The sequence below is a fragment of the Perca flavescens genome, chromosome 4 (assembly GCF_004354835.1).
Source record: "Perca flavescens isolate YP-PL-M2 chromosome 4, PFLA_1.0, whole genome shotgun sequence".
Lineage (NCBI taxonomy): Eukaryota > Metazoa > Chordata > Actinopteri > Perciformes > Percidae > Perca > Perca flavescens.
Genome location: NC_041334.1, coordinates 12157099 through 12229187, shown reverse-complemented (window position 1 = coordinate 12229187; position 72089 = coordinate 12157099). Strand labels below are relative to the sequence as shown.

General features: G+C 42.0%; 1 protein-coding gene across 1 annotated transcript; it reads left to right on the top strand.

The window, feature by feature from the left end:
* The first annotated feature begins 30263 nt into the window (after nucleotides 1-30263).
* mych (myelocytomatosis oncogene homolog) lies at nucleotides 30264-34458 on the top strand. The gene is made up of 3 exons (XM_028576442.1): nucleotides 30264-30460; nucleotides 32117-32675; nucleotides 33834-34458. The coding sequence occupies exons 2-3, from the start codon at nucleotides 32132-32134 to the stop codon at nucleotides 34430-34432; spliced, it is 1143 nt and encodes a 380-aa protein (XP_028432243.1). The 5' UTR covers nucleotides 30264-30460; nucleotides 32117-32131; the 3' UTR covers nucleotides 34433-34458.
* The last annotated feature ends 37631 nt before the right edge of the window (nucleotides 34459-72089 follow it).

Genomic DNA, 72089 nt, shown 5'->3' with positions numbered 1-72089 from the left:
TGTTGGGCTAGTAAACGGTTAATATTCGGTAGTAGTCTGGGTTATTATCGTTATATCTAGTAACATGAAAGACTGAAGAATATAACACAATCAAAGTGCGGTTGTACATATCTGGAACTGGAGTTATAAGTAGTTCAAAGTAAAGCTGAGATATCCTAAATTTGAGTTACTGTATTGAAAATCTCTTTTTATCTAACCCTTCAAAGCAGTGAAGGTGTTCATGGATAGCAGAATCAGGTGTGACGAACCCTGACCAATCTTTTTTTTTTTTCCATTTTGGTCTCCAGAGAGTTGAGGCGGCGAGCTGCAGCCAACACATTCCTGCCTGAAATAGAGCGAGTGTAGGATTTCATCGACCTGACCCGCTCAGCTGCGTTACACAGATCGTATCCTCGGCGATGACATAGCAGCACATTTATTCTTGGAGCAGACTGCGCGCTTCCAACGAGGCATGCCACGGCAGCATGCGCGTGGGCGGGGCAATATGCTGTGGGGCGGCTAGCCAACCGGCGGCGTTGGCGCCATCTCTGCTGAAACACATGGTCAGGGGTAAAGCCTGGATCCTCCGCTTTTGGCTTTGTGAGTAAGAATAAACACCATTTATAAAAGTCATAGCTAAAGACATTTCATTTATTAAGAGAAGACTTTTACCATCATTCTTCATTCTTCAACGTCAATGTCTCTAAAGTGCAAACAATGTATAGCAGGTTGAAATTAAACCTGAAAATATAGAATAACTCTGCAGCTAAACACAGTTCAGGCTCAGTGTCACTCCACAAACACTTGTCACGTCGCCGAAAAAAAAAAAAAAAAAAAAAAAACTCCCGCCAACCAGCTGTCCAAAAAGAGTGTTGCTGCTTTTGATTTCCAGAAGGTCACCAACTCAACCTGAAAGGGGAGGAAGTGGGTGGACAAGGGTAATCAGGTTTATGGGTTCAATCCCGGTCATAGAGACAGAGGGAACAGCAGGGCAATGTGTGTGCGTGTGTGTGTGTGTGTGTGTGTGTGTGTGGCAGCAACAGGTTGCCAAATATGGCCAGGAGAGACGAGCGTCCAAACATGTGCGGCGGCTACACTATGTTCCCTTCATACTACGGGTGATGAGTGTTTGTGTGTGTGTGGGTGTGTGTGTGTGTGTGAGAGAGAGTGTGTGCGCGCTCATGTCCTTGTCCTTTATTGGTATCAGCTGATGTTGGACATGTTTTAAATGCCTTCATCCAAAGACAAAAACAAAGAAAAGAAGACTCTCTTCAGTGTCCCTCTGATGTGAGCTCAGGGCAGAGATGAAGCAGCAATGAATACATTCTGGGAAAGAGAGGCCACTTTCCATTAATTCTGGATGTTTTGTGCATCGCAATAATACAAGAATAGATTTTGAATGTTTGTCTTAAAGCAATAGTACGGTGCCCATGTGAACATTGAAACATTGAAAATAGGTTTTGCTTGCTGTAATCATTCCTCCGGTTCACTGGCCATTAAAGGATCCGTTCCCTATAGTGCTTCCAGTGTTCAAAATTAACTTTTTTTCATCCACCAGCCAATTTTACGAGCCACTCAATAGATTGCCATTGGGTTTTTTTTGGCTGATGAGTGAAGCAAATCTACCAGTCACGTGCATATTTTACCATGCATGTGGCTAGTAGATGGTGCTAATTTTGAACCCTGAGTGCTTCTATTGTAAGTGATGGACGAAAAAAGCCACAGTGTTTGTTTTGTGCAAAAATATATTCAAATGTTCAACTGTGTGATGCATGAAGCTACAGCGGGGCATCATGAGGACAATCTCTTGGACTTGGAACAGAGCGATCTGCTGAAATGCTCAGATGTATAAATATTTATAATAATAAAGATAAAGTGATTTCTTTCTGCATTTCCTTCTCACTCTTTCTTCTTGTGGTCCTAAAAATAGTCCTCTAGTAACACCACTCCACCACACTAACCCTGATCTCCCGCCCCTGACCTCCTCCTCCTCCTCCTCCTCCTCCTCCTCCTCCATGCTCCTCCTGGTTCGTCCCAGAAGTTTCCTAGAATCTTCCACAGTTCCAGTTTCAGGGAACGGCGGGAACATCGATAAGCTGCTGGCTCCAAAAAATGTGGCAAGCCTCGACGACGACTTGTTCTTTTCACATCTGTATGTCCACATGCCTGCCTTAGTGGCTGAGAATAGACCTGTCTGTTTCTACAGTATGTGCACTCAATAGCATAAACATTTATTTCCATTTCAAAATACTTTTATTTCAGGAAAGTTCATCTCTCAGTAGTTGAAAACTGTGATTATGTTTATGTGACAATGGCAGTTGGCCCGTAGAGGGCGCCGCCCCTCCTGCTGCTCTAATTAATTAATTAATTATTTTTTATTAAAGGTCCCATGACATGGTGCTCTTTGGATGCTTTTATATAGACCTTAGTGGTCCCCTAATACTGTATCTGAAGTCTCTTTCCCGAAATTCAGCCTTGGTGCAGAATTACAGCCACTAGAGCCAGTCCCACAATGAGCTTTACTTAGTATGTACCATTTCTGTGTCTGAAGCTATTGAGGAGGAGAGAGGGGGGGCAAGGGGGGGGTGGGGTGTGGCCTTGAGCAACTGCCACTTTGCTCGTTTGAAAGCCATGATGTCTCTCTCTCATGGGTGGGCCAAATTCTCTGGGCGGGCAAAGCAGAGAAAGGGGAGGTAACCTTGCTCCTTATGACCTCATAAGGAGCAAGATTCCAGATCGGCCCATCTGGGCTTTCATTTTCTCAAAGGCAGAGCAGGATACCCAGGGCTCGGTTTACACCTATCACCATTTCTAGCTACTGGGGGACCATAGGCAGGCTGGGGGAACTCATATTAATGTTAAAAAACCTCATAAAGTGAAATTTTCATGCCATGGGACCTTTAAATCATTTTATTTGTTCATTATTTTCATTCCATGTTTAAAATTGTGCGGTCAGTGAGTAGCTCGCAATGCATATTCTGTAATAAAAATTAACTGAAAGCTTTGACTGCAATGCAAATAGATTTTTTCCTTTGTGGAGGTTGCTGGCGACAAACAACAAGAAAAGCCTGGTCTTGCAACTTTACAGCGATATGATGGGATTAACACTTCCACACAATCATTAATAGGTTGCACGTGCAGCTTGCTCTGTCTGATAAACAGATAGGACTAGGGGAGCAGAACCTCTCCGTCCCTAGACTCGCTATGTCAGACCTATCCTTAAAGCACTTTGGAGTAAGGTCTGGCTTCACCACACATACATTCCGGGATAGTAGAAAAAAAATCAAAACAAAAAAAGTTTGCATTTCTTTAAACCAATCACAATCATCCAGACGCAGCGACGGCGGCTCTGCAAAATAGTCTCGGGAAGGAACTTGTTTTGGTGGAAAAGAAAACGCCACGTACAGTGTTAAATTAAGTTAAATGTTCACACAATACAGTAACGTGAGCTATTTAAATTAGCTGGATACACCAGTGTATCGCTGTGTGTACTTCGTCCACAGCAATCCCACCAATCGGACCCAAAACGTCCCAGTTAGAGAGTAAATGCCGTAAACATATTCTTTGTAAATCTTTACAATCATTCCCCGAAATAACCAAGCAGACCTTGCATGATCCAAATTTTCTTTAAAACTTGTTTCCTGTAGCAAAGGGATTTTAAAGGTCCCATGACATGGTGCTCTTTGGATGCTTTTATATAGGCCTTAGTGGTCCCCTAATACTGTATCTGAAGTCTCTTTTATATAGACCTTAGTGGTCCCCTAATACTGTATCTGAAGTCTCTTTTATATAGGCCTTAGTGGTCCCCTAATACTGTATCTGAAGTCTCTTTTATATAGGCCTTAGTGGTCCCCTAATACTGTATCTTAAGTCTCTTTTATATAGGCCTTAGTGGTCCCCTAATACTGTATCTGAAGTCTCTTTTATATATACCTTAGTGGTCCCCTAATACTGTATCTGAAGTCTCTTTTATATATACCTTAGTGGTCCCCTAATACTGTATCTTAAGTCTCTTTTATATAGGCCTTAGTGGTCCCCTAATACTGTATCTGAAGTCTCTTTTATATAGGCCTTAGTGGTCCCCTAATACTGTATCTGAAGTCTCTTTTATATAGACCTTAGTGGTCCCCTAATACTGTATCTGAAGTCTCTTTTATATAGACCTTAGTGGTCCCCTAATACTGTATCTGAAGTCTCTTTTATATAGGCCTTAGTGGTCCCCTAATACTGTATCTGAAGTCTCTTTTATATATACCTTAGTGGTCCCCTAATACTGTATCTTAAGTCTCTTTTATATAGGCCTTAGTGGTCCCCTAATACTGTATCTGAAGTCTCTTTTATATAGGCCTTAGTGGTCCCCTAATACTGTATCTGAAGTCTCTTTTATATGGGCCTTAGTGGTCCCCTGATACTGTATCTGAAGTCTCTTTTATATAGGCCTTAGTGGTCCCCTAATACTGTATCTGAAGTCTCTTTTATATAGGCCTTAGTGGTCCCCTAATACTGTATCTGAAGTCTCTTTTATATAGGCCTTAGTGGTCCCCTAATACTGTATCTGAAGTCTCTTTTATATAGACCTTAGTGGTCCCCTAATACTGTATCTGAAGTCTCTTTTATATAGACCTTAGTGGTCCCCTAATACTGTATCTGAAGTCTCTTTTATATAGGCCTTAGTGGTCCCCTAATACTGTATCTGAAGTCTCTTTTATATAGGCCTTAGTGGTCCCCTAATACTGTATCTGAAGTCTCTTTTATATAGACCTTAGTGGTCCCCTAATACTGTATCTGAAGTCTCTTTTATATAGGCCTTAGTGGTCCCCTAATACTGTATCTGAAGACTCTTTTATATAGGCCTTAGTGGTCCCCTAATACTGTATCTGAAGTCTCTTTTATATAGGCCTTAGTGGTCCCCTAATACTGTATCTGAAGTCTCTTTTATATAGACCTTAGTGGTCCCCTAATACTGTATCTGAAGTCTCTTTTATATAGGCCTTAGTGGTCCCCTAATACTGTATCTTAAGTCTCTTTTATATCAGCCAGGTCTCACGGCAGGTCGTTATATAGTTACGTTATTTTAATCTATTAAGTCGTGGACAGGTTACGTAAAAGCCTTTTTTTTCATGTGCCGATTACGAAATAGAAAGCAATGCATTTTAATGGGAAGCATATTTCGTGATCCCAGAACGCTGACGGTAGCGAGTAATATTGATAATGCGAAAGTCCGCATAGGGAGGTTGGTCGGGGTGGTGGATGGGTCAGAAAACACAGGACGAAAACACAGGACTTTCACCCCGGAGACCGGGGATCGCGTCCTGCGTGTTGCAGTACCTTTGTCCCACGTGTTGCAGTTCCTTTGTCGGTGTGTCCCGCGTGTGCCGGTTCCTTTCCCCATTCTTTTTTTTTCCTAACCACAACCGTCCAGTTTTTGTGGCGTTTCATTTCCCCTTTGTGGCGTTTGATTTCCCCGTTGTTGTGTGCCCCTGCGCCCGTGGATCGCGTCATGCGAGTGGCGGCCCGCGAGTGGCGGCCCGTCCCGTTGTTGTGGCCGCCGTGTGGCGCTTCATTTCCCTGTTGTCGCGTCCCCCAGAGCAGGTTCGAAAAGCGTCACCTGTACACGTTCAAAAGTCGTTGCATATACACGAAAAAAACGTCAAAATCGTAACCTGTACACAAATTTAAGAATCAAAATAACGTGACTATTACACGACCTGGCGTGAGACCGGGTTGTTTATATAGACCTTAGTGGTCCCCTAATACTGGATCTGAAGTCTCTTTTATGTGCCATTTCTGTGTCTGTAGCTATTGAGGAGGAGAGAGGGGGGGGCAAGGTGAGTGTGGGGGTGTGGCCTTGACCAACTGCCACTTTGCTCGTTTGAAAGCCATGATGTCTCTCTCTCATGGGTGGGCCAAATTCTCTGGGCGGGCAAAGCAGAGAAAGGGGAGGAAACCTTGCTCCTTATGACCTCATAAGGAGAAGATTCCAGATCGGCCCATCTGAGCTTTCATTTTCTCAAAGGCAGAGCAGGATACCCAGGGCTCGGTTTTCACCTATCACCATTTCTAGTCACTGGGGGACCAGAGGCAGGCTAGGGAGAATGCATATTAATGTTAAAAAACCTCATAAAGTGAAATTTTCATGCCTTTGGACCTTTAAGAACAGAATAGTGATCATCACGCACCGGATCCAGACCACTCTGCCCCAAGTCTCCCCCGTAGTGTTTTAAGATAAGATAAGATAGACTTTATTAATCCCACACTGGGGGGAATTCCTGTGCTACAGCAGCTCAAAAGAAAAAAGTTACACACATCAGAATAACACAAATACACATTAAGTAGACATAGGAGAAAAAATATACATAAAGTATAAGAAATAGAAAAATAGAATTAGTTATAATAATAATAGTAATGAAACAAACTGCTTTACACAATAACCACCCTTATACACAGATATACAGATGAACAGAAATGACATATTGCACATTTGGAGGTAACAAAGAGGACCAGGAAGGACCAGGAAGAGACTCTTTGAGATTCAAAATCTCTCTTTCAAGAGTGTCCTGGCCAAGACAGGCAGCAGTAAAACCACACATACAGTACATACAAACACAAAATACACAAACAACTGAAACAGCAAATCCCTCAAAGTCAACCACAATCCTAAACACATCAGGCAAAACATCTGCAGCCAGATGTGGCTGCCTCCAAGTCAATCAACATCCTCTTAAAAACGACCAATGAGACCAGCTCAGTAAGTTTCATGGATTTCTGTAACTTGTTCCATGTAGAGGGAGCAGCAAACCTAAAGGCATTTTCCCCCAGCTCAGTTCTAACCTTTGGAAGAGACAGAAGGAAAAGATCCTGGGAACGAAGATTGTAAGTCCCGGTACTATTTACACTGATATAGGTCAGAAGGTATGATGGAAGGAGACCTAAAATAGCCTTGTATATGAAGATATGCCAGTGTTGAAGTCTCGGTGTTGATAGAGAAGGCCATCCAAGACGTTCATACAGTTCACAATATGAATGTGAACTAATGGGTGATTGACAGCCTACGCGTGAACGTGAACTGAAACAGAGGCGTCAACACGATGGAGCCGGCACCAGTTGCTGACAGTCAAACTAAATCTGCTTAAGAGAAGATCGCTATTGGATAAACTTGTTGTCAAACACCTTGGAACGGATTAGCGAGACATCACAATTGACCAGAAAACCAGTGACAGAGGTAAAAAATACCATCCATCATTTGGTAAAAATGTCATGGCTAACTGCCTGTTATTATCCTAAAGGCTGGGACACACCAGCCAGACGGCCGACCGTCGACAGAAAAGCCAGTCGAGATGATCAGTCGGGTCCCTGAGGCCCAAAAAAACTGCCTCGGGACACACTGAGGTGACACCGACTTGAGAAACGTAATACGTCTCCATAGCAGCAGTCGGCGTTACTCTGTATTGTTGCCCAAGAAATGAAAACCGGCAGCTGATTGGACGAACGCGGTCACATGGGTTTGTTTTCTCCGGAAATTCAAAGCCAGGCTGTCATGGCGGCCGTTCAGAATACGATCTCATATTGTACTAAAATAGTTCACCGAAACGTGTTTCTGAAAACATTTTAAGCGAGAAATAGGCCATGCAGTTGCTGAATCTGTCTTCATTTCAGATCAACAAAGGTCAGTTTAAAAGATTTTCATCAGATTTTGAGAGACTCTAGTCACCTCATTCTGCTCGCCATTTCCGGGTGAGTCCCGATTGCCTTGCCGCCGACTGAACATGTCAGGTCGGCCAAAATGAATGCCGACAGCCCCCCAGACTGGCGACGGCACGGGACACACCAAACAGACTCGAGTCACTGACCTCGCCAGACTGTCCAACGGCCGATTATCGGCCCTGTGTGTCCCGGCTTTAAGACATTGTTCTGCTTTCCCTGTCTCCTATTACAAATCACAGGAGCACGCCAAGCCTGGATCAATACTAGTGTCAAAATAATAATGAACATTTCTGGGAATATATATATATATATATATATATATATATGTATATAAAATTCTTCTTATTATTTATTAATTGAAACATGCATTGTTCTTTAAAAAGTATCAATGTCTTTCCAAACCAGAGGATTCACTCTTCCCAGCTACAGTACGGTGTCCACTCAAGTATTAAATTGAGATAAACAATTAATGGATCCTGAGACAAAATATTCCCAAACTGAGATGTGCCAGGAACCGTGACATTAAAACGTCCTGGAGCTCCTTCCCTAAATAATATAATGACCAACCATGAAAACAGACATGTGATGAGACACCGAAAAAAAATGTCTCCACAGGGCTAAACGGGTGTTCGATCACACAAAGGAGCATCTGTGACTGTGTTCAGAGCCCTTCAGGGGATTCGTTTCAGCTCAGTAGGACAGTGTATTTTGTTTATGTCTGTGTACAATGTTGGCTGAGTGACAATAGGAGCAGTGTAATTGAATGACTGTACCATAAGTGGGGCAGGCCGGTTGCTCAGCAGGCAGGGGATCACTCACTCTGAAGCCGGCGGCGGTTCGATGATCACTGCTGGCTTCTGTTTTTACAAAATTAACCGTGAAATGTCATCACAATAATCTTCTAAAATACAAATGGTTTCATTAAACCATAAACATTACAAAGTTCTATCGGGAGCAAATGTCAGAGCAAAAGAAAGAAAAGCCCCTTAAAATAGATGCTCTAACATGTGCTGAGCCCCTAAGGGGGAAGGAGAAAAAAAATAGATGGGTTAAAAAAAAAATACTTTTTTAGGTTGGGAAAAAACTTCAAATCTGGCTACCAGCCCACTGTTTGAAGTCGTTGATTGAAATTCAATGCAGAAAAATGGAAAAGAAGAAGACATACTTCATTGACCCCTAAGGCGGAAATTACATTTTTACACTCTGGTGATATTACACATTACCCACAGGCCCGAAATGCACACACATGTACAAACAGGTCCTATCAGGGGTGTCAAACTCAACTTCCCAGAGGGCCGCACTGCAAAATAAGAATCACATCAAGGGCCGGAAATGTTTAGTTTATTGATAGATTTATTTAATCGAAAAAGTAAAATATCTTTGACTGTATTATTGCATGTGTCATATAGTCTTCTCACTTACAGTTAAAACATAAACAACATAAAGTCCTAAAGAAGTCAGGAAAAAGTTCCTCAGCCATCACAGAAAAGAAGCGCCCAAAGATTTTGGCAAAAGTGACAAAAATGTTGGAAAAAATTACAGCAACAGTGACAAAAACGTCAGAAAAAAAGTTAGAAAATGTCAGCAAAAGTGTCAAAAAGTAGTTGGGCCAAAATGTATTGTGAACCTAAATTGATATGTGGGCCGGATCGGAATCTAAAAGGGGCCGGATTTGGCCCGCGGGCCTTGAGTTTGACACGTGTGCTCTAGATGCTTAATTCATTTTTTGAGTCATTTTGTTTTTCAGTAATTTCGTGTTTTCAGATTTAAAACACATCAGAGATAATTTGTTAATTTTTCAACAGATCTCTATAGAGCTCAGCAGTGTGGTTATAGAAGTAAAAATCATATTCATTTGTGAGCGGCTGTAGTGAGCTGCCACCACTAAAGTCTATGACCATTATACAGAAAGTCTTTTTTTGCGTTTTGTTTTGCGCCAATTTCAATTGAATGGGGGAAAATCACTTCCGTAACCAGAGCCGTTCAAAAAGTGGGCGGTCACTGTTGAGCTCTATATAGTTAGCAGTTTGGGCTGCGAGTTTAATCCATCCAGCCATTTTCTATAGGGGGCTCGAGCCAGGTTACGCCCAGGTCTCCCGTCTATCACAGTGCTAACACAACCATCGTCATTTCTATGTAGCTACGGGCAATTTAGAGACACTGACCTGCATGCCTTTGGACTGTGGGAGGAAACAGAAGCACCGAGAGGAAACGCACAGACAGAGAGAGAAGATGTAAACTCCACTGAATCCAGCCGGCTGGTGGGTTTGAACCCAGGACCGTCATACTGTGAGCCACTTTAAGGCCTTGTTTAGACTGGCAAAAAAACCATAGTCCCCTCATTGGATTTCAATGAGACCACCTTGGCATGAAGTTGGACCTGGCTCAACTTTACCGACAACACGCTGCATTGGCCAGTCAAATGCGGACGAGCGCACATTGATACGGAGAATGATTGACGCTGAGATAACTGTCCTAGTTGTAAAATCCTGTATCATGCTATTATAAATGGTGTTGGCGTATGATAAACCTTTCAACTTATGGATCTATTACTCAAACCGTTCTTCAGATTGCGTCTTATCTCAACTGTACCTGAAGCAGCAGAATGCCCGCACCAGCATAGCCTCAGAGCTGTTTTCAGTCCGAAAGCCTGGTAACAAAACTGTCCGGCATGTGGCACACAAAAAAAAGAATGATGTGTTGGGTCCGAAATAAACATGACGATCTAGACAAGTGAAGAACGTATGAGAGCCATACTGCAGCTGTATGAGGAAGACATTGTTCCTGTGAACTGCTCTACACACCTCTCTGCTGACATGATTTTGCAGGGTTCTCAAAGACGGAGACTAACACTCTATGACCTGCGGTCTGCATGCAACACGTTCTCAACACTTGCAGGCTCCACAACGTCCTATACTTTCTTTTATTAAGCAGAAAGAGGAAGAGAGAGCCTAGGGGTGTTGGGGCCTCTTCCTCTTCCTGCCTTTCCTGTTGCATGAATGAGCAGATTTCGAGCTGACCAAATGGAGAAGTGGTTTGTGTCAGGGTGCAGGCAGATCTCTTGTCATTCATGCTTTTCATGTCTGAATATCAAAGCCAACGGACTTTGGTGATCCCCTGACTTTTTATCTAGTGATCAGGTGAAGGGTCACTAGATACTACTGGATGGATTGCCATTCAATTTGGTACAGACATTCGTGGTGCCCTGAGGATGAATCCTAATGACTCTAATTTTCTGACTTTAATTTATGACCAAAAAGCTGCAAAACTAATGCCATGTCCACCATCAGCTGTACTTTATTGCTAATCAGCAACTGTAAGCATGCTAACACGCTAAACTGAAATGGGGACCATTACCTGCTAAACATCAGCATAATGGTAATTGTGAGCATGTTAGCATGTTAACGATAGCATTCAGCACAAAGCACCACTTTGCCCTTAGTACAGGGTTACAGGGACACAAGCTAGCTGTAGACTCTTGTTTTATTAATACCAGCTCATGTGTGGAAAATGCTGGACCCTGGCGTCTGTTGCTGAATTCAACCCAGAACCAGCTCAAACTTTTGATTTAAGACTTACTGGTTCACTCGAAATTGCATTGCCCAGTTCACTTTGACATGACAGCAACAGTGGTATTCATAGATTCATTTTCAGCAGAAGTCATGCAAATAAAGATCACACTGATGTGTATAAAAAGCCGTATAGTGAAATTTACAGAGACTGACTGCGCAGCTTCCTCCCAGATCTTAAAGTAACAGCATGATCTCTAAAGGCCCTGAGGGCGTAATAGAGTTTTCCTAATCAGCTCTCTCATGTTCATGTGCTCCTAACTGTGGTGTGCAATAAACATGCACAACACAGCCTCACCTCAAGCACGGATTGTGTCGCTTTTGTATAAGAAATTGACAAAAAATGTATAATAATGAAACGTAAGTGTCTCCTTCTATCATCGATTTGTATGTTGTGTTTTTATGAACTTTTTAAGGTCAAATATTTCTATGTTGCAACATCATTGTGAGGCTGATATAATATATTGTATGCCTTTATTCAATAGTTGCTGTAAAGAAAAGATAGGCAATGAGTGATGAGGGTTAGCATGGGGAATAGCATGTCACAAAGGTTCCCGACTAGCTGGAGACGCTTGATGAAAAGTCAATGGATCACTAAAGTCAGACCATGGATATCTGTACCAAATTGAATTTCAATCCATCTAGTAGTTGAGATATTTTGGGCTGGACCAAGCTGTAGCCTCTACTGATTGTTATCAACCCATGAGGGACTGACAGTCGATTACACGTTGCCTAGTAACATCAAGACTGCCAAAAAAGCATCAATGTGACGGGAATTAGAGCTGCATGCATGCTTTGTGTTTGTGCCTTGACTTTTTTTTTAGGCTTCCAGACTGATTGTCCCATGATGCCGCCACCACAGCTGTCATCTTGGTTACTATGGTTACAGGTATAGCAGCCTGCGGTTACCTGCTCCCTCTCTCTCTCACACACAGTCCATCACAATCCATGATAAAAGAGCTGAATCTTGGATAACTAGTGACCCGAAAGTGACAAGTACTGCTGTGTGTGTGTGTGTGTGTGTGTTCATGTTGAGGGTGTGCGTTTCTGAGTAAAAAACACTTTCTCCAACGTTTCTCCACTTAAACAGAAGACAGGAGTATCAGTAACTGTGATACCAGGCGTGTGTTTTATGTGTGTGTGTGTGTGTGTGTGTGTGTGTGTGTGTGTGTGTGTGTGTGTGTGTGTGTGTGTGTGTGTGTGTGTGTGTGTGTGTGTGTGTGTGTGTGTGTGTGGTGGGTACAGGCAGGAGGAAGTGGGATGTGTGTGTGGAGTCAAGTGATAGTGTGTGCTTGTGTGTGATCAGATGCTCAATGTTGCATTATAGGACCAGCTTTCTTATTAATGAGCTTGCGTCTGCTGTGTGTGTGTGTGTGTGTGTGTGTGTGTGTGTGTGTGTGTGTGTGTGTGTGTGTGTGTGTGTGTGGTGGGTACAGGCAGGAGGAAGTGGGATGTGTGTGTGGAGTCAAGTGATAGTTTGTGCTTGTGTGTGATCAGATGCTCAATGTTGCATTATAGGACCAGCTTTCTTATCAATGAGCTTGCGTCTGGTGTGTGAGTGTGTATGTGTGTGTGTGTGTGTGTGTGTGTGTGTGTGTGTGTGGGGGGGGGGGGCAGTACAGCAGTATGTTGTTTCCAACAGCACTCCGTGGATGAACAGTGTGTTTCTGTTTTCCATTGATTGTCAGTCAGGATTCACTTATCTGTCCTGACACAGCAGGCAACTGATTATAAACACACACACACACACACACACACACACACACACACACACACAAGCAACTGATTTCCTCTTTGTTGAAACACAACGGCAGCACACACAGACATATTAAACTTTCCCGCAGCAGGATGTTAAGAATCAACCAATTAGCCGATGACGTCATTATTACAGTGAGACTTTGACAAAACTACAACCGATTTTACATTTTACATTTCAATCTTCCTGCTGCTGTCATATAGATTGTAAAAAATTTTATTTATAAATACTAAGTAAAGGTTTGGGGTGTTTTCTGTGCATGCAGGGCTCATTTGAACTACAGTGTCTAGGCCTAAGGAAAGAAGTGTCAAGTAGAATCAAGAAGTTATTAAAAGAAACTTTTAGAAAATGCATGTAGGTATAAGAAAATGTAGGGTGGCTCCAACAACTTGCATTAAAGACTTCTGATCTTTCTAAATGTTTATAGTTACCGTGAATAAAGAAAACAATATAATAAGATGAAATGAAAAGAGTTATTATAATATGATTAGAGTTACTTCTGTAGTGAACAAAGACATTTTGTGTTCAAGTAAATTATTTCCACCCAGCAATTACAACTCACTACGTTTATGGTGACTGCTCTTCTAGCGGCCGTTAACATTCTCTGGTTTAGATATGACGGAAAACGCTCCTGTGTGACGTACTTCCTCCCACCGCTAGGGGCTCTAATTTATGAAACGCTCCTGTGGGTCGTTTTAGAGGGCAGGAATATGCAACCTGTATCGTCGTATGGTTTAGAGCATCTTCATCAGGGGGTCATCAGGGGGTAATCAGGGGGTCCGGGACCTCTAAGGTGCCCTCAGAGTTACTGCAGGGGGGGCCTTCAAATTTTTGTAAAGTAAAAAATTTAAATTAAAATGTCTTAACATGAGTCCAACATATTACTAGCAAATATAAATCAGCCTATTTGTGAAAAAAACAAACATTGATGATATGCTTACTGGCCCATAGGTAACTGAAGCCATGCACAAATATCACTTATAGCTTAGAATTCTATGCACTTGAAAAGGTGTGCATAAAGGCTTTAGGCTGCCCTAGACGTTCTTGTAGGCCCTATTTTAATATGCTACTTAATTTGATACAATATACGTAGTAGGGGGTCCTTGCTCCATTTCATTTTCAGTTAAGGAGTCCTGGGCTTGAAGACCCCTGTTTAGAGGACTTGTTGCTTTGTCACAGCCCTCAGCGTCTGATACTGACGCACAAGGCAGATCAGGTGCACATGCACATTCACGGGCAGCCGGACCGCCTATCAAAATGGAGAACAGAGAAGCACGGATTACAACACACACACAGAGAGAGTGTGACTTCATTCTTTGTCAGGACGCCATTACTCCACTATTTCTTTACTAGGGTTGGGTACCGAAATGCGGAGCCAATAGGTGTTCCGACATAAACGGTAGTAACGAGACCGAATAACAACAAAAATTTTGGTTCCTCATTTCGGGGCCTGACTTTTTTTTTTTTTTTTTTTTTTTTTCAGAAGCATCGCTGCACGGGACGCAACGTTACCGTTAGCTAGTAGCTGGATTAAACACAATGGTTAAAATGCTGACAGCTTACGTTAAGTGGTGTAAAGTGTGACTGTATTTCCCGGTAGAGGATTCCAACACCAGGACGTAACGGTCCGCAGCTGCCGTTGTCGGAAAAACAACACACAGACGGTGCGTTCACTTGAAACTCGCCAGCCTTGTGGTGCATTTTAAGTTATTGTATAATACCCTTTTCCCATCTGGTGCTTGTTTTTGTTGTTTATCAGCAATTTACTGGTGAAATAAGTCATTGTTATAAGTTATTGTTATTACATTATTAATCAATCATTTAATTTTGACCACATGGCCTTAGCAATAAACAAGCTGTTCTTTAATGTCGCCAACTGTCGTTTTGTGCTCCTTTTTTCTATATTTTATATTATGTACGTTATAAATATATTATATATGTTACGGCTCATGCAGTGGTTCAGGCACCGTTTTAAAAGTATCGATTTAGCACCGGCATCGGAAAAAAAACCAAACGATACCCGACCCTATTCTTCACATAGTAAATATTTGTTAATGTTGTGAATATTAAGTACAGCCCCTTTAACTTAATCAACTTTCAAGTCTTTTCTGTCTTTGTACTCTGTTTCAGACACACACCCCCCAATGGGAATCTGTACTGTATAGTGTGTGTTTGTGTGTGTGTGTGCGTGTGTCTGTGTGTGTATATAAATATAAATATCTACAGATGATTTCCGTTCTCAGATCAGCTAATGGGGCTTCAGGATGTGAAACCACTCTTCAGGCGGAAGGAGGTTCTGAATGTGCTGTTCTGTGCTGACTCTAATACTCTGCATTTCATTCATAGTGCTGTAGAAAAAAAAAGCATTTAGAAAAGGATAAGGCTGGCGTTATTCTGTGTTCATTGCTGTCAAAGATCCAACAAAAACAAACCAAAATCAACAATACTTTTGGACTTCCCGACTCTGTCTGTGGCTCTCAGCTCCAAGCTCATGTATATACAAAACTTAAATAGTTTCATGTTGGATAAGGCTCGGTAATTTCCTAAAACAGCCAGGCACCGTTGCTTTTACCAAACGTTACTCAAACAGGAGAAATAGTTACTTTGATGGGGATTATTTTCAGCAGTGGATTAATCCACATTTGGTGCTCCAGTGAGTATTTGTGGCAGCCGGTATATATCGATATATATCAGGCTTTAGATACACACACAATACTTGTTCTCCGGATCAATTCATTGTTGGTTTTGGTCTTTTTATGGGAATAGTTGGTTCGCAAAATATATATCACCAAACTCTAACAGCTTCGGGTCCTATCTTGCACCCGGCGCAGCGCAAAGCCCGACCCAAGTGTCTTTGCTAGTTTAAGACCGACGCAGTTGTCAATTTTCCATCAAGCGCCAGCTTCGTTTAAATAGCAAATCAATCAGGAGAGACTTCGTTTGCAGATATGCAAAGATATTTATTGTACAACTGTATGATATTGAATGTACAAAGTCTTTTGGAGATTGAACTCCATCGAATGGATAATCATCTTAAAGGGGTAGGGAATAGGAACATAACCCCCCGATGGAGCCCTGACACCGGTGGCGGCGGCGAAGAGACCAGAGACCGGACCAAAGAGGTAAAGGAGCGTTCATCCGGGAGAAACACAACTACCGGAGGAGGCAGGGGAGGAGGAGGGTCGAGCGCTTTGCCTGAAACGACAGCTGACAGCACAAGGAGAGAACAGATTTAAAGCAGAGAAGTAAGGCTGTGATTGGCCCTTGAATCTCGTGGCCGAGTCTGATTGGTTTAACTGACAGCGTCACTTCTTGAAAAGCTGATTTGATTTAAGAATGAGTAGTGATTGGGGTAATGACGTCTTCCTGAAAGAATTTGCGCTGAGCTTCATATGCACCTGCGCCCATCTTTGTGCCCATGGGCGTGCTGGTCTTACAGGGAGGTGTGTTCAGGTGAATTCTTGGTGTATTGCTATCTTGAGGCAAAGGGAAGTGATCGCGCCATTGACCAACAAAAACCCTTTGTTTGTACCCTTCGTTTACACGCAAACAGAGAATTCGCCTCTGAAACCGAGTCTTTCTAAAAACTCCGGCCAGAGTGGAGATTTTTGAAATCTTCGTTTGCACGTTTGCATGTAAACCGAGACAAACGGAGGTTTAGACAGCCGAGAGAGAGAAAGAGGAAGTGATTCCTTGCTGTTGTTGCTATTTTCGGGATTCTGATTGGCTAACGTGGGCTTGAGCTTCTCGTTTACACTGCCACCTACAGGTCTGGCATGCTCTTGACTGCATTGACGGCATATATACACGGGTACATGTAAATGAACACTTTTCTGAAAACTGACAGCTGTGCACAATGTTATTTTTGAAAACGGAGAGGCTGAAATGTCCATTTATGAAAATAGCTGGCCACGTGTAAACGTAGCATTAGTTGTTTGACAGCTGTATATCTTACAATCTCCCACCTGAAGACCATAGTCTTAGTATAGTTTTCACTTTTGCTTGATTAGACTTTCTCTCAGGGTTGTGTGCGTGTTTCCAGACTGTCCCTTAATCCTCTGCAGTGTTAACTTTGATACCTGACTGATTTAGTTAGTCTTTCTGAAGAAAAGGTTTATTAAGTGTTAGTTAAGTGTAAGGAAAATTCAGTCTAACGTGTACGTCTCACAAGTACACAGGGATTTTTGAAAACGGGGGTTGCCCTCCATTTTCCTGATGATACATACTTTTGCTTAAGTAACATTTTTAACGCGGGACTTTAACTTGCAACAGAATAGTTTTACAGTTTGGTATTAGTACTTTTACTTAAGTAAAGGATCTGAATACTTCTTCTGCCACATAACGCATTTGGACACCTCTGTTTGTCAATATAGAGTATATATATATATATATATATATCTTAAATATACAGTTAGGCTAAAAACTTGATTTTCTGTCTACACAACAATGAAAACATTGTTGCTGGAAATCTGCACCCTAAAACGAGTTTTTCAAATGATCCGTTTTCGTGCGTGCACAAATAAATGTCACCTCCAGGACTCCATAAACCAGCCCACTCCTGAAAGAAGTTGAAATAAACTCTGGGTGGGGGTGAAACAGCTCCAAAAAAATCTTGAGAAACATCCAATCTTAGGAAAACACATTTTGATGTGTATTTGTGAGATTTAATTGGCAGTGACATTACAAAGTCGCAGTTTGATTGACAACAACGTCACACATGTCCTGTAAGTTTACCATTATAAAGTAGGTTGATACTTTTCTATAATTACTGCTTAAACGGTGTGCTATGACGGCTAGCATGTAGATGTAGTACATACTGTATAGAAACAGTATGCAGTAAGGATTTGGGATAAAACTCAGGCAACATAAGTGTAACCATAGTTCTTTTCTTTTTTTTTAAATGGCTTATCATGTGATCCAAATGAAAAAGGCACTGAAGTGAGTGTGCCCACATGCAAAAGCTCTACAAACATGACATTTAAACGTGGCTGCCGTGATAGGTTGCAAACCGATGTTTGTTTGTTTTTTACAACTTTTTTACAACTCATCCTTCTCTGGAAGTGTTACCACATCTCCACAGCCTGCTGACGTTTGATTATCAGCTGATAAAAGCAGGCGGGCTGCCTACACTCCATTTGACCGTAGCAGTAAACAAGGAAACCCTTTCACTTATGTTACCCAGCCAATCCCTACATCCCAGCATGCCGCCACAGCCAGCTTCAACCTGAGCAGAGGTTTTATCAGACAGTGTAAGTGGGAACACCTGTGTGAGTGTGCAGGGCCTGCAACCAATGTGTCTCCTGCTGAACTTACAGCTATTTTCTAACACATTCTCTGTTTAAGAAGACTTTGGGGACATTTGGTCCTTATAAGGACATAAGTACAGGAACACACACACACCCGCACGCACGGACACCCGCACGCACGCACATACACACACACACACACACACACACACACACACACACAGCCCTGGAGAAAGTGCAACAGGATGCCCTTTTACATGTTCCTGGCAAAACTGTGGTTACTTCCTTTGATGACTACCACCAAGCATGCCGAACCACACACATAGGCACACACACACACCACATGAAGGCTGTTCCCAGAAGGAATGCTCCGCCGCTGCCTGCTTCTCTTCCTCCCTTTTTCTTCCAGCAGTTGAGTGAGGTCAGATGGACACTCGCTTGCATTAAAAGGAAAACTCCACCCAAAACCACTTAACCCTTTAAAAACCAGCTGCCGGTGGTCTGTCTTCGAGATTTGGCTCTGCTTGGTGTTTTTTTTGCATTGTTCTTTTTTCCTGTGCTGTAATGCCATTCCCAGATATTTCCAGTATGGCTATGCGGGCAGAAAATGTCTCCCTGGCATGAAACAAGAGTAGCTGCTGGGATTTGGTGTCAGTTTTTATAAAAGTTTCCACGTTCACAAGTCGTGATTTATTGTCTGTCGCTGAGACGAAGAACAAACAGAATTTGTGAATTTATTTTGTGAATTAAAAAAAACAATCTAAAGAGTCTAAAGGGGCGATCAAATTCAACACCAAGGCACAATTTAGCTTCAATTTATTATTTATTAGCCCTTTTCCGTTCCAGGAACCTAAGAAATAATCATTTCATTGCCAACAACTGCTTCCTGAGGTTATTTTTGTTTTTTTGGAAGGGAGTTTTTCCTTATCCAAGGACAGTGGCAAGAACCGCCCGTCCGCTCGTAGGCCGTTAACATCTAGGTTCCCCCTCTCGCACATACGCGGTCTACTCAGCGAGCGAGAGGAAGGGATTGATTCTTTTATTTTTTGATTTTTTGCACCAACACCACCTTAAAACCCTGATTAGCCGAACGAACGCATTTCAAATACCAGCCAACAGGCCGGGTTTACACAATCATCATCATTGGCTCTCATACAAGGAGCTCACATTAGCAGAAGAGCCAAGCACACACATTCTCACACAATATTCATATTGTCACACATGGTCAAATTATGAAGTCATATCTGTAGTGACTTGCAACAATATCTAAATGAGTCACTTAGGGGCAAACGGGTGAAGTTGTTTCGGATGTGTTTTCTGGGCTACAAATTTAACCAATGTCAAAAAACAGTCAAATGTCAATGTAGAAAAAAAACTTACAGATGTGTTGCAATGTCTCACAGAAAACAGCACTCCCGGTAACAGCAAAAGAGATTATGTCACCAGCGATGAGATGATAGACCATAGCTTCCCTAATCCAGAACTCCCAACTGGATGGTGGGTCCAGATTTACAGGCTATGACTATGACGGTGCGCTCTGTCTCTTTTGGGGTGAAGGCAGAGAGACACAGACATCTCAAAACCATGAGCAAATAAGACCAAAACAAACTGTATGAATAGACACCTGTAGAGGTAAGTAGGAAAATGTTCATGAACGATCAAAATCAGAGAGGATGTAGTCTCACTTGCCAGACCTATCTCCACAGCGCTGCGGAGTAAAGGGTTTTTTACACTAGACGCATCCAAGGTGGCGCGCGACATCGTGACGTCAAAATGATGTAATATCCAGCCGGCGCGTCCGATTTATGGCGCGCGAGCCGCGGTCGTACACAAATTTTCTTCTTCCAACAAAGCGGAAACAGGAGGCCTGAACGAGTTCGCCGACAACGTGATGCCAGGACTCTCACAGTGACTGCAAGTCTCTCATGTAACCTTACCGGGTTAAGATGAGCTCTTTTATGGTGAATGAAAGGCTTGATCCGACAAAGTAGGTCATTGAATCAAATCGAAGCATTGACGGCAATGCTGCTGCCAGTTCTGCCGTTGTTTACCTTTTTCTTCTTCTTCTAGTCCGTAGAAAGAGCAACGTCGGTAGCCTTTGCTCATTAGCGCCACCGCTGTTCAGGAGAAGAATGCAGCTAGTGTCGCGAGCACCAGCATAAATAGTCACGGCGATGTCATGACGTCACATTTATACGCGCCAGCTGGGCTGCGTCTAGTATATAATCACCTTAAGGCCTGCCCCCCGCACCCACCCATACACTCCTGGACCTGGATAGGAGACAGCGAGGGACATCTGGCTGAATATCCGGCGGAAGTTCCGGCGACGACGGATGTTCCGGCAATTATCCGGTAATATTCATTGTCGTCGATCCAGACTAGAGAGGAGGTGATGTGTGCGACAAATTGATGAAGAATGAAAGAAAATTACAGTTTCTCTTCCAAAGTGTAGAGATTTTGGTTTGGTCGTATCTGGTGTGTTTTCTGCGCCGTACAACATTCCACACCGCACGTTCTCCTCTCACGCGTGCTTCACAAACACGGCTACAAGTTTCATACACATGTTTTCACTTTGGTTTGTGTTTGTTTTCCGCTTACCGGTCAAACTATTTTCAGTTACAGCCCACGTGTGTGGTCTTCCCTCTTTGTGCTCTCTGGAGCCGGGTTGGGACAGTTGCTCAGTAGTCTACTTAGTGTCAACATCGTGATACAGTTGGCACACTTTTCTTTGTTTTTCAGCCATGATGGCAACGGCCTGTGTCTTCTTCTATGGAAGCATAACTGCCTGTGCGCACGGGGAGGATTTTTCTTAGGACAAATTTATATTTACATCTCTATAACAGAACATAACTAACATAGAGAGAGAGACTGTGTGTGTGTGTGTGTGTGTGTGTAGGTCTGTCATTACACAGTTTGGTAGGATCCTGTGGTGATGCTGTGAGAGCTGTAATTTCAGAGGAATGAAGGGAGGATGAGGATGAGTCTCTCTTTCTCTCTGAGACCTTAGTGACCTGCGATAATGAGGGAAAAGGTTCCTCCCTTTCACATTTGGCTCTATTTCCCCTCCCTTACGCCTGGTTAAGAAGGTGTGAAAGTTGACCTTGTAGCATTCTGAGGAAGTATTGCTATAAATGATATTCAGTGAGTGATCTGATATTGAATGTCAGATATCTGCAGGTCTGTCATGTCCTTCTCATCGAAATCAGTGAAGCAATAATTCCATTCCATTCCATTCCATACCACCAGGCAGGGCCGGTTCTAGCCCTTTGGTTGCCCTAGGCGAGATTGAGTTTTGCGCCCCCCCCACCCCAGTCTCACATTGCCAGATCTCCACAGCGCTGTGTCAGTGATAGAGTAGCAATGTATGTTCATTTTATTTTCTATCTTCCACGTAAGTTAGATGGCACCAACATTTTGTCTAATCGTAACTGGTCTGGCAACCCAAAGGCCAGTGTTTTTCCAGATTTGTGTGCATGGTGACTTATGATGGAGGGGTCTGGGGGTCCACCCCCTGAAAATTTTGAGCATTAAATACTTCATTTCCTGCATTCTGGTGAATTTTTAGGCACTTATTTTTTTACCTTTTTCCGAATCAATTATGCTGGAAATGTATTTATGTAAAGGGAAACATAGATTACAATCCAAATATAAAATGGAATATTTTGCAGTAAGGTTCTCAGGCATTTTGTATTACTTTCATCTATTTATTTTCCTTTGTATCGATCTTTCTAATTATATTATAATTATATATATAATGTAGCCTAGGCAACATTTACTCTTCCCACTTTTGCTTCTTTTGTTGAGGAAGTAACCTCCTTAAATGTGCATATTAAAAGTATTCACCTGAATGATACATGAATTCATTTTAATTTATTAATAGACCCCTGGACTGTCCATTTCAGATGTGTTTGAGCAAGATTTCTCATGTTCAAAACTTTATGCACATTAAAAATACAGTATATCTCATCTGTGTTCTCTGAGGTTTGGAGGAGTTGTGATATTTTGAGAAAAATAAAGTGATAATACAATAGGCTAATACAAGAATAAAGTCACTATATTTCAGAAAATAATCCACCTGCACCATAGTCTGCTGTGCATTATGTGATATTTCTGCTGATACGGTAGATCTCAGACCTCCTGACAGACTCAGAGCCCCGTTTGGGTCTCTGGTCTCTGAATGAGACAGTTTAGGGAAGTGGCTGTACGCTGCTCTACATCGGAGGTGGAAACACAAAACTACGCAGAAATAGGGACACATGTGCCGCAGCATGCCCACAGCAGAGCGCGTCCATTATAAACCTGAAGCTGCACAGATCAGGGGAGGCGCGCTGCAGCAGCTCCGTGTCTGTGCCGCTGCTCGTCTCTATTTTAGAGAGTGGACGCGACGCACAGGTCTGCTTCAGAGCTCCGTGTGTTTGAGTCTGACCCAGAGACTGGAAACGTCGCGTAATGAAAGGTTGACAAGTAAACATGTGGCTGAGGGGGCGCCTTAGGATGATCATAAACACATTTTATTTCGCTTGTCGTTCTAATTCTATTATTAATGGGAAGTAGACCTAAGGGCGACACGGCGCCCCCAACACATGTGACGCCCTAGGCAATCGCCTAGGTCGCCTATGGCAATCGCCGGCCCTGCCACCAGGGCCTGAATTGTTCCAAAAAAAAAAGGTGCCCGTAACCTAATTCAGCAGTTGCATGACATGATCAGGGCATGTGTGTTGGATACATTAATATTCATACGTAGTATATCTTCTCCCTGAATAGTTGACTATTTGAAGACAAGTCAGTCTAAGGAGCCTGTATTGACGGCCAATCTCACATTCGATCTGCCATAGTGTCTGAAAATGTGGTTATGAAAGAAAGGATCATTCCATTCTGTCTTTCCGGAACCAATAGACTGAAAAACAGCTTTCTCCCCTCAGGCAGTCAAAAGCACAAACCCTCCTCTCCACCTCCTCCCTCTATAAAGACTTATGTGCAATAAACCCCCCCAAAAAGTGGAAGTGCAATATACTCAGTTAAATAGTGCCAACTCATCGTGTTTATTTATCTTGATTTTTATATTGTACTATTTAAATTTTTATGTGTTTGTTATTATATAGTTCACTATTTTAATTTTATATTTCTGTTTGTCTATAATTCAAACTGTCATACTGAGAGCTGCTAAACTGTGTTTTGTCGTTGGAAAATAATGACAATAAAGATCTATTCTATTCTATTCTATTCTACGTCTGATTTAATATAGAATTGCTTAGTTTTTCCCAATAAATCCTGTATTAATAATACTAGGCTACTGTAAGTAAATAAGAGTACTCCTGTGGACAAAAATCCGAAGTGCCGGTACTCAGTATTGGTGAGTACTGGCCCATTTCAGGCACTGCATACCACTGAATGGTGTACAAAAAACGGGTACAAAAAGTTGTCTCCCACGAGATAAACTATAAAGTATTAGTGTTGATGACTTGGCATTAGGTTAATTTTAAAACTTAAATCTAAATCCTACTTTTTTCTTGAAGGGAAATCAAAAAAAAAAGGCTTCACACAGCTCCCTCTTTTTAAAACATGCAGTAGTACTACCTTAAGGCCAGTAAACAGACTTTGATGTGTTAAAACGATACAGCTCCCGTTTAAGTGACAAAAACAAATGGTATTCATCAGATGGGCTGGTGATCAGTCCCGAGTCAGTTGCTCTTACATATTTGCATCACTCATGTGGCTTTGAGGAAGGCCTTCCCCCACTGCTCATTGTGGCTGATCAGTGTCCAACAGATAAGACTGTGGATAAGACTGTGGTCTTTTCTATTCAAAAGTACCCCCAGGGGTCCATTATTGTCATCAGGAGAAATCTTTGTCCTCTAAAATGTCAACGTTCGAGGAACTATGATAAACATGCTGGAATTACTTAGATAATGCATCTTTGGTATTCATTTAAGGGGATTACATGAGCCTCAAGTGTTGAAATATTGTCTTAATGAATGCCAGAGAACATATTGTTTGAAAGGATAAAATGCCCAAAACTAGAGAGATAGAGGTTTTGCATATTTGTCTTAGATTATACTTAAAGCCCCCATCAATGCAAATCATACAACAACAGCTTTTGTACCAAAGTCTCCTTAAGAAAAGACACTATTGTAAGACTGGTCATCAGCTCCCTGCTGTGCATGCATGCCATGGGGGCTTAAGTGCAAATGACAAGTGGATTGTCCTGCTGTGACCCACCCTGATTTTATATTGACTGGTGTAATGTGATTTGTGAGGCAAATTAGCTAGCAAGCGGTTCCTTTCAGATTTTTGACAATGTTCTCAGTTGATTTCTGTTTCTTTTCTTAAAGGAGAATTCCGGTCGATTTCAACCCGTAGCTCTGTTGTTTAGACATTTGGAGTGCTGTCAATAGCGAGAGAAACGAAAACAATCGCTGTTGCCTACACCGTGTTATCCTCCTGCTAGCGTTAGCACCCCGGCGGCTGAAACGGGGCAGGTTTTCAACGTGCTTTTAGCCTCTTAACATGTTCGAGGTGTCATTACAAGTTCCTTGCCATGTGATGTGATTCCTCCCGAGTGAACGCAGTGAATATGGCTGCAGTAGATGTGAAAGAAATGCATACAAGTTGTGCTAATTCAGCTCTGTTTAGTGTTGAGACGGCAAGACGAGTGCTTCGGGACCGTCTACAAACTACAACACCGAAAAGAGATACAAAAAGATTTCAAAAATAGGCATATGCTTATTTTTTTAAAGTAAGTGCTGTAGTACAACTAGCAGGAGCCAAGTTATAATTGAGGTAAGTTTGGAGACACTACCTTATTTAATCATTAAATTAATATAATAATATTTTTGTTGTATCTCTTTTTGGCTGTGCCCAAGCATGAGAGATATTTTACTCCCAATGTTGTCCATTTAAAGTGTAACTGATAGATGACTGCCCATAGAAATCAAATTATTACCCTCACTGTTCATTTATTTATTTGAACTGAGACCTTTCAAATAAAAGCCTCTGTGTCCAAAGGGAAGCCAAAGGAAAATAAAGCATTGAAGATTTAAATCACTCATCTCATTTCTATACAACGAGGGTGGCTGTGGTTCAGATGTAGAGTCGGCCTTCAACCACAAGATTGGTGGTTCGATCCCAGGCTCCTCCAGCCAGAGACGCCCACAAGTCTCTGAGCTAGAGCTCAAGTCAAGTCTCAAGTCTCTGAGCTAGCTCTGAGTTTCCTAAAAATAAAGACTGTTAACGAGTCCCGCATCCCGAGTCCGAGTTGAATCTGAAGTCTTTTGAGGACCAGTCTCAAATCTGAAGTGACTGTGTGTGCGACTTAGGTGCGACTCGAGTCCGAGTCTCAAACTCAAGTCGCCAACTCTGCCTTCGGCCACAAGTCAAAAGTGCCCCTGACCAAGACATTGAATGGGTTAAATGCAGAGATTCAATTTCACTACATTGTACTGTACGATTGTAAGTGACGAATAATGTTTCTTCCTTCTTCTTCTTCTTTATACAAGTTAATCTACCCTGAGTCCGTCCATCAGCACCCAGTGGACCAGAACCCAGAAGAAACCCTCAGACCAGAGTTTGTGTGTGTGTGGTTTGTGTAAGTGTGTGCGTGCATGTTTGTGTGTGTGCGTGTTGTGTGTGTGTGTGTTTATTCACTAGCTGAGTGCTATCTAATTAAAGCAGACAGACAGACAGGCAGCAGCAGCAGCCTGTCTGTCTGCCTGGAGACACACTGCAGGATGAAGAGTCCTAATAAGGAGGAGGAGATCACAGCTGTGGGCACACACACACACACACACACACACACACACACACACACACACACACACACACACACACACACACACACACACACAGACACACACACACACACACACACACACACACACACACACACACACACACACACACACACATAGAGAGAGTGGTAATCCCATTCCCAGGCTGTCTCTCACCCCTGGGGCTTCGGCTGTGTGTGTGTCCTATTAGCTTACTTATGCCATGTAGTTTTCTGGGTCAGTCAACCAGTCAGTCGGTCAACTGGCCAGTCAATTAACCTTTTACCCCGTCAGTCAGCAATTTGACCATTTAAACAAGGAAGAAACTGCATGACTAGGCGTTGGTATTAGACATCTAACGACCCACAAATTAAAGTGACCTTTGATTTCTGTAAATTACCAGCTGAAATGGCACCTTTCAGATAGCCTATGTCCAGAATGAACTCATTTTATAAGGCAAATGTGTAGATACAATGTGGCGGCTCCAACTGATCTATGGCTCAGTACATAGACAGATTATTTGACCCAGGATTTTTTTTTACTTTGTCTGTCAACTACAGGCCACTTCACTGGAACCCAGTCAGTTATTTAGTATTTTAACAAGCTCAGTGAGTACGCCACAGAGTCAAACGTTTTTAAATTAGTCACCCAAGTCTGAGTCAGGTATGATGTTAATCTTTTCACTCTATAGTCAAGTCAAGTCCACATTATGGTCAATTCTGCAATAAGTGCCAGACATACAGAGCAATTGAAATATGTTTCTCTCCGACCCACGGTGCAATAAGGACACGTACAACAAGTATAATATATATATAAATATATATATATATATATATATATATATATATATATATATATATATATATATATATATATATATATATATATATATATATATATATATATATATATATATATATATATATATATATATATATATATAAAAAGAAATATATACATATAAGATAAAGAAAGTTATATATACAATTAAAAAGATAAGTTATATGTACAATACAGTAATACATTCTAAATAGTGCAAATGTAATGCCAAACCAAAAAAAAAATGGAGATGGGATGGAGAGGGCTTCTTTGGAACAGGTATGATGGTGGTGGCTTTGAAGCATGACGGAACAACAGCCCTACTCAGAGAAGCGTTGAAGATGTCGGTGAAGACATCTTTGAGCTCCTCTGCCGAGTCCTTTAGCACACGACCAGGGATGATGTCTGGACCTGCAGCCTTGCGGGTGTTGATCTCGGAGAGGGTTCTCTTCACGCTGGCTGCAGTCAGGCACAGAACTTGTAATAGAGAGATGGCTGATTTCATTGGGCCTTTAAAACAATCAGTGAGTCAGGAGTTCGGATGTTCCCACAGATTTCACACCAAAAGCTGGGTCAGTCTGGGTGAACCACGGTGGCATACACTACTCTTGATTTTCTGCCAGGTTGTGCAGGAAAAGATCAAATAAATTAAACTCTGACCACGCTGATGTCAACGCACGTCCAATGGGATTCTGGCTTTGACGAGAGGAGGAAGTCACAGAGTTAGGACTGTATCATCGGACAATAATCTGAAACTGAAAACACGCCTGGCCTCAACATTTGTACCAATTATAGCATTAGCAATAAAGTTCCTGTGCCAAATCACATCTCACAGCAAAAAAACCCACACGGATGGGTTTTCATATATTAAAATGGTTGCTCATCATTATAATCATCAATATCGTCATGGTAAGCAGCATAAAGACTCATCTGAGACAGTGTGTCCTGACAATGAGTTAGAAGATGGGGGGGAGGGGGAGGGGGGTTCTGTTTGACCATGCTGTGTAATACTAAAAATGACTAAACAATATAATAATACTAACTAAAAAGGATCCTTATAAAAAGCACAACTTGTGGCGCCTTCATTTACCTAATGAACTAACGGACAAACTTGTATTTTCACTCAGATGATAACGATCTGTTGATCTCACTGTGAACTACGCAAAATAGAAATCATTTTAACTGAATTCACAGGTAGGCTACAGATGTTTTAGGGTGGGGTTTATGTGAAACAATTAGGAAAATCCCAGAATTAAACCAGATAACCAGTGAATCACTCAGCCAGCCAAGAGGTTTAGTATTTAGAGCTGAATGCAGGCCAGTCAGTCACTCTGCCAGTTGGCCTGTAGGTGGCACATTAACCCAGTTATTCACATCCAGATCGCCCCCTCTTTGTGTGTAAAATGTTCTTTACTGCTCTGCTGCTGTGATCCGCCCTACATCAGCCGCACTATACAGAAACCCCTTCCTCTAAATGTGGAACACTAGACTTTTTAACCATGCAGTGCAGTTTTTTTTTCATTTGTATTTCTTTGTAGGATTATGCTGCATTCCCCCCTTCTGTTTGTGGAAATGGAGAGCATTTACACTCAGCAGAAATAGTTTCCATGTGACAGACTCCCAACAAGTCTGTGATTATCTGTAAAAGTGCATAATGCCTGCAGAAAATGTAAGCACCATTAACAAGAAGGAGCTGTTCATGGTGACACATCTGTATTTGAGCTTCATTTAGGCTGCCAGCCTTTTGTTATGTGTGGACCAGACTTCATGCTTATTTAGCCTATTTTCTTTTTCATAATTTTAACATAAATTAACAGTGATCAATATTACTGATATATTTAATTATATAGTACCTTTAAACATATATTGATTGGAAGAATAGATATTAAAAATAATTAAGCTTTCTATTTTAGGCCTATGTCGTTTTTTATAGCCTATGATTAGGCTACCATATGACCACCAACTGGACCTTCTTATGTGAAAATACCATTAAGCGTGTGCGTTAAAGAGCTGGATATAAAGACTGAGTTCCTAGTGGTACAAGATCCTCTGTCTGAGGTTGCTGAGAACTCACGTGAACAGAGGCTGACTCGCACTCTGATTGGCCGACGTGTCCGCACGTGTAAACGGCGAATCCTTGTCCGTTATGTAACGTGCAGTGCACGAGAGAGCTATATGCATGGGGCGGATAAAGAAGGAGGGAGGTCTGCGGTATCTGAGTGGGGCTGTTTGGAGTTCATTCATCCCAATCCACAGTCCTTTTAACCACTGACCTACTGCAATATATATAGCCTATATTTTTACATATGTATTTTGCATAGTATGGTCTATAAAAGCGATTTATTTATTTTGCATTTTACATTTGAATCCACTTTTTGGTTAATTAACAGAAAATGTGCAAACATGCGAAAATATATAAATAAAAAAGGCACAAACCATCAGCAACATTTTTTGAAAGGTGAGAGCGCAGTGTAGAATGTGACTATGGCATAAAACTAGCCTAACAGTAAGTAAACTTTCATTAAGTGTTTTTAAAGCTTATAATGCAGTAGATTCTGTTTTGCTTTGAACTATGCGGGTGACAGTTTGAGATAGCCTAGTGTGTGGTTGTAGTAGCCTAGTAGTAGCCGAACAGTAGTAGGACGAGGAGGAGGCGCTAGGAATAGATGGATGGTGAAACACCCCTGCAAGAGTTGAAATTAGAGGACAACGTGGCTCTGGACGCATTCAGCCTGTCTATCTGCCTGCCTGTCTCTCGGTCATAATACGAATTAAAGGTAGACAGGCGGAGTAGCCTACTGTAAAATGCATGCCTCTAACATGCGTAACAATACCAAACCTGCTTACTCACTGCACTCACTCACCACATTCCCCACTAATGACTGTGGACGTTAGTTTATTCAGTGTGCGAATAATCCTACTATACGCATATAAACAGGGATGATTCACAACTATTCGCATATGATCGTTTTTATGAATATATCTTATACATAACAATTGCCATCGTTTTAAATTGTATTTGCTCTTTTTTGCGGCGCATTGAGAAAGACATGTAGGCAGGCAGGGAGAAATACAGTAAGACACCCGGCATCTGCTCACAATCCACGTGTGTTTCTGTCCTAACTTTTACCCGCCACCATTTTCCTGGAATCCCAGCCTGCGCGGTATCACTCCGCTGCCAAGAAAACATAGACCCCGATTTCTATGCGAAAATAACCAGTATTGCCGTTGCCCCCGGTTTTTCCGCCAGGACTTGATCGAAACGGGAACTGACGGCGGATATACAGGCTACAGGTTTTATTGCCGTTAACGACATGTCGTCGGTTTTGACGTTTTGGCGCGATTTTGGTCGCGGCGGAAGGACACGGGCGGGTAGCAGACATATAAAGTGGTCGACCCCGCCAGCCACACCTACTCTGTCTGTTCGTAGCGGTCGGAGGAGAAGAATTTTGACAGGTGACAAACACCATGCTGCCCTGCCCCAACTTTAATTTCACACGCAGAAAATATCAGTCGAGCATATCATATTAGTTTTCCTCTCTGTGGACTTTATTCGGATTTTTCGGACGTCTCCTCCAGTTTTCTTCATTTAGAATTCCTCTCCTGTAAGGACAGTTGAAGGTAAGAACTTGCGGCTGAATTGGGGTTAGGCTAACGTTAACTTGCACATTAGGTAACGTTGCACAATTTTAGTCACATCATGTCTGCGTGATAAACTATGCTTTCGTGCATTTCTGTGTTGTAATTTTGCGTTTCATGTGGTTTTAAGTGGCCACTGAAAGAAAGAATGCCGGTTTCACGTGGAGACACAGCGTTGCACAACCCATGCGGGGTTTAAATGACCCGTACAAGGGGTGGTTGGAGGTGTTAAAGACTTTGAGCTTTTCTGGCTGATTCCTTTCACACATAAACGCTAAGCTAAGGTGATGTCAGATGCATGACTCGTTGCAAGTTGACATTTTTAGAAAATGTTTCGCTTTTCGAAATCTGGTAAAAAACAAATATGTGCATATTGTTTCAGTTGTAATATTAACTTGAGTCTGGTGCAAAGGCGTGCATTTAGCGCGACCTAACGGGCAAGAATAATACTCCAGCGAAGCTGCATTCAAAACCTCGTTGATAAATGTGTAATTTTTAGATGCTTCAGTTTGTGTACACTTACGCACGGTCTGTACTTATCGCTGTCAGTACTAGTGAATGGCATGCATTCATATTCGATTATCAGTCGTTTAGTCTCATGTTGAGTGGGGGGAATGTCATCATAAAGGCGTAATTACGTATTTTTTACTGTTGTGAAATAGCACAGACTGGTCTGCAGTTAAGTATTGGCTCTGGTTTCCCAGGCGGCGATGGTAAAGAAAGGCAGTCTTAAACTCCCAGAGCCCGTCTGCACCACACACTGCTGCTTTGTTCTCCAACACAGCCTGCCATACATTCGCATACCGTAAGACCCCATGGGAATACCACCGGGTTTTCTTACTCCGTTTGTTCCACTTCCAGTTATTTATGTTAAGTCAGAGGTTTGATTTTATAGCATTTTGACTTTTATTTATTTATTTTTTTTAAATGCTGAATGAAGAGTTTACTGTTGGTAATAGAAAATCAGCATACTGTCCTGACTAGTAATTGTTATACGAAACCCCTGAGGCTTTTTAAAAAAAAAACTTAACCAGGCTTTGTGCTGGGCAAAGAAGGTGTTTGTATTTTTAAGAAGTTGTGAGTGGCTTCACCTGCATGGAGGCTGTGGGTCATGTAACGTTATGTGAAACAGCAGCAGTGAGTAACAAAAACAAGGAAAACAAAAGCCACCCATCCTTTCTCTCGGGGTTTTGTTTTACATGTCAGCAGGCAGCCAGGCTCCATTTACCGGTGTGTGTGTTTTTTTTTTTTTTTTTTTATCTTTCTGAAAAGGGAAAAAATGCAAATTGTGGAAAGAGGTGTTAACATTTCTGCCCTGGTCTCTCCCAGCTTTTCCTATGACGTCATGGGGAGGGAGGGTGTTAAAGTTTTTTGGGTGATTTACGGCCTCCCCTGGGGAGCTGCGGGGCGGGGCTACAGTGATGTAAACACAGATAAGAATGTGCCTCACTGGAGAAATTAGTTTAAACTTTCACTACAACGCGCGTTGCTGTTGCTGCTGCTGCTGCCGCTGTTGGGAACTACCACTAAACTGCCACGGAGCTGCTCTAAACACACTACTGGCTCAGCTTCTCTGGATTTAAACTGCACTACCTCTCCTCTGATATTTCGATTTTGTTGTTGATGTTCTTCTCCCAGATTCTGCAAGCAAAGATGTTGCAAAGCTTCTCTCAATCGCAAGACTGGCTTTACTCTGAACCGCTGCTGTTTGACGATGAGTTCTGCCAGAGTTTGATGAAAGACCTCCAGTCGCTGCCTACACCCCCCCAGTCCCCCCCAACTAATACCGGGCTGGGCGGCAGTAAGCCCCTATCCAAGGAGGACCAGCTGAGCTATGTATCGGACATCCTGCTGGAGGACCACGACATGCAGCTCACCTGGAACTGCGACTTCTTCCACTCCGATGCTGCGGAGAAGGATGGCGAGCCCAGCCTGCCCTGCTCCCCTCTGGAGGAGAGTGGCGAGGACTGCCTGTGGCGGTGCCTGGCGGGGGACAAGAGCCTGGAGGAGAAGCTGGTCTCCTCCGTGCTCGGCTCCAGCCCACTGCTGTCTGAGATCCACACCAGCATCTTTGAGGAGATTGCCGGCTCCACGCTGGACTGCCAGAAACTGATGGACACTCAGGAGCCCAGCGAGGCCACATCAGACTATGGGTCAACCGGTGGCGAGCTGTCCACCTATTCATCCAGTGACTCTGGTGAGTTCTGACTTCATTTTACATTTGTGATTTTCACTCCTATGAAAGTTTAGCCAAAATGCCAAGACTTGTTGTTGTGAGTCTTTAATACGTGTTGCCTTTAGGTTCTTTGATTTAATTTAATTTTAAACAAAATGCCCTTTTTAAATTTGTATTTTTTTGTTGTTGTTCTAATACATTAATCTCATTACTGCATTGTCATTGTGTAGCTTATCAGTATAAACAGTCCTCGCCCAGATCTGTTTAACTGGTATTTCATTGATCATTCACTGTTAATGATTATTGAATGTAATGTTTAAATGTTACCGAGCCCAAATTGTTCTTTGCCCTTGGCTTATCTGGAATCAGGCCACCCATCTGTAATCTGCAGGAGCCTTTATTACTCAAGTATGTTGTTGCAGTGTTGGCAGGCTTTTAGCTGTTGACTGACATGAGTAGATGGGAGGGTGTGTGTGTGTGTGTGTGTGTGTGTGTGTGTGTGTGTGTGTGTGTGTGTGTGTGTGTGTGTGTGTGTGTGTGTGTGTGTGTGTGTGTGTGTGTGTGTGTGTGTGTGTGTGTGTGTGTGTGTGTGTGTGTGTGTGTTTTAACAGTTGCGGACGGCTCCATCCATTACCTCCTAATGAGTCATTTTTCCGACTCTAGCATCCCTGGCTATTAGCCATAGAAAAAGAGGCAGACTTGCCTTTTATTATTATATAATTTTTTTAGGCCTTATTGTATTCTATTTCTTTAATTTTATTATTTGAAGAATACATAACCTTTTCATTTTAACAGTACAAAGCTTTGTGTCAATAAATTAAACTGGAAATAATTATATTTTATATAGCCTCAAAACTAACTACTGTTTATACATGAAACTGTTGCCGTAATCTTAAACTGCCGTCACGCATTAATAGTTACAGTTTGTAAACAGTTGTAAGCTTCTCCATGTTTATGGCTGTTTACACAGTAGAAGGACAGATTTTCACTGCTGATTGGCATCACTGTATGTGTGAGCCAAGCTCACGTTGCAGTGCTGTGTACAGTGCCTACACTCTTGTTTTGGTGTCGGTGCAAGTGCCATCACAGGGCAGATCAAATTACCACAAAGGTCAGAAAACAAGGTTGTGCCAGAAACTCCTCTAACCCATCTCTCGTTTCTTCTTCTCTTTCCTACAGAGGAGGAGATTGATGTGGTAACTGTGGTGCGCTGTTCCTCCAGCCCCTCCCCTCGGCCCTCATTGGCTGACCTGTCTGTCCGTCAGCAGAAGCAGGAAGAGGAGAAGCGAGCTCTCCAGCGTCACCACTTTGAGATCCAGCTGCAACACAACTACGCTGCACCGTGTCCCGCCTCGCCGCCACCTTCATCCTCTTCATCGTCAAACAAGCGCTCGCGCGGGAGCGACAGCTCGCCGCGCTTCCACCACTCTTCTCGCAGCTCTTCTTCTTCGTCATTGTCCTCGTCACGGTACCACCACCACCACCACCACTCGTCCCGAAACTCGACCGAGACGGAGGACGAGGAGGAGCGGCGGCGGACGCACAACGTGATGGAGCGGCAGCGGCGCAACGAGCTCAAGAACTGCTTTGTGCACCTGCGCGACAACGTGCCGGAGCTGTCGCACAACGACAAGGCGTCCAAGGTGGTGATCCTGAAGAAGGCCCGAGACTGCATCTACGGCCTGGAGGAGGAGAGCCACAGGCTGCAATCCAAGAAGGACAAACTCCGAGCTAAACAGGAAAAGCTGAAAGCCAGGCTGTCGCAGCTTCGCAGCTAATGGCATTTTTAGCTGTTTAGAGACAATTCGGGATCGGGGGGTGGGGGTGGGTGGAGGGGGTGACCTTGTACAAAGACAGATGGTTGAGCGGGGTTAAAGGATGGCGGGTCATGCTGAAAAGAGCGCACAAAGACATTTCAAAGACTTGTAACGATAGCTCTGGACTGTGTACTTACACATGCTGCCATGGACAAACACACTCATTGCCTCAGAATTGATCATTCTCATGCCTTGACTGCTGACTGTTGTTGAAAGTAGGATGTTTTTTAAAGTTGAAACGAGGACGGAGTGAGCAGATTTTTATCTTTTAAAGCTTTGCTGAACGCACACTGAAAGACAAGGACAATATGTATTTTTTTTTTTTTTTTTAGTTTCTTTATTTCATCCCATTTTGGGGATGCCAAATAGCACAGGTGAAAATGATGCGAGGCAGAAGTGCCTTTTGGGTCAAATAACTGGAAGCCACATCAGCTCAGTAGTTGAATAAAAGTTGAATATTGTGTGTTCAGTGTCTTATAGCCATACTATCCAGTAATCCCTCCACTCTGAAAGGCCTTTGATGGTGGCTTCTAAGTTATTTGGTCGGCTGCACTTCTGCCAGTTCCAGTTAAATTGCAGTTAAATAAACCTGATGCTATTTGATATATATTTCAAATGTTTTTTATAAAAGGTTCATCAGTGTACTTTCAGCCCTGTTTGACCTCAGGCGGACCCTTGGGCCCAGCACCACTCTGTTATCAGGTTAACGTGTGTCAATGACAGTACTGTATAGACCAGGGTTGATGCTGTACACATGTCAGTGCTCAGCCACGGTTCAGCTCACCACCAGCTCAGCCTCTTGTGTGTTTGTTTCCTGGAGTTAAACACTCCTGGAAACGACTTGTGTATTAAGTTATCTGTCATTAATTAACTGTCTGAACTCAAAAGTAGCCATATTAAACAGCATTCAGGTTTTGAGGAGACTGAACTGGAAGGTGAACTGAACTGTGAGCCGTGTCATTGTAGCAAATCGGCCAAAGTCGGGACAGAAAACCTCTGCATAACGTTTGATTGTTGCGTGTCCGAAATGGAGTGACGGACCCATGGTGTCCTGACATCTAAAGGTTCTAGTTCTGGAGGAGGTTGCAACAGCAATACTGTGACATTTAGTTCCATGGCTAATAAAGCAGCCATCTTGCTAAGTGTAACTTAAGAGAACGGTTAGCATTTTTACTATTAGACAACCATTAATTCAGGAAATCTGGAAATTGTTTGAATGCCATTTGTGATTTATTAGTCAGTGGCCCTATTTGATCCAACCTTGGAAACTGAAGATTCTCTGAAACTGTCGCTCAACTTTTAAAGGTTGAAGCGGTTTAGCGTGGTCACTTTTATGAGGATGGCCTCAACTATGCGGACTGATCACGCTTTGAAAGAACACGTGACATGAGATCTTAAGCCTATGGCGACATTTGTTTTTGTCATTTCAAAATAAAATTTGAGCCACGTACATGTTACGTGAACAAGGGCCGCTGATCAACATTCCCCTGTTTTTAAAAGAAGAACAGACTTTATTTTTGATGACATGGACACAAAAGAGCCGGGACGCCAAGTCCTATTTAAGGAAAGGGAATGCTGTACGTCTTCACCAGGGAGCCTGGTTAGGATCAGGTGTCTTATTGAGCTTGATCTTTGGCTGGCTTTGATGTTTTGAAATATCACTAATGGGGTGGGATGTTTAACTGAATGCCATTTTACTCTAAATATCAGTTATTGCCAATGCTATCCATTCATGTGCTGTTTGTCATGAAATGTGCGAAGGGCAAACGTTTGGCTTATTTGTGTCTTATGTCTTAAAATGCAGCCTGTTTTTGTATTAATGGAGTTCTTCCTTGTTCAGACTCGGTGTACCGACCCTGGTTGGTAGGAATAATGAGAGTAGAGGTGTTTTTAGCGGTAAACCTGTTATGCCTTGAAATGTATTCTGTTTAATTATGTCACTGTCTAGTTAAAACCTAATCTGCTTCGAACATGAGTAATTTGTTCTGCAGAGCTTTTGTGGAGTTTCACTGGCAAAAGAAGCGCCTTCTGTAGTCAGGGCTCAGGTTTTAACAAGACAGTAGCGATGATCTTTGTTCTTGACATGATAAAACCTACCTCCAGCTGGCTGCAGTCTGATCTGTAATGTTTTTTTTTCTGGTTTAAATATTGTACAGATTTTTTTCAAAAATGTAAATATTTTTGTTATTGTATCATAAATTATTTTAGTCTTCTTTTTCTCCCTTTTTTTTGTTCATTTTGATTTTGAGGATTGAAAAGAAATGTTCTCTACCAAGAAGCACTTTTTTTTTTTTTTTTTTTTTTTTTTTTAAATATCGGTGTAATTAAAGAATGAATGAGAGTTGGGATGTCTGTGGTTTCATTGCACCGCACGCATACATACACCCAGCCATTGAGTGGACAGTGTGACAAAGATATACATAAAGATGTAGATCCACATAGGAAAGCAGGGGAAGTGTTGCATGTTTTCATATTTTAATTGGGTAATTATTCAACTTTAGAGGATGATTAAAATGCATACATACAATATACAGAAACATATCCATAGAGCCTTAAGCCCCTGTCCGACCAAGTAGTTACAGGAACGTAGCTATAGAAACGGTCCACTTCTAAACAGTTCTACTAACTACTCTAACCCCCAAAACCGTTTTTTCCATTTGTATTCAAAAGTGGCCATAGGAACTGACCTTTTGTTATATTATTATCCCACCCATCTAAGCACCACTACGCGGAAAAGGGAAAAGACCCTTCCCTGAAGTAGGAGCTGAAAGAGTCGCAGGAACTGTGGCCAGAGGAACTTAATAATCCCCAAATTGGTCCAGTCGGAACAGGAGAAAAAAAAAAGGGTTCTAGGAACATTATGTTGTTACTGCAAAAATCCCTCCGGTCGGAAAGCAGCTTTACTCAGGGCTGTAGTCGAGTCCACCTTTGTCAAGGCCGAGTCCAAAGGAGGGACCGTCGAGACAGAAAAGACCACTTTCTTACCTGTTCATAATTTCTGTGAAGTGAGACATCTTCTAAGGTGATCATTTTGCTTTAGCATTTGTAATAATCAAAAAGCAAGTGCAGAGTAATGCACTATAGGATGAAATTAGACCATATTATTTACTTTATAACAATTTCACTTAAATCGCATAAAGCTGAAACCAACGTCCATGCCCGTTCTAGATGGATTTAGAATTAAACTAATAGCTGTTTTCTGAACGAGCGCTCTTCAATGGTTTAATTTTGAAGGAGAAAGTTACTTTAGAAAAAAAAAGCATACAATGCTGGACTTGGTCGAGACCAGCTAGAATGTCTGGCGAGTCCGATGATCACGAAGTCCAATTTGAGTACCAGATCCATGAGTTTGAAGGCTTATCAGATTCTAATACGCTAACCAGTGGTTTTTATAATAATGTGAGTCAGGATTTAAAACCGGACAGATTTAGCACGACATCTATGATATTCTGAATGAGAGGTCTAGCCCACCCCCTCAGCTGGCAAGACATTGGAGAGCCTTGAGACTTTGCATGTCAAAATGTTGTCCGATTGAACAAACTTCAGTCCACACCACGAGAAGTCTTGATTCGGTGCAAAAATCACACACCTGTCACCCTGGGCAGCCCCTCCCAGGCGGAGAGATATGAGAATATTTTCTCAGGGCAAAGTGTCGGGGACCGCCGCAGGCAGATGTGTGCAACCTGAGCTCAGTCCATGTGTCGAAAGTGTGCACGTGGAGCAGGTGGGACGTGTGTTATCTACCGGTACGTGCAGCGTAGGTGTTTCTTTTGAATTCACGTGTGGAAAAAGTTTCTCTCATTGACAGTGTCGGATCACTTTGGTAACACATTCACTCCATTTATTTTCATTCCAAAGAGTGCAAAGTAACTGAGTCTTTAATCATCTTGCATCCATGTAAAAACAGTCAGAATGAACGTTAAAGGCATAACAAAGGGAAAATGATGAACAAAAACACACACACACACACACACACACACACATTGGAAATGGCTTAGTACTTTATTTTGGAAAGCAACTTTTCAAATGTTCACAAAAGGAATAGAAAAATAGAAAAGATGGAGGTTATTATGAGTTTCTTTTAGGGTCTGAGAAAGAATGTCAGTCAGTAAAGTATTGTATTGAGTAACATAAGAATAGCTGTAGTGTGTGTGTATGTGTGTGTGTGTGTGTGTGTGTGTTTTTAGCTATGTAGGTCAACTGGATGTGACTGTCAGGTGTGTCAGATAGCAGCTAACAGATCGGTCCAGATGCTATAAAAGCCTTTTCATCAGCGAGCGACAGATTAGGTTAGCTGGTTTATGAAAGAGAGCAGGGAGAGGCCTGATAGTGACTTTGCTAAATAAACACACTATCTCAGTGTGTGTTAGAAACCATGTTGTTGGTGGAAGGAGGTGAAGGGGTGGAGCTTTGCTAAAACATGGCATCGTTGAGGCGTTCGTCTGTGTTTACATTTCCAATTTACAGGCGATTAGTGTGCGTCTCTTATTGCCTTGTTGCTTCTTGCCATGTGTACAGTTAGAGGCCATAAATGTCAGAGAGATCCTGCACCGACCAACCAATTGACTGGCATTGTCATCCCCCCCACATCACTGAAACACTGTCGCAATGGGTGACATGGTCCTTCATAACACACACCAGTGATGGAGTACTTGAAGCCCGACTCAAGTTGGCACAGGTGGGCTGTCAGGGCCAGCAAGGCCTTCTCTGCTGGCCAAGAGATTGTCAGAATCAGAAAATTATATTTTGATAATATATATATATATATATATATATATATATATATATATATATATATATATTCATTTCTAATATATATACTCAGCAAAAAAATAAACATAAAAAATTCAACTACTAAGAAATAAACTGAACAATGTGACTAACAGAAATGGAAAAATGTGTCCCCTGAACAAAGGATGGTCAAAATCAAAAGTCACAGTCAGTATCTGGTGTGGCCACCAGCTGCATTACTGTAAGTACTGCAGTGCATCTCCTCCTCATGGACTGCACCAGGTTTGCCAGTTCTTGTTGTGAGATGTCACAACACTCTTCCACCAAGGCACCTGCAAGTTCTCGGACATTTCTGGGGGGCCATGGTTCTCGCCCTTACCCTCCGATCCAACAGGTCCCAGACTAGCTCAGGGACACATTTTTCAATTTCTGTTAGTCACATGTCTGTGAAACATTGTTCAGTTTATTTCTTAGTAGTTGAATTTGTTTATGTTCATACAAAGTTTTACGCAGTTTAAAGAATAATTCCGGCGCAAAACGAACCTAGGGGTTAATAACAGATGTGTAACCACTCTGTCGTGTATGTGTTTGTAGCTTGGAACATGCTAACGCGGACCACTGATTAGCTTACAACGCTAGTATATGGGGCACAGGGACACGCAAATTAAATCGCTATTTAATACCACTAAAAAGGCTCAAAATATCACCACACCTTAACGTTAGCATAATGAGGGACCCTAAATGTTACCAGAAGCATTGAGAATGTTGTAAGTGTACAGATAGTTTATTGAAAAGATAGATTATGAAGACAGTTGCGTTTACGTTTACGTGCGGCCGCACAGACACACTATGTCCGGTAGCCATAGCTTCACAATGTCCGCAGGTACGCCACCAGTTTCCCGAAGTACGAGGCTGTGTTGCTGCAGTGACTACCGGTAGCTCTCTTTCTCTCTCGTAGCCCTTTCACTGAGTTCCCGCAGCTCTTCGTCAGTATATTCCGGCTCGAAAAGATAAGGACGTCCATCAAACTGAAAGGGTTCGTTTGTCGACGTTTTGAAATTCGGTTGAATAATCCTCCATCTCTTTAGTGTATATCCTGCGGAAGCACTAGCTAGTCTGTTGTTGCGTTGAGTGCTTCTCTTATGCGCTCAGTGCTTTCTTCCGGCAACATCGGACCATGGGAGATTCCACGTTGCACGGCGTTTGGCCAGTCATGACTGGTTTCCAAGATGGCGCCCGCATGTAAACATGAACGCGACTGTCTTCATAATCTATCTTTTCAATAAACTATCTGTACACTTACAACATTCTTAATGCTTCGGTTAACATTTAGGGACCCTCATTATGCTAACGTTAAGGTGTGGTGATATTTTGAGCCTTTTTAGTGGTATTAAATAGCGATTTAATTTGCGTGTCACTGTGTCCCATATACTAGCGTTGTAAGCTAATCAGTGGTCCGCGTTAGCATGTTCCAAGCTACAAACACATTCGATTAGCATGAAAACACAACCCAGAGAACGACAGAGTGGTTACACATCTGTTATTAACCCCTAGGTTCGTTTTGCGCCTTTAAGTCGGCTGAAAATAAAAGCAGTTGAAAGTGAGAGGATGTTTCTTTTGTTGCTGAGTATATATATATATATTAGAAATAAATATATAATTATCAAAATATAATTCTGATTCTGACAATCTCTTGGACAGCAGAGAAGGCCTTGCTGGCCCTGACAGCCCACCTGTGCCAACTTGAGTCGGGCTTCAAGTACTCCATCACTGGTGTGTGTTATGAAGGACCATGTCACCCATTGCGACAGTGTTTCAGTGATGTGGGGGGGATGACAATGTCAGTCAGTTGGTTGGTCGGTGCAGGATCTCTCTGACATTTATGGCCTCTAACTGTAGACATGGCAAGAAGCAACAAGGCAATAAGAGACGCACACTAATCGCCTGTAAATTAGAAATGTAAACACAGACGAACGCCTCAACGATGCCACGTTTTAGCAAAGCTCCACCCCTTCACCTCCTTCCACCAACAACATGTTTTCTAACAGAGCGAACAGGAGAACACACTGAGATAATGTGTTTATTTAGCAAAGTCATTTCATATGTATTTTACAAAGTCCGTTCCTATGAGTTTATTACCATTATTTCATTTGTACTCTCTCCCTCGGTTGTGCGACTTACTGTGCATTTCATAAATTATAGCTTTCATCCAATCAGAATGGACCTTTTTCACAGCAGACATGTTGACTTGTCATAGTAGGAAAAGAACAGCTGAAAGTGATAACCTTAACGATGGCTCAGTTCCATCCAGTGTCCCAGTGAGCTATTTCAGTGAGTCAGCATGAACAATACCAGGGCCTCTCCTAAGTGGAATGCAGCAATCATTAATGGTTTTGAATACACCTGTGCTTTTCCTACTAGGACATGTCTGTTGGGCATATTCTTTGACCGGCCAAAGTCTTGCATTTAGCTGGCTTTACCTACGGTGGCCGTGAAGCAAAACTAGCTAGCGTCACATAACTGTAGCAGTAATGTTAGTTAAAGTTTGTTTCAAGTTTTAGATGTAAAGTTAATACGTTTTCTTCACACGATGAACAGCTTTTTGTAAATTTAATGGATTTTTCGGCATCTTAGTAAAAGGATTTAACTAGCTGAACTGTTTGCTTTAGATAGTTGCTGCTGGTGTTAAAGATTTGAGCAGTGTGAGTTGCCGCTGTGCCTTTGTGTGTGTGTGAGACGTGTGTTGAGCCCCAGCAGCTCGGCTAGAGTTTGTGGGGAAGCCTGTTGATCGCTGATCGTGTAATCTGTGTTTTTGATTGATTTATGGTCGTCGACTACTACAGCAGTAATTCTCTATTTTACCCCCTGCCAAGGACCTCTTGCAGGATAGAGCATATACCCCCGACCCCGTCATGTATGTCCCTAGAAACAATTTAACTATATTCTATGGTCTTAGTTATGTGAAAAAAAACACAAAATAAATGTATTAGAAAGATATTAGACAGCTATTAAACACATTTGGAGATTCTAAGAGTTATAGATTTGTTAGATTAGAACGTAATTTACAAACTTTTATAGAATCATTTTTTTTTAACCATTATTCGTTTAAATTATGAAGCCTTTTGTATATAAAAAAAGTGCCAGACCCCACTTTGAGAATCACTAGAGCATTACATGTATATTCATCCTCCACAGAAGAAAAGTCCCCAACATATGTATATTTCCCCTTTTATTTGCTAGAAACTACAGTGCCCTGCTGTTTTGGGAATGTTCTGAAAAAAAAAAAAAAAAAAATATATATATATATATATATATATATATATATATATATTTGTGATTTTTAAATGCATGCAACAGGCTAGTAAATAAGCTGGAGCTATAAATGGCTGCACTGTATTTTTTATTGGAACTTATTGTAAGTGTAGGAGGAAACAAAAAACTAATTCCATGGCCACAGGGCAGAGTATTTGATTTTGTTAGATTTTGGGTGGAGTGTCACTTTAAGGTCAATCTGTAACAGACCAAGCCCTGTGTGTGTGTGTGTGTGTGTGTGTGTGTGTGTGTGTGTGTGTGTGTGTGTGTGAGGGGGGGCATTGTACAGTAGCTGACTGTTTGCTTCTCATGTGGTTCAGTGATTCAAATATTCTGACTCATTCATTCTGATTTGCATCACATCAGAGAGAGAGAGAAAGGAAGAGATGAAGAGATGGGAAAATTAGATGTGAGAGAGGAGGAGAAAGAGGTAAGGAAAGATTGGATGGAGAAAAAAGCAAGGAACAAAGAAAATGGAGAGAGAAAGAGAGAGAGAGAAACCATAAGGCTGAAGTTTGTCCCCGTTTTATTTTCCTACTGTGCAGGAAATAATGACAGAGCCCAGAGAGAGAGGGTTATATCAGAACTCGGTCCAAACCACAGTCTGAATACAGACACTGAGACACAATGCACACACACATGAGTCAGAAATGGAAAGATGGCTCTGAAACGTTGGTTCCAGGAATGCAGCTGTAGTGAGCTGGATTTACAGCAGTTACGACAAATTCGAGAGTCATGGTGAGGAAATGTGTCCAAACTCAAAATGTCCAAAGAAAGCACTCAAACCACTATATTGGCATATTTCAAATAACCACAGTCCATCAGTACACTCTGTATGTTCCAGAACATCACATTTTGGACATAGTTTGACAAAACATGGGTAAATACACAGCTTACAATTAAAGCTAGCTTGGTAAGCATTTGGCTCCAGGTAGCTGTGTAAATTCAGATTTAACAGGAGCGCTCCACAATATGCCACAATATGACTAAATACACGTTTGTGAAGTTAGTGTGTTAGTGTTTACATACACACCATTTTGGGCAGAATAATAATGAATAAACATTTGACTTTGGAACATTCTAGGATATTCAAACACAACCAGCAACTGTCACTTGGATTTTGTGTTTACGTTACAGTGCTTTACTTAGTTTAAAGGTGTTCTTTTTTTTTTAGGCTACAGCATTTTTTGTCACATACAGCAAACATCTCCTCACTATCCGCGAGCTGCCTGTCCCCTGAACGCACCGTAAAAAAAACTGTAGACAGCCCAGGCTCCACAAACGGCAACAAAAACAAACCGCGCCAACCTGCACCACCAAACATAACAAACAGTCTTCCAGACAATCGACGAGAAGGATTTGGCGGTGGGGGTTGGGGGGTTTAGTGCGCGGAAGGGAGGGGGAGGGGATGGGATGAGGAGGAGGGAGGGGTGAGCTAGCCTCCGTTTTGTTTGACAATACTTCGAACGTCGACAAGAAGTAACGTCGCCCAACATCGCTTAGAGCACCTTTAAAATACTTCTATTTTAGGTATATAATATATGGTCTGTTGGTGAAGTAGCATTGATTACTTTGAGGGGGGGGGGGGGGGATACATTTTATTCCCACCGGGGGATAAAAATAACTCAGCAGAGGCAGGGATATGTAGAGCAGAAAGGGGGAATTCCCACGCATCCCCTCCGGGAAAATCGAGACACGAGAAGTCCCTTACGCAACTTTTGGGTGTCTTTCTAATTATGTATTTTTTCTTATACTTTGCATTTGACCGTTTTTGGCAATAAAAGGACCTTTACAGCTGCTCAGATATTGAAAATGTCTTATACTGTAGACAAAGTAAAAAGACAGCGTTTAAGAAGTTGACCCGCTGACAACCCACAAATTTCCCATGACCTTCCGAGTGTCACAATCCAAACCACTTAGCTGCCGCTCAAAGTTCAAACAAGTCACACTAAACTCTGACTTCGTTGGCAAACTCGTACGTTTGCCTTCTGACTTTCCCGCTCAAATGATAAGTGAGATAGTTTTTATTAGATATTGATTTTCTCTCTATTACCACTGAGCTAATGGACATACTGTGTAACAAAAAAGAAAAAAGCTTCTCTCCAGGTTTCAACTTTTTCTCTGAACTTTTTCTGAACATCATTTATTGTCTCGTCTTGTTGCAGTGTGAACATTTCATTCCTAAAAAAAAATGGCGGCAGTTTATTTTTCGGACCGTCAGTGCGTAGCAGCTGTTCTCAGTCATCATCTTCATCATCATCATGTGTTCACGCAGAGATGGTAAATCCACAATTAGACTGGATGTGACTCAACAGCCGGTGACTCTACCGTCCTCCTAACTGGATCCAAGGCTGACGCAGCTGCCCTACATTCCCCTCATCTGTAACCCATTACCCAGAACCCTTTGCTCTACTGCCTGCTTGCTTTTCTCTCTCTCTCTCTCTCTCTCTCTCTCTCTCTCTCTCTCTCTCTCTCTCTCTCTGTGTTTCTTTGTCTCTCTGTGTGCAGTCATTCTTGTAAAACTAGTTTGCAGAGAAAATCAATGTAATTTGCTGCCAGCCTGTTTTAAGGTAAAGAGAAAAAGCTTCATACTCAAACTACAGACTAGAAGACAATTGCCCTTTTCTACAGAAGCTGGTGTGAAAAGTAAACCATGGGTGCAATGCTAACTTTTAGAGAAAATATGATAATCTTGTGCACAACAGGCAAAGTAAACATATAATAATTAACATTAGGCTATACATTTAGTTTTTTTAATGCAAAGTTTATTACATTAACCAATTGGGACATTCATTTATCATCTCATAACAAAATAAGGCGACTTATCACCCCCCTGAGCCTCTCTCTTCCCTACAGAACGCACACACATGTAATGGATGTAACGTAGCTACGTTAGCCTGCTGCCACTACATCTGTCATTAGCTTTGGTTGATAACGCAGCATTTTACGTTAATATAAGGCAATGCGTTAATGACAAAAATGTTACAAGCTGAAGCTGCACTTGATTCAAAGCTCAAGTGTTTCTTTTGGTTACTATTCAAAGGACATTTGTCATAATCTCCATAACTTAAACATAAAAACTCACGTGAAGGCAGAAGGGCTTGGTGTTGCCTCTCTTTCAGATGCACTGCTCCGTGTGTGAGAATATAAACAAAGTCACGTGACTGGGGGCAGAGGGCATCGCTGAGGGCAAGATTGGATGATATAGCGATTTAATTTGATTTAACTTTAGAATAGAATGCCTTTTATTGTCATTATTCACATGTACAACAAGATTTAATTATCGTGTTGATGTAGAACACAACAGAAAAAAAGAAGAAAGAAAAGAAAGAAAAGTTTATTTAGGCTACCAGAGGGGAAGCTAAGCCAATCAGGGCAAACGGGCTGCTGCCTGGGAAATAATAGCCCGAAATAATAACCTGTGCACATCCCTGTTCTCAATAAACAACATGAAATCCAGAGAGAGTTCACTTTTCCTGCTACAAATGTCCCACCCTGGTCAGAAAGCACAGGGGAGACACTTTGTTTCTCTCACTATGACTCTAGAATCGGTACTCGCTCCGAAGCTAATCACCGTTAGTCTCTCACCCGCTCTACCACACACTCCCCACGTACACACACGTGCCGGTCCTGCTGTTCTCTTGAAAATAAACCTTTTTTTTTTGTGCTTTTCCCCCCCGTTTTTGCTTTTTTTCCGATGCTTTTGATGCTGTTTGTCACGTTTTTAAAGCTTTTTTTTCATTCATGGTCAATGAAGCTAATTTATATGACATCATACCTATTTTCTTGAGTTCAAAACAAGCAGAAATTATAAATTATTTAGACTAATAGTTAAGATCTGAGGGTGTTGAGTGGATCCCAGACATGTCAAAGTTTAGTTTTGAAACCATTTTATAAAAAATTTTCAAACGCTATGAAATTGGATAAAACACCCAAAGTTCAATGAAAGTAAACATTCATTTTACCTGCAAAGAACACCCATGCACCCATGTTATTTTGGGGCAATTTGGTTGAAAGAAACCCATAAATTTTACATGAGGACAACACAAGGGTTAGAAGGCACCAGCGCAAGAGCAACAAGTATCAACCTCAGGCCCCTTTCTGTGAAAGCTCTGTGTAGATCCCCCCACCCTCCTCAGAAGAAGACCTTAGGGAGCATGATGGAGCCCTCAGCTTTGACTTAGTGTTATTAGTCAGTGTCAACAGCTGTATGTGTGGACGGGGGTTGGTGTGACAGCGTCCCAGTGAGCTCACGCGGCTGAGACGCGGCGGCTGCATCTTTTCACCTGATAGTTTAGAAGCTTGTTTACGCCTCCTGTTTGCCCTCGGTTCAGTTACACCGTCTGCTTCACTGACCCGCTCCCACCGTCTATCCCAATGTGTGAAAGTAGTCTCAGTGAGACAATCGACACATCGTTAGCGTGATAAAGGAAGGCGCTACTTTCTTTCTCGCACAATTGTATCCCCTTCCGCTCTGCTTCGGTATCTTTTGATCGCGAGCTGACTCCGCGGAGTCTACTTCCTGAAGCGCTGACGGGACTCGTGTTTCCATCCAGACAGCCACAACCGGGTTAGGTTGTGCTGCAGTTATTCCAACTGTCATGCGAACACTTTTTTTTTTTCAAAGTTGAAATCTGAGTGGGCGTCACTACACTCACACTGCTGGTTAGATGTTATCACTGCTGATAAACTAGCAAAGATGTTTTAAATAATACAATACATGTTCTTTTTTTTTTCTTCAAGTTTTCAATCAAACAGAGAACATTAGACGGTGTGACTGAAAACCTGCAGACAGGCGTACAGACTTATAGAGTATAAGTCCCTTGTAAAAGAAGACCTGTAAACAGACTTTGATTTGTGAAATTGTTGCATGAATGAATAAATGTATTGTTTATTTTATTATAGGATTATTCAGACACATTTTAAATAAACACTTTCCTAGTGCTGACACAAAACAAAATAAGTACATAAAGGGTACAAATATAAAGTTTACAATTCAACACAAAAAAACAGGAGATGCAGTTACCCATTACGTTTTAAAGCATGCTACAGGGTTTTAAATGAATGAATGAATGAATATACCGTTTTTTTACTACTTTCTTACTTTACTTTTGTACACGGCATCGATGAAGAGTTTCCACATCAGCCCCATTTCAATACGAGATGTTCTCTCTTTCATGTGATGGATGACTGCACTTTCATGTCCCTGCAAAGTTATTTTCATAGCGTACTGAAATGATTGGAGACCAACAGCCGCCTGAAAGATTGTGAAACCGTCTTTATGAGTCTAAAAAACCCATGATCCTTTTTACGATGCTTGAAGTGGATCGTTAGGTCTCATTTAGGGGGACTCTGTACTCCCCACCTATAGTGTTGCCAGCATGGACACTGGTAGTGGAGAACTGAGGAGTCTGACCATAAACAATGTCTTTAACATTTCTTCCAGGGATTAACCTGACGGTCAAAAAAAAAGAAAGAAAAGTAAATAAACTCAGGTGTTTGAGGTCAGTTTGCTGCTGACCCTGCACTTTGACCAGGCTGATACCCTTTATCTGCTTCTCCGCGGTATCGGGGTTACTAGGTGCATGTAAATGAGGGCGAAGAGGGGACGTCCCACTCTGTCACTTTGAGTGGAAAAACAAATGCAGTCTTGAAAATTCCCCCATGACATCTGACATGTTTCCTCTGTGGTTTGAATAAAGAATGTATGAGAAAGAGAAAAAAAAGGCTTTGTTTTCAGATTAGACTTAGATTCAGGTTTAGGTTTGTGGAAGGTTTAGTCATGTGGTGGACTTTTTCTACATCATCACGAGGACGTCTAAGGTGGCTTTGATACCTCATAAGTTCGGTAAAAAAGGACACATTGTTACCTTCTGTTTTGTTACCACAGCTGATGATCTTGCATACCATACATACTGTTTGTGTGTTATAGCCTACTACTAAATGGCAGCCCAGTGGCCCAGTGGTTAGCACTTCTGCCACACCAAGTTGGCACTGCAGAGTTGGATCCCCGGTCCGGGCAGGGCCTTTTTCTGTGTGGAGTTTGCATGTTCTCCCCCATGTTTGCGTGGCTTTCCTCCGGGTGGTCCGGTTTCCTCCCACCATAAAGACACGCATGCATGCTAGATAACTAGGACTACACTTGGAAATTAGCTGTCTGGCTAACACTGGCACATTTACAGAAATGTTGAATACTGTGCATTGTCCTAATCAAATAAATAAATAAAAATCTAATAAATGAATGCTGCACAATGAAATTAGAGAAGGAGAATGAAACCTAGATTGGGGCTAACATAACACGCTAACATGAGTGGTTACAGATCCTGTTTTTAAACAGTGTGTGTGTGTGTGTGAAATGAGAAACAAGAGAGATTAGTGTTTGGGGGGAATCCCTGCGAGGAATTAAATGGTCTGACGCATCGGCGTGAATCATCACAACACAGCTCAGGTTTAAGTAAAGGTACTTTATTGTCACATACACATACATGTAGTGAAATTCATTCTCTGCATTTAACCCATCCCTCAAGGGAGCGGTGGGCAGCCATTTACAGCGCCCGGGGACCAACTCCAGATCAAGAGAACTGGCTGGAGAACCTAGTACAAGGTTTTTTGACGGAGCACCCTGAGGAAACCCACGCAAACATGGGGAGAACATGGTGCTGTGAGGCCACAGTGCTAACCTTTGGGCCACCATGCTGCGGCAAGGAGAGGTTAATTTGTCCCGCAGACAATTCCTACGCCAGGAGCATTTCAACACTAGGATGGACATGAAACACTTCATGGATCATCGGTACAAAGACACAATAAATAATAAAATAAAATATCCAGTGAGAGAGCTTCATAATTTGTATTGCAGCTCATGGCCAGGTGAAATTAGAGGTTATTAAATCACTGCTGCCAAACTGCCCAAACAAATGTACCTTTTCCTCCTCTTTGAGTATCATTTGCTAAAAACTACAGTGCCTAGTTGTTCAAGAAATGTACAGAGCCTATAAAACAAAAACCAAACACAAATATATATTTAGCCCTATTCCCACTACATAAAAAAAAACTACTTAACATCTGGCTTTTGTCTGCAGTGGGAAAGGTTACAATCGGCATTCACTCCTGGGATAAATGACTCTGCAGTAGTCACGGTTATTTTTTTCCGGCAGCAATTGAAGCGTGACGCCCGGGTTGACACGCTAATTTTCGCCTCTTTTCTGCTATGACGTGCGTCTGTCGTATATCTTGTGTCATCACAGCCACATATTGTGTCCGTCTCCGCCCAAGCAGCTCTCGGACATCGCTCCAAATCAGTCAGCACCGAGTTTGAAAGAGAGACTGAATAAGTCTATATATATATATATATATATATATATAAAAAGAAGAAGTAACCACTAACATTTTCACCTTTTTCACTGTCTCCATGTTGTTCACGAACCCTGTTTTTCACCGTATTTGTGACGTTGAACGTGACACACCCGAAAACAAAAAAAAAAAAAAACAAAAAGGGCACACTCGTCTACTGGCAATGGGAAAGGAGTCCATCGCCTATTTTTGGAGGGCTTTCCCCCGTTTAAAAAAAACCTGCACATAAAAGGTAATTTTGGTGGAAAAGAGTATTTGTGAGTCGTTTTTAAAGATTTAAGTTGTCAGTATCAACATGCTTCGAGCTGAGAGCCACAGACGGGGAAGGGAAGTCAGAAAATATTGTTGGTTTTGGTCTTTTTATTGGATGTGTTAACATTACCAAAACTACAGTTCCAGCCTTATCCTTTAAGGCAGTGGTGTAGTCTTGTAGTGGGTATACTGTACTGTATATGGATGGGCCTATACTGTATATATGGGCCAGAATGGGCCTTTTGTGGGGGGGCATTTCATAGTGGGGGGTCTGGGTGTCCTCCCCCAGGGAAGTTTTGAGCATCAACAACTTAATTTCCTCCATTCTGACACACTTTTATGCACCAATTTGTGGTGGAAATACCTTTATGTGAAGATGAAAAACACAGATGACAATTCAAAATATATCAAAATTACAGTACAAAGTATGTTGTTGCGTGTCGGTGGGCATTTTTAAGTGGGTATATGGAAATCCTGGCGCTTTCTTAGTGGGTATACTGCATATACCTGCGTATCACGTAGACTTACACCGCTGCTTTAAGGAAATTTGAGGTAACCGTTAAAAGTCAACTTTCCAGTGTGAGGGTGAGCCAACATATCCTCATGTCCTCCTTTACTGTTTGGTTTGGAGCTGTGTGTTAACTCTCCACACAGCCGGCCTCCGCTGTTAAACACTTCAGGAGGCTGAAGTCTGAGGAAACATGCAAGCAAAAAATGTTTCTGCAACAAGAGAGACTGAAGTTCTACTATTTGCAGAAAACTGCAACGTCCCATACCTCTGGCAGCTATGGAGGGGCCCTCAGGTCCTCTAGGAGCACGTCTGATTAGCACAGTAGCTACTGGCCTCTTAACATCAACAATAGCTCCGCAGCACAACACCCAGGCTCCTTCTTCATTTCAATGAGAGCACTGTATTAGTGCCACGGGGGTTCTTCCAGGGTGTTCCAGAAAAAACAAAGAAAGAAAAAAATGCAGAGTAGTAAAGAGTTACAAAGCTGCTAGTTCTGGTAATATTTCTCCCCCACTGTAAATTCCCATTTCAGAGATTTTATTTATCATTTAATTTGATTTCTTCCACACTGAAAAACTGAAGTTTTAATGATTCTATACTGTAGGTCTATGTTCTGCCACCAGCTTTTTTTTTTTTTTTTCACTATTGTTTCACTATTTTTAATTTTTCACTTTAGGAAATCACTTCTGCAAGAATCAGTAAAGCCCTTAAAAGTGCACAAGCCTGTGTGAAAGGTGTTAGAAAACAACCGATTGATAGATTTATCTTTCTTATTGGTTTCCCTCACTACACTGATCAAGGTATGGTGACAAAGAGGGAGGAGATCAGGAAAAACCACAAGTACCAGATGATAAATAATCATCCAGAATAGGTAAATAAAGTAAGAGTTAGGGTGCTCTCACTTGTCTGTAGCCTATCCACAACGTTTTATTTCTGGGATTGCTTCCGGATGTCCCTCTTTTCAGCCGGATGTCAATTACCTTCAGCTTCCTTTGTGTTGGAATTTTAAACTCTGGTGGATTTATGAGGACTATGGTTAGCTGTTCCTCAGATCTCTGCAGGGTAAATCCAGACAGCTAGCTATCTGTCTAATCTGAGTTTTCTAATGCACGACTAAAACAACTTTTGAACGTACACACGTTCCACCAATACAAGTTCCTTCACCGGGCTATTTTGCAGCGGCAATGTAGCTCCCTCCGGCGCCTAGCGCCGCCCAAGACGATTGTGATTGCTTGTAAGAAATGCCAATAAACCAGAGCACGTTTTACTCCCATCCCAGAATGCTGTGTGGACTAGCCAGACCCTCCTCCGCAGTGCTGTGGAGGAAGGTCTGGCAATGCGAGAGTAGCTTATGTGTGAAAGGTTTTTTGATTCAGCCTCCCGGTCCTCTGCTGTGAACAGTATGAAACTTGTCCTCTTTTAGACCGAGAGGAAAAGGCAGAGTCTTACGTGAAAACAGGAAGACTTCACCACATCTCACACACACACACACACACACCCTCCACATCTTTTATTGTAAGACCTGACGTGCTGATGGGAACTCAAATACGGAACTAAAAGTGGGCTTCCAATGTGTGTGTGTGTGTGTGTGTGTGTGTGTGTGTGTGTGTGTGTGTGTGTGTGTGCGTGTGCGTGTGCCTGTGAGGAAGTCAGCGGTGGGCTGGGAGAGTACACACTAACGGATGAGGGGGTGGGGTCGTGTGTGAGTGTTAACAGTCTTTTCATACTGACAGAGGCCCTTCATGTCAGTAGAAGTGTTTCCATTCAATTGTCGAGCAAATTGTAGGCAAACTTTTAAAATTGTAAAAAAAAAAAAAAAAAAAAAGGAAAAATAAGTGAATTGGCATTTCTCCTCAACTAAATTTGACAAATAAACTAGGCTACAGCATAGTTTGGTCAGAAGTTGCCGCTGTCGGCTACGCATGGCTATAATCTGATCAGCCTGGTCTCCCAGAATTCCGTGAAATGATCACGAACTGTTAACACCGCATTACGTGGTGGCCGCATGGAATTTGTGAAAATTCTGTGCATTTGTAAAAATTCCGTGCATTTGTGAAAATTCCGTTTGGCCACCACAGAAAACAATGCCAATGTAAAGTCAATGAGAAGATGATGTAGCATTAAGAGCGACTACGGCAGCGAGTAGTACAGTATAAAAGCCCGAAAATCTGCGTAGGGAGGTTGGTTGGGGTGGTGGATGGGTCAAACAACAGGACTTTCACCCAGGAGACCAGGCATCGTGTCCCGCGTGTCATGTTTCTTGAACCCAAACGTAACCGTCCCGTTCTTCTTTTCCTAAACCCAACCTTCCCGTTGTTTTCCCGCGTGTCATGGAAACGTAAATCCACCCACAACCTTTTCCTTAACTTAAAGCCCATGTTGCAAGGTTTATTTTCTAACGATTATTTTGCAATTTGCTTGTTGGTAATAAACATTTAAACCCAACAACATCAAATACAATGGATATCACAAAACGGAATAAAATACGAAAAAGTAATACTATTTTACAGTGGTTTCTCCTTTCCCCCACAATGCATTGCATGACGTCACGTTGGGGAGACGACAGGCGAAAGCCCCGTCTCGGTTCACTGTCCCGGTCCCGGTTTCTGGCAAAATATGGCTTTTGATCTCGACCGAGTCAATGTGTCTTTATTATGTGTCTACTAATATTGGAGGGAAAGTGAAACACTGCTTGGACGGGGATGCTGTTCGGCTTTTCACAAGTTTAGACAGCTAGCTAGCTAACGCTACGAAGACATTTGCGAACGTTAGCGCAACAGCGTTAGCCTACACTGCTAGCTAGCTAGTTAAATACCGGTATTACAACTGCCTTCGGAGCCGCGTCCACGTTGTCAACATAACACACGTGGCGTTAGTGCTCCTTTTGTATCATACTTTTATTGAATGAAATATTAAGCTTCGCTCCTACGAGAGGTGTTTTTGTAACATTACACACAAAGCTAACTGGCTATAGTTAGCCTGTACGTATGCTAGCGGGATTAGCTAACGTTGCGTAGCCAGCCAGCAACTTAGGCAATCGGCAGTTTACCGGTACTTATCTGAACTAACAACATGATCACTGTCACTAGATATAAAGAAAACATTGACTTTCACGTGGTGCTGTTCACTGACAGTAAAAACACCTCTTCCTCATCCTGTCAGTCACCATAGTTCTAGTACTAGGCTGATACACTTCTCCCCAACGTGACGTCATCACCGAACTTCGTTAAAAAAAAACACTATACCGAAAACATGATAAAAACTGGCATTTAACACTATTTGGAGACATTTTTAACAATGATATACATATATTGAGTGCTATATGTACCTATTAATAAACAGTGGTGGTTAACTTGCAACATGGACTTTAAGGGGCCGTGTTCATTTCACAGAATTCTTCCGTGGGCCCATCACGGAATTTTCGCCGATCCGTGTTCTTTGCGATTCCGTGAAACTGCCACAGATTTTGAGTTAAGGGGCCGTGTTCATTTCACGGAATTCTGTGAGATCAGGTTGAATCTGCTAGTAAAACATAGTAGAAGAAGTAGCGGTTGGTAATCGGAAACAAAATCTCGGCATCTAACCCATCTACGAGAGAAGAATGGAGACAGGTCTTCAGGAATTTGGTTCAATTAAGCAAGTTTGAAATGTTCTTTGATGTCAGCGAGTATTGGCCACGTTTCATGCTGCCCATGCTGTGATTTAATGTTCGCTACATCAGAACGTCTTCTGCAAAGGTGTTTCCATATCCCTCGTAAGTGTATCAACTCTTTTCGACAGAGGTAAAAAACCACCTCAAGCGAGTGTGAAAACGTCTTTTGTGCAATTGTATGAACTTTTTTTTTTTTTTTTTTTTTTTTTTTTTTTTTTTTTTTTTTGCCATTCGGCTTTTCTAATATGATACTTCAAAATGAGCATAAAAAAAATATGTGAACGGAAAGATGACTATCGAGATCACTGCGCTGGTGTGGAAGGGGTATCACCACAGATGCTTTTGGAAGAAAAAAAAAACCCACAGGGTTGGTTTGGGTCAACAACACATCCAACAACCACACACTCTAGTTAACCAGACCACAACCCTGTCAACATGTCTACATACTTTGATATACTTTTGATCTGGCAGAAAAAAAAACAGTTGCCCCCCGTGCACAGAGCCAGATGTGTTAATATGGATTTAAATAATTTCTGATAAGCAGTCTAAACGCTTGTTTGCACGGAGATGGTTTTTGTAGTGGTGGACTTAGCCTAATAATGCTCCGTGGTGTCTTGGTGTTTGATAATCCATCTTGACTGGTTTATATCTTATCTTCTATATCTGTGCTGTGTACCAACGTGCCCACACCAACGCTGACCATTGTGTTGTTTTGGCTGGAGGGAGGGGTTAGTTATCGTCAGCACCAAATGACTGTTTGCCCCCTCCCCCCCATCTTTAACATGCTGTATTTAACAGCCCTCCCGAAAAAACCATCTTATCTTCACTTGTCTCCACTCAAGATGAAAGGCATTCCTTGAATATCCAACGACCTGACACTCGACTATGCTAACACCTTCTCCTACTCCTCCTCCTCCTCCTCCTCCTCCTCCTGGATACATTCCAGCAGAAATAGTTAGCCCCACTGTTTTCATGTGACTCTGCAGGATTACGTTTTTACACGTCAGCAATAATACACAACAATATCCAGATTATTGAAAATAATCGCTGTGGTCGAGTGAGTTTTTTTTAAAATTTACTATCAAGCACGTGAGAGTGTATTACGGATCTTATTCCACGACCGCTTCTTGACTGGAAAAAAGAAAGGCTTTGTTAACATTCATTGTTTTATGTCAGAAAACGATTCACAGTAATGATGGAAAATCACTGTACATGCTTTTGTAATAAAAATAAAAAAACAACATTTTTGAAGTCTCATCTTATCTTATTCTGCTGCTTTTGTTTAATCTTATACGGGATGCTTTGTGTGTGTCGTGCTCCCAATCTACTGTACTTTAGTTTAACATTCCCACACGGGCACACACACACACTCACGTGCACAAGCACACACGCGCTTACGATGTATGGATATCTCTGACAGCAAGATGTGTTGAGGACAGATGGGCACACACACACATACACACACACACACACACACACACACACACACACACACACACACACACACACACACACACACACACACACACTGTTCACAGATGTATAGCAGAGAGCAACTGGATGAAATGCGCAAAACAGATGCCAACACACACTGACTGACTGAACAGACAAGGAGGCTTCACACACTGAAGTAAACACATAAAACACTCCTAAATTATAGCTAGAGAGATAGATAAGTGGATATATACATGAATACTTAGATCATAGATACATAAATACATTGATAGGTAGATACATACATACATAGATAGTTAGAGAGAGAGAGTCAGTTTGACAGGCTGTGATTTGTGCGACAAAAGCTGAGGACAGGTGAGGTGTCACGTTCAGTTAAACTGGTGTGTGACGGTGTGTTTGCACACAGCAAGACAACAGGTGTGTGTGTGTGTGTGTTGGGTCAATCGTCACATACATACACAGTGGGATCCATCTGTCTGACAGCACGACAAATGGACACGACAGATGCACACATACCTTTTACTTACAAAACACTGAGTGTGGACTTAACTTGTGCGTGTGTGTCTGCGCGCATGGGCGTGCGTGTGTGCGACAGAGGAAGTAGAGGAGGAGAGGAAAAACAGGAGGGTGAGAAAAGAGAAAAACTCAAGAAGAATGTTAGGTAAAGGAGGAGAAGAAACAGATATGTTTTTCTTCTCCAGAGTCTACTTACCTATAAAGCTCACAGGGGTCCAGTATGACAACCCCCGCTATGTCCGATTTTGAGGGTTATGTTAGTATAATTAACATGCGTTTCCCCCTATTGCTCTATAAAAACAGCAAGCAGTCCACTGAGAGTTTATTCACTGTAGCCTGATCATCCAACTGGATTGACATTTGCTTTGCGCTTCCTTATTGAGCCTGAGTTCACAGGAGAATTGGTTCTGTTTGGAAAGGAAAAGGGTATTTATCCAACTAAAGAAACATCTGTAAATGAGCACAAAGGATTAAGTTGAATCTGTGAACAAGTCACAGGTTGTTCACACATAGAAACTGGGCTGCTATTCATTGTGAATGGACCCGGTGTAGTAAAAACTCCAAAAAGTTTTTGGACGAGAGAGATGCTGTTTTAGGCTGAAACGGAGAGGAAACGGTGGCTTACAGTGGATGTACTCTTAAAGAGATGCTGCCTATTTCGACAACACATTCTCACTCCCATCCCGTCAAAAAGCGACGCTTGGTCAGGTGCCTTTGGCCTATGTTATTGACGCAAAAAGTCTCCTTTAGCTTCATATTTAGACGAGCTTCGTCGGGTCTCTTGGCGCCACTTGATGCGGCACAAGAACGGGACAGTTAGGTTTCAGGAAAAGATCGCGGGTGGGGTTAGAAAATGTACGTTTCAGTGACACGCGGGACAAGAACCGGACATGAACCCCGGTCTCCTGGGTGAAAGTCCTGTGTTGTTTGACCCATCCAACCCAACCAATCTCCCCACGCGGATTTTGGTCTTCCGCTACCGTTGTCGCTCTTTACACTACGTCATCTTACAGCGCCGCGGCCGAGCTGCTGCTCTGCCCGGCGTGTTCCATTCAGACGCTAAAGGGTGATTTTTGCGTCGGTATCTGACGCTGAGAGCCAATGACCGTCAGTATTTCAGGAGTTGGGTGCGAGAACGGATAGATTTCGACCACAGATGGGGACTGTCCCAGCCTGAGGACTTCCACACTGACTTCTCCAACCACAAGGGCTGGAAGTCCATAATTCTAACAACCGTGGCGGATGGTATACTTCTTTGGACACCACGTAACAAACATTCACACTTTGAAATTATATTTTCCGTTTGCAGTTGTTTTCCTGCATCTAAAACAGCAACATAACCTTTCCAAGTAGGAAGTGAGGCTCATCAGAACCGGATTACCGAATCTGCATGGAAATCTAGCGTGGACACAGTCAGTCTTCCATCCTAAGCCACTTCACTGTCAGGATTTAAGCCAGCCTCAGGGGCTCGGGGGTGGTGGGATTGGCGTGGAGAGTTGGGAGATTTGGGGGTGAAAGGGTGAGTTAGGTGTTAGGGGGATTGGAGGAGGGGGGGGGGAGGGGGTCACCAGCTAATGATCTTAAATCTTGACAGGTCAAAGGTCTCTTGAGGATCCACTTCCAGGAAACAAAAGAGTCCTGTTCATCCTCCGAGCTGGAACAGTCTATTCAGCCACAGATCCGTGACCTCCGACCCCCAAAAGCTCCTGCGGAGACGCGGTTTCTGCTCTGACTTTAAAGTGTAACTGTTGCAGTCATTTTCCATGTTGGTGTCGTGTGGTAAATTAATTAGCGTTTCAAAAGCAGCGACAAAACAATGAGGTCTTTAAAGAGCGAGACAATTAGAAGAGATTTGGTCACAGCATTTTGCAACAGAGTTTAGGGAGAGTTCATCAGGGTTTTCTAAAAGCATCTAAAGGCTAAAATGATTATAAAATCCCTCTTGTAAACCTTCTTAAGCTTAAAATGTCTTTCCCCTCACACCTCAAGAGGCTCAGTTTATATTGGTTTTTATCAGTGGTGGAATGTAACTAAGTACATTTACTCAAGTACTGTACTTAAGTACAAACTTAAGGTACTTGTACTTGAGTCTTTTCTTTAAATGCCACTTTCTACTTCTACTCCACTACATCCCAGAGTTAAATATTGTACTTTTTACTCCACTACATTAATCTGACAGCTTTAGTTACCAGATACTTTACAATTTAAGATTTGTGCACACAAAACACATGTAATTTACAAATAAGGAAACAGATCAGGGGCTTCATTTATAAAACCTGTTACGCAAGAAAAAGTTGCGTGAAGCAGGGTGAAATTTGCCGTCGCAACATTCCTCACAAAAGTCGGGATTTATAAAGAATATCCATGCTTGAAAATGTGCCCAGTTTTCCGCAACCTTTTGACCACGCGTGTGATCGTGCGTAATGCTCCCAAGGTTTTGTAGACTGCGTTTTAGTGAACTCCGTGTGGTAAACACGAAATATCACGTGGATAAAGTACTCTGGATGCATAGCGCACAGCCGGCATGTGAGCACACTCTAAATTTTAATAATGAAGAAATGTTATGCTATTTATTATTGCTTCTAACTCAAACTCATTGGCCTTGGCTCATTTTCTGTGAAGAACATAACAAAAAAGTTATTTTCAATGACTGCACACGGTACAATCCCCTACACACAACTATTACATATAAGGTGTTCGGGTCTACTGGACCCGAATGTAATAATTGTAGGTGCTGTGAAACTTAACTGTGTCCTCCTCCTAACTGGGCCAGCTGTGTGTGTGTGTGTTTCTGTGTGTGTGTGTGTGTATGTCTGTGTGTCTGTGCGTCTGTATGTGGGCGTGTCTGATTGTAGGTGTCTGTGTGTGGGAATGTTGTCTTTCTGCACCTGCTATTCCCACACAAAGATACAAAATTGTTACATTTCAAGCACTTTCACCTGTTCTGATTAAGTTCTAAGAAATGCACCAATAATGGTCAAAAATCTTGTTTCTATTTTTTACCTTTTTTATAATTGAATTTCCTTGTTTTCTAAAAAAAACCCGAAAATGATCAAATGATCATGAATGTGATCTCACAGGGGTAAATGGCAAATGTGAACCATAAATGATGTAAATATCATTGGTAATTTAGCTAAATCTGTTAAGTATTAAGGCTGTGTAACAAAAATATGAACACCACACAAGGGTTAAGGCTTCCAAACAGGATTTTGTTTCGATGTTCTACCTCTGTTAGGAGCACTTCGATCTCACAATCACTGAACCGTGTTTTTTTTCCCATTTTTCCGTTTCATGATTGGTCATCAAGGGCTTCTTTACAAGGCTCTATATTCATTGATTGATTAACATGGACCTTATTAGGACAATAAATGGGACAACCTTGGGAGGAGCGTGAGGCTCATGCACGACTGCATAAGGTAACGCACGTCCATATTTATAACGAGAAGAGTGCGTACCGGTGTGCGCCTCAAGGTGTTATAAATCATAATTTAGTTTTTGCGTACGAAAATTCTGACTTTTTGGCACACAAAATCTTTCAGAATAGAATCTACGCACAGTTTTATAAATGAGGCCCCTGGTGAGCCGTGAAATATGATCAAGAACTAATTTGTCAGATTATTTCGACACCACGTGAATGCAGCACAAATGCCCCATCTCGCAATGTTAACGAAATTGAAAAATAGTTAGTGTATCTGCCCCATTATTCGGATCAGCTCAACATTTTAACGGGTTCTTCCTTTGCCCATGCTACACCCTTCCACCAAGTTTCATGAAAATGCGGGCCAGTAGTTTGTCTGTAATCCTGCTGACAGACACACAAACCAATACACAAACCGAACACACAACCTCCTTGTGTTATTAGTAGTAAAAAAAACTCCACATGGCACCTTTTTAAATATTGTATTTTCCTTGTCCTTTTAAATTTTTTCTATTTTTTTTTTTTAGCCCTAATACTAAATTTTTTTAAGGGGATTTTTGACCTTATCATTATCAACCTTTCAGGGTTAGGATTATGAAAATTCATATTTCCATGACAAAGGTGTATCCCCCCCAACATTAACATTTAGTTTCATGTCTGAATTTCACACTCACAGGGGTAGTTCACAGGTTCACAGAGAAAATGGGAAACTGACATTCATATGAAAACCAACAGATGTCCATGAAACGCATGAATGTGTTGAGTTTTCACATTCGATTGTTACTTTATTATTTTTTTAAACACTAGAAATGAGAGGGAAAGGTGAATTTCCCAAAAGAACGATACGAGGAAATGCTAAAAAAAAGCCATCTTTTCCCCAAAGATGGCTTTTTAATTTTTTAATTACTGAATTATTGGCATCAGTATTCACTTTTTTTGTCTTCTGGGTTTTTCTAGTGGTTTTTCGTTTTTTAATTTTGACTTATCTTCATTGTGCCTGCCTGCCTGCCTTCCTCAGGACACCTGAATTTATAAGTCTTTTGTTAATAAAATCCTCTACTCTGCATTTTTGGTTCCAAGACTCACATTCCTGACGTGTTTAATGTATAAAATGTCAATGTTTAACACAGATGAGCTAACGTTAACTGACGTTCACAAACGCCGTAACAAAACAAATTTTTGTGATACTCAACATGTATCCATGCTATGTAAATATCGCATGTTAGCAAAAGAAAATATGAAATTATGCATAGTATAACTTTTTCAACCATCCACACAACATTCAATACACTTGCAAATGAGGCCACGCCCATTTAGAAGACAGGAAGTGTGTACCGTTTCATACTACTGCCATCTTTACTTGTAGAGTCTTGGAACAATCAGAGATTACACAGACTTTGTGCGAGGGAGCTGGCAGGGTAAAGGCCACTTGATGTTCGGTCCAACTGGTTCGGACGTTTGCTTTCTCACACACCGCTCGGCTGATAATGTCTGGAGAATTTCAGCTTTGCACTGCATGTGTGAAAGCGTCTTAAGTTACTGATTTTAAAATATGACATGAACAGTGGTATGAAAGACTTTACACATTTTTGTCCTTTTTTCTGTATTGCTTCTTGCACTCAGGCTGAGGAAATTGAAATGACAAAGTACACACATTCCAAAAAAGTATGTTATTCACAGACCTTCCATGTTTTGATGGAGTCTTCTGACCTTTTGTTACTGATGTCAACATGGTGTGTGTGTGTGTGTGTGTGTGTGTGTGTGTGTGTGTGTGTGTGTGTATAAATTCAACATCACACTATCAAATTACAGGGACAACTTTGAGGACTAAGGGGATCATGTTTGTGTGTGTCCTGCTCTTTGCCAACTGCCTATAAAATTATAGGGGCTGTCCGTGGGTTTTATAGAAACTAGTGCAGTGCCCGTTGAAAATATGCCTGTTTGGAACGGGCTGATTGCTTGGCCTGTGGTATTGCTGCTTGTAGAATTCTTCAAAACCAAATTGTACCCCAAAATTACTTACAGAAGGACCCCAAACCACTCCATATGCAACTCCCCTGTATAGCCTACTACTAACTTACTGATTTACCTGACAGAGAACGTTGCAGATTCAGAATGTAATCACAAAATATCACAATGAAAACATGGAGTAATCAGACATTAACCTCATGGACTCATGGCAGTGCGCTACCCACCCGGCCTGTTATGAGAGCTAATCAGCATATATCTGTGTTAATCAACCACCAGAACCGGACTGTGTGTGTGTGTGTGTGTGTGTGTGTACGCAGAGAGAGAGAGAGAGAGAGAGAGAGAGAGAGAGAGAGAGAGAGAGAGAGAGAGAGAGAGAGAGACGGTGTTGTCTCGTGTCGGATCTTTAACGAATTTAACATTTCAGCAGATGTGTTAATTTCCATACAGGTTAAGTGGCTTGACAGTTAACGGTGAAGTAGGGGATTTGATTCGCAGGTTATTTTGGCGACAGTAATGTTATTAGTTAGCAGTTTACTTAATAACCCGGGGTAAGTCTGATGAAAAGTGCTATGTCTGCCCGGTTCAGCTCTGAGATTTTCTTGCATTGCACAGCGCTGTGAAGGAATAATCTCCGAGATTACTTTATATTCTGCCTCTGGTTAGAAGCTCACAGCAACTTAATACTATATAGAGTCTGGCTTTTGTTTGATATTTAGTGTTGGCAAATGGCTTTTTGTTGAATTTCCTCTTATGAAAAAATAGACACGTATTGCCTTTTTTTTGCCAACCTTATTCCACACAACAGTCGCGATGTTCTTTTCAGCTATCTGCCCTAAGAAAAGTTTGTTTGATATATCCAGCAATCATGTAGCTAACGCTGGAAGCAGGAAAAGAGTCAAAGGCGGTAACACCCCAAGCCAATGTATGCTTCTTTTACGATATATATTTAACGATATCTTTTGCATTTCTAATCCAAACATCCAAACTTGGCACTACACTTACTTGTGCCCGTAGCAAGACACCTGTCAAGTTTGAAATCCATCGGACTAACGGTTCAAGAGATATGCGCATAACACACAGACAGACAGACAGACAGATAGACAGACAGACAGACACACAGACAGACAGACAGACATTCCTGCAATTTATAGATAGATGTAGTGTGTGTGTGTGTGTGTGTGTGTGTGTGTGTGTGTGTGTGTGTGTGTGTGAATGTTTTCTTAACAGCCTGTAAAGCTAACAAAGGACCCTGTGGGCAGCATTAGCGATAGTCAGACAACCAAAGAGTGCATCCAAAACTAAACAAATAGTCAAATACAGGTAGTTTGTCCGAATATAAAAAATATATTCACTGTGCTCCTCTGTAATTTTAAGTTAAGTGACTTAAATTACCAAGACAAAATCTTAACCAATGGGAAATTACAGGATATGGTCTGTAAAGCCCCTTTCCTACATGGCCAAGAAAAACACTAACATCTGGCTTTTGTTTTTAGTGGGATAGGTTACAATCGGCATTCCTTCCCAGACACAAATGCCTGTGCAGTAATCAAAGGTATTTATCGTCTCCAACTCTGATCTGCAGTGATGGAAACACCAGAGTGGAATCGCTGATTTTTGCCCCTTTTTTCAGCACGATGCTGTGACGCAAATTTTGTCCACCTCCCCCCTAGCGGCGATAGGACATTGTTCCAAGTTATTCGTGTGACAGAGCGTGAGTAGGTAGGTGATCGGCGTAGGGAGAGACCTGAGGCTAAGATACAGTGTGAGGTGGATCAAATAAAACCTCCCCAGAGTTATAGTCTATTAACCTGACTCAGCCAGATGGATTGCTTCGCATTTGCTCGGCATATCCATCTGGGAACTTTCCGTTGGAGAACTTTTGGGAAGGGGCGAAAATACTGGTTAGCTGATTGGATAAACCATCTGTCTATCACCTATGTTTGTGATAGACGGGCCAAATCAACCAATCAGATCAACGAAGCGTATGAAAATACAACCACAAGCCCCTGCTGCTGCAGACAAAGCATAGCTCGTTAGCTCAGCAAGCAAGCAACATGTCGGTAAAGGACTAAAAGACACCATTTCAGGTTCCCGGACCATATTCCAAAAGAAGGATCCAAGAGAAAAAAGCATTAGCGAGCGGCTAACAGAATTAGGGCTACCGCTGTCTGAAAATACTGGTTAGCTGATTGGATAAACCATCTGTCTATCACCACCTAAACCCGCCTCAAAACCAACGCTGATTGGCCCGGTCGTTTTGGCGAACGGCTCCAAATTTTCTCTATGTCAAGATGCCAGACTGATCTGCGAGAGGAAAACTGGAGCTCGCGAGATCAGGACGGTCTCACGAGGCTAATAGTCTATATCCACAACGTTTCATTTCCGGGATAGATCAGGTTCCGCCAGAAATTCTGCCGCATGTCCCTTATTTTGGCCGGATGTCCGTCACCTTCAGATTGCTTTGTGTTGGCATTGTTAACATAATAAAAGGATTCATGAGGACTTGTTGACTGCTCCTCAGATCTCTGCAGGGTAAATCCAGACAGCTAGCTAGACTATCTGTCCAATCTGAGTTTTCTGTTGCACGACTAAAACAACTTTCCACCAAAACAAGTTCCTTCTCGAGGCAGCGGCACCTTTGCTCCGTCACACACGCACAATGTGAGCTGAATTTGAATAAAAAAATGTGAGAGCGAATGAGAGGCGGTATGTGGGTATTTATAGGAATACCTGAAGAGGCGTGTCTGAGGTGTGGCCCTGCTCCCAAAATTATCCTAGATAGCATTGTCGAGATTAAGGATAAAATAGGGTGACCATATTTTGATTTCCAAAAAAGAGGACACTCGGCCTGGCCTCGAGACAAATCCAGACAGTGGTGATTCTCAGAGGTTAATGAACATGCTTTATTGTGCCTCAATTGTGCAAAAATAACTTCTGTAATAAAATAAAATCTGTAACAACATGTAACAAAATAATAGTTCTCTTTTAAAATAAATAAATAATATGAAATGATGTTCTAAATATGACCTTTTCTGTGTTAGAAAATCCAGCTTCAACAAAATATCTCTTAATACCTTTTCTATGTAATAGGATAAATAATAAAGACACTGAAACATATGTGCCAGCTTTGCACACGGTGCAAAGCATTTTGTGTGTAATGCTGCTCCGCTGTCTGCCCTGGTCCCTGTCTGTCTGCCCTGGTCCCTGTCTGTCTGCCCTGGTCCCTGTCTGTCTGCCCTGGTCCCTGTGTATGTGCGCGTCGCAGAGCCGCTCACAAGGCAGCCTCTCGGGAATTACGTCACACAACAAAGTAGCCTACCGTAGTATTGTGTTGAGCAAAGTGCCAGTCAATTTAAGTACACGCTTAATGGTCCCATGAAAAACAGTGAAAAGCGGACATTTTAATGAATTTATAAAACCCCCCCGGACGCCCCGGACAGTAGGTAAAAAGGACATATCCGGGCAAAAGAGGACGTTTGGTCACCCTAGGATAAAATGATTATCGGAGTGAAATCCTGACTTATAGTATTATAAACCTCTGTACAGTGTCCTGATGTGGGTTTCAAACTTATAGATCGATTCCCCAAACTGGCTTCTTTAGTGCCGGTTTCATCAAATTTGCAACATGGGAACAGTTCTTCTTGCTCAATTTGTCGGGTTTCACTAATTGAAACACGCAAATACATGAGTCCCACGGGAACCCTTTAGGATTTGCACATTTATATTAAATTTGCTGCAATCTATCATTATAAGCAGTAGGTCTACTCACAACTCACCTTTTCCCTATTTTCTTGCTACACAGTGCTGTTTGTAGTCTGAATGGGACTGCAGAAACCCAGACTCTGATTCTGAAATGTAATATTCCAAATAATGTTTTAAAATACCAAAACACATCTGATGTTTGAAAGAAAAACTAAATACACTGACAAAGTATGCTCTACGCATATGATTTTCATAAAACCTCTATCTGTTTTAATGGGCCACACAGATGCCACGCTGACCCCACTTTAGCGTTTCGAAGAAAAAACTCCAACTCCGAGCTCTTTCCAAGAAGAAGCCATACATTCCTTGTATGGGCCCCAGTCCTCGAACCCCCCCCCCCAAAACTCATAACCACAATCTCCTGCAGGATGGCTTTTCCAATGTGTTTTTGGGGAAGGTATAGAGAGAGGGGGCGGGCTTTAAATCCATAGCCTTTATAATCTGCAGGGGCCCAAACTGCTCAGAATTCCCTCTCTGTTCTGCTTTGTTGAGTCTGTTTTGAGGTCGGACCTTGAAAGCATCCTGACTGGTAATCAGCAGTTTTTAAGATGATCAAACAGCCTCTATTATGATGGAGGACAATAGGGCTGACAGGAGAGGTGGGGGGAGGGTGGATGTGGGACAGGCAGAGCAAGAAAAGATAACAATAGATTTCCTCTTTCTTTCCCTCTTCACGTATTCTTTGCTTTTCTGTTTTTCACCTTTTTAAGACTTTTTTTTTCTTTTTTTTGTCCCTCTTTCCGTCTGCTGCTGTGCTGTTTACCGGTTTAACAAATCCACGTGTGTTGAGTGAATGAACACACATTATTACTTATATATTGTTGGAACTCCTCCAGAAAATATAGTTAAAGATGATAAAGATAAAGGATTAATAACAATATGTTTACATGCACTGTAGTCAGCTGACTACTTAACATCTGTGTGCAGCATGTCACATTTCTCCCCTACCACCACCTTATGTTGCAACCATGGGAACTGCAACTGTATTAGTGATGGAGGAGGCAACATTTCCTTCATTTTGTCTTTACTTTTTTAACAAATAGTCAAATGTTTAGCGGTGAAGTCAAATTTATTGAGATTTCTAGAGGCTACATTGTGTTAGTGTAAATGAGAGAATGCAAAACCAAAAACCTGGCTCAACTTTGGCTGCAACACAACACCATCCATCAAAGCGCCACATTGGTCAATCAAATACATCCAGGTGCACCATTCCTGGTAAATTACTCTGTAGTCTGGATCAACAATTTCCAGGATAATTGCTCCACAGCTCTGCGGAGAAAGATCTGGCAATGCGGGGCTAATTCCTTTGCAACGTGAACACCGCATTCCTACTGTTTACCTCGCGATCGTTAACCTGACGCGCCAGATGATTTGTCTACGGGACTGTACTCGATTTTAAGAAAAGAAGGGGGTCTGGGATTATTGCCCTCACACGGCTCACGCAGTTGTTTCCCAACTCTTCAAATACCGGCGCTTTGTCACGGCCCTTTGCGTCTGATACCGACGCACAAGGCACTCAGGCGCACTGACATGCACGCAAGGCCGGACCGGCTATCAAAACGGAGAAGCTCGGATTACAACACACGCAGGAGTGTGACTTCATTCTTTGCTCAGAACGGCATTAATCTGCCTACGTATGATCAGTGATAAAATCGCTCTGCGTTAGCTGTGCCATTGTTTTCCTATGCCGAGAGCGGTGCACTTTGCCTCTGTGCCCTACCTCGCGGTTTCTAGTACGTGTAGGCGGCTTAACTCCACTGGAACTTTACTTAGCAAATATGCGAGAATACAGCTGCTGTGCAAGGTAACACGCCGGGAACTTTCCAGAGTTGTAAAATCTTTAACTGTTACAAACTGCTGTGCAGTTTTTTTGCCTTATCTCTGATACGCATTCAACTGTCACTCCAACTGGACTTCCTGGTTGGTAATTCATTGTCACAGCGGTATCAACACACAGCCCCCTGTGTTGTTTTAACGCAGGGCTGTGTTCTGTGTGAGTCATGCTGTCCCATCCTGCCACCCTGTTGCTTTCCCCGTTTGAAGTATTGCACTTGCATACTTGTAAAAAGTCAAAAGAAACTCAAGTACAAATCTAGCTCGTGATATACAAGTCTTATACCCTGCCCTGATTATAGAACCTAGGTTTTTCTTTTCATTTACATTTTACATTTAAGAAATAAACTTTATTGAGAAGGCCTACTGTTACACGATAACTTTAAGAGCATGATAACATACAGTGGCGGGTCTAGGGGGAGTGGGGAGTGGAAAGGGTGGCCAGGCCTCCCTGTAATATTAAGCCTCAACCCCCACTCTGGTCCCCTTAACTGTGGCAAATATTTTGCTACATTTTTAACCCTGCCTTTATCCCCAAAGAGGGGATATAATTCATGTGCAGTGTGTTGAAAAAAATCAAGCACTGCTTGTAAATTGTTTGTGTTGTGTATACGTTCGCCGACGAATGACAGACATCCTGCAATTTCCAGGTCACAACAAAAAAGCTGCATACAAATGGGATATTCACATGCATATTTTAATTCCGATTTCCATTTATAAACACATTTGAAAGAATTGGATAACGGGTTGTTTTTAGTTTTCTACAATCAAAACAACGGAACCCAACCAGATTTTGTTTTTCAAATTTCAAAAGGAAAATCCGTTGGCCGCCAAGTACACAGACCCAAGACGCTGCTTGCTGCACAATGGGAAGGAATCATTGTTAAACCAGAAGACTTTTTCTAACAGCAGGAAAAGATTTTCACCCTAAACACACCCCTGGGTGAGCTGTTAACAGTGGAAATGCTCATAATGTGGTTAAAATCTGATCATTAGAGTGAATGTAAACTGTGAGTGAAGGAGTCAGTCAGTCAGCCGGTCATTCAGACCACCTGTTGTACTCGGAGTACTCTTCCAAGAAACCCTCTCACACTGTACACAGGGTTTGCCTCTGCATGGAAAGTGTGCTGCAGCGCGTGAGTAGAGAGCCGGGGGCCAGTTTGAGTGTGTCCCTCCCAGCCAATAAAGCCGGGGGGACCCCTCTCTCTCAGCCAATAGATTCTGAAGGGAGCTCTCGGCCAGTAGGCTGCTGAGGAGGGAGAGCTAGTCCACGTGGAGTCGAACACAACCCAAAACAGGAAAGAACAGTAGTAACTGGGAACTGAAGAAAGAAGGACAAACGGAAAGAAAGAGAGAATAAAAGAAAGGACAGGAGGGAAGAGGTGAAACAAACACACATGAGGAAAAAGAGGTCAACCGAATAGAAATGTAGGAAAAAGGACAGAGGGAGACAGACAAATATGAAAGAAAGAAAGCATGATAGTCTATGAAAAGCCAGAACAGTAAAGAAAGGAATTTGTGTGTTATAGAAAAAGCAAATCCATTCTAAATATACAGCTGTTTCAATCTTCCTTTAATTGGTATCCTCTGACATGTCACAGTTCCCCGCAGTCAGCCTCGGGCTCAAACAAGCAAATTAAACAGCAAAAATATTCCCTTTTTTTCTGCATTTTTAACTTAATTTTTGGTCATTACAAAAAACCCAACAACTAATAAAGAAGAATCCAACAACAAGTGCTTGTTTCTTGTTCTGTTTGAGTGAAGAAATGGAAACTTCCACTCCGGTGAATCAGCAGGACCCTCAGCTGTTGCCCTCTGCGCTGTACAGGAAGTCATTTCGCTTGTTTGTGATAACAAACGCCTTGACGTCAGATTCCCTTCATCTAACAGCTGCACAAGTGACAAATGTTCCGACAGTAAGCGGTGAATTGGTTCAGCAGCCTTTTTACACCACCAATAAACTGACTGACCGCTTTAGATGACCCTTACAGGAGTCAAAGCTATAATTTCAAGAGTATGGGCATTTATGTCCTGGGAGTAAAATTAAGAGTGACTCTGATAGTTTCCTTGTCGACCACCCTCTCGTTGTCACAATGGCATCCCATTGCCTGCAAGTTTATTATGCACCATTGCATGCTGCTGGCTTTTACAGTGCTGCTTGTAGATGTGTTCTTGGATGTCCCTCCACAACTCAACATTGTACTATGTATGAAAAACTTGCTTTACCCTCATCCTCAATAAGAAGACAGCAGCACTGGCTACAGTTTATATATATATATATATATATATACCATTCCCTCCAGGATTTTGCGGCCTTTTTTTTAGATTGTTGCGACACAAAATTCCTGATTTTGCGGGAGCTGTTGTAAAAAATAGCGATAAAAGTTGCAATGTCTATTTTTGTTGCAAAGGAAGTTGCGGGAGACAGTGAAAGTTGCAAAAAAAAGGTTGCGATTTTTGTGTAGTTCTTTAAAAATAAAAAGGGGAGAATAAAACTACTCTGGGCTGAGTTTTCCTAGTAACCTTACCAAAAAGGCTACAAGAGGCTGCAAATGTTGGTATAATATGAAAATTGCTGGTGGATTTAAGACAAAAAAATATAATGTATTGAATGAATCAAATCTGAACATATGTGTTGAGCTTTACATTGTTAGTTAATTTCCTATCCTGGCCTGGGACACACATTCACACGGTTTGATAAAGTACTTATCGGATTTTAACTTCATTGCACTTATGATAACAAGTGTAACTGTCCTCAATTTAGGTCATCCTGTACGTCTCATCTCCGTTTTTTCCTGCATCCACCGTGTGTGTTTGTGTGTGTGTGTCTGTGTGCGCGCGTCAGTCGCGGGTGGAACGGAGCGGCAGCCCCGCCCGCTGCAGAGAGCCGACAGGTTTGAAACAGCTGCAGCTTTCAGCGACTTCAGAAGGAAAAAAGGTTACAGCGTACATTGATGTTAAAATGTAAAACCAAAAAAGGCGAGTAGAGTAGAAGCGAGTCGAGCAGGTACCATGTAATGGAAAAATGGCCATAACTATCACTCAAGACACTCTACACAGCTCTGTCACTACCCGATGACAGTCAAGGGCAGATGTGAGTTACGCAGATCTGTTTTGCTGTTAGCCACAGAGTAATGAGATAGGTACATTACATAGCAGTAATTTATTATTTAGCGTAAGGCATCACATTTTCACGGCATGATGTCAGTTCTAGATTAGAGGCTGAAGTAGCCTACAAGAACCTGCTAACGAGAGACTTCTGTAATGTCAATACAATAAAAATGGACCTACATAACGAAGTTTGTTCACTGCTGGCTGCAAGTTAGCGATCAAAGACAACAAAGGCTGTCACTTGAATGGCGTTTTGAGCTAACGTTAGCAATCAAACAATCATAGATAGCCACAACGTTTGCCGGATCCGGATCCCTTTAACGGTTTAAATCTGAGCACGAGCAACTCACATCTGCACTCGACTCACATTGGGTAGGGACAGCTCTTTTTCCCCTCGTTCCTGCGGCATCTACCTTGACAGCTAAGGAAGCCTTTATGTTTAAAGCTCTCTCGTATTGGAATAACCTACCTGTAAACATTCATTCATCTCTCCACTCCTTTAAAAAGGCCCTGTCCTCATATTACAGAACCAACTGTACCTGTCCAAAACACCTGTACAACAACATGGTAACACTGTAGCCACCACTTCCAATATTAACACTAATATCCAGTTGAACTCTTGCTCTCCCTCAAACTTAAAATAAGATTGCCTGATCCTGATGCTTTTATTTTTATTTTTTCTCTGTCTTTGTTTGTGGCTGTTGTTTTAGTGTTGTTAACTGCTGTGTCTAATTGCGATTGTGCTGTATATTTATGTCGCTAAGGACCCACTTGAAAACGAGATGCTACATCTCAAGGGGTTAAGAATTTCCAACAACAAGAGCCCCCTCAGAAGCCAAAGCAAATGGCCCGAAATAAAACAAGATGTATCCCTCGGTCTGACTGACTGATTACTCCGAACATACTGTAGAGGGCTGGGGGTTCAGTGCTCCCAGGGGTTATTTAGACTTGTCACATTGAATTTCCTCATCCTTAAGCAATGATAATGTATAGTGATTTAGTTCAGTACAGAGGTAGATATCCATGCCTGTCATCGTATGAAAAGAAAATCCCTCTGTCATTTTTCAGTTGTGTCAGAGAAAGAAAGCCTTTGTGAGAAAACACATCAGGCTGCTGGTGGAAAAGAAGCATAAAAAATGATGACGTGTGTTAATAGTGCTGCTGTAGCTCAAGAAAATTTAACAAAAGATACGATAGAACCTGCATCGTCACCTCGAGAAACCTGACTCTAATTAGAAAAATGTTTTGAACTAAAGTAGGAAAACACTAGAAAAGTAACTTGCTTATGAACATTTCCATTATGACAAGCAGTATACAGCCGCTGTCTGAAGATGCAAACATCAAAACATAACTGCATAAAGGATTTTGCTGTACAGTGTATGTTTTTACTTAAGGTAAACCCAAAAGGTTAGCGGTGTGCTCGCAATGTAACTCAAGAAACACTAGAAACAGACACAAATCTAGGAACGTAAATAAAAAGCAAACTTTTTAATATTTGTACTAATTTTTTCTTGACTGGTTTTATCAGTCCCATCTGCAGTTTACTGGTTTGTACAAATTTCCAGCATCTCTCTCTTTGGCATCTCTAGTTTTCCATCCATTCAGACATTTTCTATAGACCACCTACCATGCACAGGGGCCTGGTGGTCTGAATAATTTCCCAGCAAGCACTGGGCACCCAGTCTATCACAGGACTAATACAAACCCATTCACACCCACAGGCTGTTAGAGTTCCCAACACAGA

Coding starts and splice junctions, on each gene's coding strand:
- mych (XM_028576442.1), top strand. CDS start 32,132: ATGTTGCAAAGCTTCTCTCAATCGCAAGACTGGCTTTACTCTGAACCG. Junction 32,676..33,833: donor CTATTCATCCAGTGACTCTG/GTGAGTTCTGAC, acceptor TCTTTCCTACAG/AGGAGGAGATTGATGTGGTA.